Source organism: Thalassophryne amazonica, chromosome 13 (assembly GCF_902500255.1).
Source record: "Thalassophryne amazonica chromosome 13, fThaAma1.1, whole genome shotgun sequence".
Classification (NCBI taxonomy): domain Eukaryota; kingdom Metazoa; phylum Chordata; class Actinopteri; order Batrachoidiformes; family Batrachoididae; genus Thalassophryne; species Thalassophryne amazonica.
The window spans coordinates 4,056,198-4,128,286 of record NC_047115.1 but is presented as its reverse complement, the minus strand read 5'-3'; the positions used below and the strand labels follow the sequence as shown (position 1 = coordinate 4,128,286).

The window sequence follows — 72,089 nt, the reverse complement described above, 5'->3', positions numbered from 1 at the left end:
GTCCAGTGTTGTCAATGTCTGTATGGAAGCAGAGAAATGTTTTCAAAGGCTGTTGAAATCAACCAATGAAGGACTGCCTCAGGGGTATGGTATATCTTCAGCGGTAACCACTGCCGTCCTGTCGAACACCAGCCACCTGGAGTTGTTTTCAGAGCTCCATGACCATCAGTTTGATACAACTGTTGAAGACAACCACATCCACAACTTAGTGAAGATGATAGCATCAGATTACACAAGGATTAAGCTCTACCACCTCGGGAAGGAAACAACAGACTCTATCACAGGACCTAAAGTGAGACGGCAACTCACTAAATCGATCTTGTTCCGACATCAATGAAAAGAATACAGTTCACTAAATTCACCACAGCTTTCAGCATTTTTTTAAGTGATTCAGTGTTGATTTTAATTGTCTTTGACTGGGAAGTTACGTAAAATTGATTATCAACAGGTTTTCCACATTAAGTTTAATACAGGCCACTCCCGTTAAAATGAACACGGTTGTAACGAATTTCCTGTTAACAAAGTAAAAATTCAGGTTTCAAAATTACTATCTATATAACTTTATAGACATTAACTGTTTGGTTATTATGAAATTTTGATACAACGGAAGAAAACCACCGGTCCTGAGGACTTTGTTATAACGGGAGTCGCCTGTATAATTTTTCACATAAATGTCTCAGGAACTGGATTGGTGGTGTTGTGGTAGAGCTTGATCCTTGAGTAGATAAATGTAGACACCATCATTTTTTGAATCTTTCAACATTCACATCAACAAACCCGAACCTTGATTTTCAGTTTTGCTTTATTAGGAGTTTTCCATGAAGTTGACAGGCCAGATTCAGTAATATACATTATTCAGTAATATACATATAATACATTCATTCATTCATTCACCTTCTACCACTTAGTCCAATCAAGGGTTGCGGGGGACTGGAGCCTATCCCAGCAATCATAGAGCACGAGGCGGGGTACACCCAGGACAGGACGCCAGTCTGTCACAGGGCCACAAACAGACAAACAAACACAGACACACCTACGGACAATTTCAAAGATTCCAATCCACCTATCCTGCATGACTTTGGATATGGGAGAAAACCGGGGAACCCGGAGGAAACCCACACACACATGGGGAGAACATGCAAACTCCACACAGAAAGGCCACGGGAATTGAACCCACGACCTTCTCGCTGTGAGGCAACAGTGCTAACCACTTATCCACCATGCTGCCCACATATAATACATATACAGTAAAACATATAATATATATATAATTATAATATATAATATGTCATATATAATAATAATAATACATATATAATACATGTAATATATATTTTGAAATTTTCAGCCTCTAACTTGGTCTGGCTTCTTTGAAAATGTCAACTTCTATAGAGCCTTATCAAATAATATTACTATACTATTTTTTATTTTGGATCCAAATAAGATGCTGCTCCATCTGATGATGAAAGTGAGTACACACTCTGTACATACATAAAAAGGTATTTTTCAAAATGTGTTAATCAGATGCTGGAAAGTTTTGAAATGATACGATACGATACACTTTATTGTCCCCTCAGGGAAATTTGTCTTGGACTCATGCTAAGTGCCTTTACAAAAGGAAAACAAACAGATACAAGTAAAAACACAACCACATCCATAACAAATTAACATGCAGGAAGTCAGGAGAAACACCATAAGTATTGCACAATTCCAGTTTTAGACATTATTGTTTAGCAATTTGATGGACATGGGGACGAATGAATTACTGAGTCTATTCAGTCTGCTCCGAGGGACTCTATACCTTCTCCCAGAGGGAAGGAGAGTGTACTCTGTGTGAAGGACATGAGCTGAATCCATCAATATCCTCTGAGCTGCTTTCAAGACAGACTCTTCATAGAGTGAGCTGAGGGACTGATATTGTTTCTTTCCAATTATCTTCATTGCATTATCAATTTGTCTGTTAAGTTTTACGTTGTACAGAGAGGTTGCCGTAGTATTAAAGGCTGAACTGAAATCAACCAATAAAATCCGTGCATATGCAGTAGGATCTTCCAAGTGCTTAAGTGAAAGGTGAGTTAAGCTGTTGATGGCATCATCAGTGCCTCTACCCTGCCTATAAGCAAATTGGAGTGGGTCAAGTACAGGATTAGGAAAGATAGCATAATATTTTCGAAGCACTTGCTTACAACAGATGTTAAAGCTATTGGCCTATAGTCATTGTTTCCAGATGAGCATGATTTTTTGGCAATTGGAACAATAATGGATCTTTTCCAGAGGGTTGGTACAGTATGAAGGTCTACAGACTGCTGGAAGACAGGACACCAAGCAGGGGCCAATTCTTCTGCACATGCTTTTATAAGCATTGCAGAGATGCCGTCTGGACCGGTGGATTTTTTTTGTAGACACCATCTTAAAGATTGATTGAACTCTCCATGGGTCGATTGCAATCCTGGTAGTTTGGTCAACAGGAAGGTTTTCCAAAATATTCTTACAATCATCGGAAAAATCTTGTATTTCAAACCTCAAAAAGAAGTCATTTAGCTCGTTTGCTTTTCCTTGATCATCATTTGTTGCAAGTGTCTTTTTAGCTGGGATCATGTTTGTTATTGTCTTGATGTTATCCCACAGCCTTTTAATGTCTGATTCTCTAAAGTTCTTCTCAATAGTTTCCCTGTGTAGTATTCTGGCCTTTTTCAGCAATGTATTAAGTTCTCCTTGTACCGCTTTCACACTCATTCTGTCTTTGTTCTTAAATGCTATTTTTTTCCTGTTAATACACTCTTTCACCTGTTTAGTTATATACGGCTTATTGTTTGGATACACTGTAACTTCTTTCTTACTCATAACACTGTCTACACAAAATTTAATGTAATCTGTTATTGCTTCGGTGGCTTCATTTATTTCCATTTCATGGAATATTTCCCAGTTAGTGCAGAGAAAAGATCCTTTAAGCGTCTCCATATTGTCTCTGTCCCATAAAGTCACTGCAGAGGAATGGTCTATTTGAAGAGTTTCAGTGAGGTTTTAGAATTCATCATAGTACAGAAACAGCATTAGTGAAGGTTACAAATGATCTTCTTATGGCCTCGGACAGTGGACTCATCTCTGTGCTTGTTCTGTTAGACCTCAGTGCTGCTTTTGATACTGTTGACCATAAAATTTTATTACAGAGATTAGAGCATGCCATAGGTATTAAAGGCACTGCGCTGCGGTGGTTTGAATCATATTTGTCTAATAGATTACAATTTGTTCATGTAAATGGGGAATCTTCTTCACAGACTAAAGTTAATTATGGAGTTCCACAAGGTTCTGTGCTAGGACCAATTTTATTCACTTTATACATGCTTCCCTTAGGCAGTATTATTAGACGGTATTGCTTAAATTTTCATTGTTACGCAGATGATACCCAGCTTTATCTATCCATGAAGCCAGAGGACACACACCAATTAGCTAAACTGCAGGATTGTCTTACAGACATAAAGACATGGATGACCTCTAATTTCCTGCTTTTAAACTCAGATAAAACTGAAGTTATTGTACTTGGCCCCACAAATCTTAGAAACATGGTGTCTAACCAGATCCTTACTCTGGATGGCATTACCCTGACCTCTAGTAATACTGTGAGAAATCTTGGAGTCATTTTTGATCAGGATATGTCATTCAAAGCGCATATTAAACAAATATGTAGGACTGCTTTTTTGCATTTACGCAATATCTCTAAAATCAGAAAGGTCTTGTCTCAGAGTGATGCTGAAAAACTAATTCATGCATTTATTTCCTCTAGGCTGGACTATTGTAATTCATTATTATCAGGTTGTCCTAAAAGTTCCCTAAAAAGCCTTCAGTTAATTCAAAATGCTGCAGCTAGAGTACTGACGGGGACTAGAAGGAGAGAGCATATCTCACCCATATTGGCCTCTCTTCATTGGCTTCCTGTTAATTCTAGAATAGAATTTAAAATTCTTCTTCTTACTTATAAGGTTTTGAATAATCAGGTCCCATCTTATCTTAGGGACCTCGTAGTACCATATCACCCCAATAGAGCGCTTCGCTCTCAGACTGCAGGCTTACTTGTAGTTCCTAGGGTTTGTAAGAGTAGAATGGGAGGCAGAGCCTTCAGCTTTCAGGCTCCTCTCCTGTGGAACCAGCTCCCAATTCAGATCAGGGAGACAGACACCCTCTCTACTTTTAAGATTAGGCTTAAAACGTTCCTTTTTGCTAAAGCTTATAGTTAGGGCTGGATCAGGTGACCCTGAACCATCCCTTAGTTATGCTGCTATAGACGTAGACTGCTGGGGGGTTCCCATGATGCACTGTTTCTTTCTCTTTTTGCTCTGTATGCACCACTCTGCATTTAATCATTAGTGATCGATCTCTGCTCCCCTCCACAGCATATCTTTTTCCTGGTTCTCTCCCTCAGCCCCAACCAGTCCCAGCAGAAGACTGCCCCTCCCTGAGCCTGGTTCTGCTGGAGGTTTCTTCCTGTTAAAAGGGAGTTTTTCCTTCCCACTGTAGCCAAGTGCTTGCTCACAGGGGGTCGTTTTGACCGTTGGGGTTTTACATAATTATTGTATGGCCTTGCCTTACAATATAAAGCACCTTGGGGCAACTGTTTGTTGTGATTTGGCGCTATATAAAAAAAATTGATTGATTGATTGATTGTTTGGGGCTTACTCCTTTTGAGAGCGGTCTTATAGAGCGGGATCAGCTGGACAATATTATGGTCCGAATTTGAGAGTGGGGGCTTTGATTTGGCAGTGTAAGCATTTTTCACATTGCCATAGCATTTATCTAACACTTTGTTTCCACGTGTGTCACATTTTACATATTGTTGAATGTAAACAACATTCAACAAATGTAAACAACTCATTTAAAATTGGGTCATTGCTCTAGTTGTATTTAGTTGTTTCAGACACTAAAGCTGTCACATAGTTAATTTTCAGTTTGATAGAGTGCACATTCAACTCAACTCAACTTTTTTTCTTATATAGCGCCAAATCACAACAAACAGTTGCCCCAAGGCACACATTGACATGTGTGAATGGACTGACTGTGATTTGTTGCAATGTTCCTACTTCTGCAAAACTAAAATACATTCTAATATTTACTTTAACTGATTGACCAGTTACTTGTGTGCCTTTCTGTGTGTGCACGACATTAAAAAGGATTTGTGCATTTGATTGTGGTTGATGTGCACCATTTGGGGGGTGTTTTGAGTGTGTGTGTGTGTGTGTGTGTGTGTGTGTGTGTGTGTGTGTGTGTGTGTGTGTGTGTGTGTGTGTGTGTGTGTGTGTGTGTGTGTGTTGTATGGCTGGGGGGGCCTGGCTGCCTTTTTGTTTCTGTCTTTTGTTTTTCCTTCCAGGTGGCTTTCATTTGGGACTGAGTGGCTATGTTGCTGAGGTTATCAGGACCTCACCCTGATCACCTGCGGCTCGTCAGGACTCACAGCTGTGGTGCATCTATATGGATTGGAACATGGTGGCATTTAAGACTGGAGTATACAGTGTGTATTTGCCAGAGACTCGACCTTGTGACCAGACAGGTGAGATCATCGTCTCGGGAGCCATCTCATCATCAGTGGATGCAGAGAACGTCCAGGGTTTGATGCACGGTCTGTGAAAGAGGAGGGGGTGAGGTCTCACGCTCGTCAGCACACTTCCTGAGGTACGTTAGATTTTGTGACTAACGTTTATACAGTCAGTAAATGTGGTGTCCCTCACACCTTATTATATTGAGCTGTACGTTAGTCATGTATCGGCTTCCACTGCAGTGGAGTTTTGTGAACTGGATGTTCCATGCCTGCAGGTTGGGAAGCTGATTAGTAATTAAGCCAGGAAGTGTTTGCTGTTTATGTACACCTTTGAGTGGTCTCTCTGTGTGTAGAGTGTGGACTCACATAATGGTTCCTTCTTTCACAGACTCGGTTTGTTGCGGCCACCTGGGGGGTGTCGGCGGGGTCCTTGGGTCCGAACGGCTTCTGGCTCTGGACCGTTAGCGCTGCTGGGAGCGCACCACGCCAGACCGCACACTCTTTTGTTGTTTTGTATCACATCACTGTTATGTATTAAATTCAGTTAGCCTTTGTACCGTGCTCTGCTTATTTCATACTGGGTCCTTCAAACGCTGGTCGGTTCTCCGAGCTGCGTCCGACACATAACAGTGTGTGTGTGTTGTGTTGTGTCAAATGAACATTATGTGTGACTGTGTGTGTGTTGTGTTAAATGAACATTATGTGTGACTGTGTGTGTGTTGTGTTAAATGAACATTATGTGTGACTGTGTGTGTGTTGTGTCAAATGAACATTATGTGTGACTGTGTGTGTGTGTTGTGTCCAATGAACGTTATGTGTGACTGTGTGTGTGTGTGTTGTGTCAAATGAACATTATGTGTGACTGTGTGTGTTGTCAAATGAACATTATGTGTGACTGTGTGTGTGTGTTGTGTCAAATGAACATTATGTGTGACTGTGTGTGTGTGTTGTCAAATGAACATTATGTGTGACTGTGTGTTTGTGTTGTCAAATGAACATTATGTGTGTGTGTGTGTTGTGTCCAATGAACATTATGTGTGTGTGTGTTGTGTCCAATGAACATTATGTGTGACAAGTGTGTGTGTTGTGTCAAATGAACATTATGTGTGACAGTGTGTGTGTGTTGTGTCAAATGAACATTATGTGTGACAAGTGTGTGTGTTGTGTCAAATGAACATTATGTGTGACTGTGTGTGTGTGTGTTGTGTCAAATGAACATTATGTGTGACTGTGTGTGTGTTGTGTCAAATGAACATTATGTGTGACAGTGTGTGTGTTATGTCAAATGAACATTATGTGTGACTGTGTGTGTGTGTTGTGTCAAATGAACATTATGTGTGACAGTGTGTGTGTTATGTCAAATGAACATTATGTGTGACTGTGTGTGTGTGTTGTGTCAAATGAACATTATGTGTGACTGTGTGTGTTGTGTCCAATGAACATTATGTGTGACTGTGTGTGTTGTGTCCAATGAACATTATGTGTGACTGTGTGTGTCCAATGAACATTATGTGTGACTGTGTATGTGTGTGTGTTGTGTCCAATGAACATTATGTGTGACTGTGTATGTGTGTTGTGTCAAATGAACATTATGTGTGACTGTGTGTTGTGTCAAATGAACATTATGTGTGACTGTGTGTGTGTAGTGTCAAATGAACATTATGTGTGTGTGTGTGTGTGTGTGGGTAGTGTCAAATGAACATTATCTGTGACTGTGTGTGTGTGTTGTGTCAAATGAACATTATCTGTGACTGTGTGTGTGTGTGTTGTGTCAAATGAACATTATGTGTGACTGTGTGTGTGTGTTGTGTCAAATGAACATTATGTGTGACTGTGTGTGTTGTGTCCAATGAACATTATGTGTGACTGTGTGTGTGTGTTGTGTCCAATGAACATTATGTGTGACTGTGTGTGTGTGTGTGTTGTGTCCAATGAACATTATGTGTGACTGTGTATGTGTGTTGTGTCAAATGAACATTATGTGTGACTGTGTGTGTGTGTTGTCAAATGAACATTATGTGTGACTGTGTGTTTGTGTTGTCAAATGAACATTATGTGTGTGTGTGTTGTGTCCAATGAACATTATGTGTGTGTGTGTGTGTTGTGTCTAATGAACATTGTGTGACAAGTGTGTGTGTTGTGTCAAATGAACATTATGTGTGACAGTGTGTGTGTGTTGTGTCAAATGAACATTATGTGTGACTGTGTGTGTGTGTGTTGTGTCAAATGAACATTATGTGTGACTGTGTGTGTGTGTTGTGTCAAATGAACATTATGTGTGACAGTGTGTGTGTTATGTCAAATTAACATTATGTGTGACTGTGTGTGTGTGTGTGTTATGTCAAATGAACATTATGTGTGACTGTGTGTTTGTGTTGTCAAATGAACATTATGTGTGTGTGTGTGTTGTGTCAAATGAACATTATGTGTGACTGTGTGTGTGTGTGTGTGTGTGTGTTGTGTCAAATGAACATTATGTGTGACTGTGTGTGTGTGTGTGTGTGTGTGTTGTGTCCAATGAACATTATGTGTGACTGTGTATGTGTGTTGTGTCAAATGAACATTATGTGTGACTGTGTGTGTGTGTTGTGTCAAATGAACATTATGTGTGACTGTGTGTGTGTTGTGTCCAATGAACATTATGTGTGACTCTGTGTGTGTTGTGTCAAATGAACATTATGTGTGACCGTGTGTGTGTTGTGTCCAATGAACATTGTGTGACTGTGTGTGTGTTGTGTCCAATGAACATTATGTGTGACTGTGTGTGTGTTGTGTCCAGTGAACATTATGTATGACTGCGTGTGTGTTGTGTCAAATGAACATTATGTGTGACTCTGTGTGTGTGTGTGTTTGTGTGTTGTGTCAAATGAACATTATGTGTGACTCTGTGTGTGTGTTGTGTCAAATGAACATTATGTGTGACTGTGTGTTGTGTCAAATGAACATTATGTGTGACTGTGTGTGTGTTGTGTCCAATGAACATTATGTGTGACTCTGTGTGTGTTGTGTCAAATGAACATTATGTGTGACTCTGTGTGTGTTGTGTCAAATGAACATTATGTGTGACTGTGTGTGTGTTGTGTCCAATGAACATTATGTGTGACTGTGTGTGTGTTGTGTCCAATGAACATTATGTGTGACTGTGTGTGTGTTGTGTCCAATGAAGATTATGTATGACTGCGTGTGTGTTGTGTCAAATGAACATTATGTGTGACTGTGTGTGTGTGTGTGTTGTGTCAAATGAACATTATGTGTGACTGTGTGTGTGTGTGTTGTGTCAAATGAACACTATGTGTGACTGTGTGTGTGTTGTGTCCAATGAACATTATGTGTGACTCTGTGTGTGTGTGTGTGTTTGTGTGTTGTGTCAAATGAACATTATGTGTGACTGTGTGTTTGTGTTGTCAAATGAACATTATGTGTGTGTGTGTGTGTGTTGTGTCAAATGAACATTGTGTGACTGTGTGTGTGTGTTGTGTCAAATGAACATTATGTGTGATTGTGTGTGTTGTGTCAAATGAACATTATGTGTGTGTGTGTTGTGTCAAATGAACATTATGTGTGACTGTGTGTGTTGTGTCAAATGAACATTATGTGTGTGTGTGTGTGTGTGTGTGTTGTGTCAAATGAACATTATGTGTGACTGTGTGTGTGTGTGTGTTGTGTCAAATGAACATTATGTGTGACTGTGTGTGTGTAGTGTCAAATGAACATTATGTGTGACTGTGTGTGTGTGTGTGTGTGTAGTGTCAAATGAACATTATCTGTGACTGTGTGTGTGTGTGTTGTGTCAAATGAACATTATCTGTGACTGTGTGTGTGTGTGTTGTGTCAAATGAACATTATCTGTGACTGTGTGTGTGTGTGTGTTGTGTCAAATGAACATTATGTGTGACTGTGTGTGTGTTGTGTCAAATGAACATTATATGTGACTGTGTGTGTGTGTGTGTGTTTGTTGTGTCAAATGAACATTATATGTGACTGTGTGTGTTGTGTCAAATGAACATTATGTGTGACTGTGTGTGTGTTGTGTCAAATGAACATTATGTGTGACTGTGTGTGTGTTCTGTCAAATTAACATTATGTGTGACTGTGTGTGTGTTGTGTCAAATGAACATTATGTGTGACTGTGTGTGTGTGTGTGTGTGTTGTGTCAAATGAACATTATGTGTGACTGTGTGTGTGTGTTGTGTCAAATGAACATTATGTGTGACTGTGTGTGTGTGTGTGTGTGTTGTGTCAAATGTACATTATGTGTGACTGTGTGTGTGTGTGTTGTGTCAAATGAACATTATGTGTGACTGTGTGTTTGTGTTGTCAAATGAACATTATGTGTGACTGTGTGTGTGTGTGTTTTGTCCAATGAACATTATGTGTGACTGTGTGTATGTGTGTTTTGTCCAATGAACATTATGTGTGACTGTGTGTGTGTGTTTTGTCCAATGAACATTATGTGTGACTGTGTGTGTGTTGTGTCCAATGAACATTATGTGTGACTGTGTGTTTGTGTTGTCAAATGAACATTATGTGTGACTGTGTGTGTGTGTGTGTGTTTTGTCCAATGAACATTGTGTGACTGTGTGTATGTGTGTTTTGTCCAATGAACATTATGTGTGACTGTGTTTGTGTTGTCAAATGAACATTATGTGTGACTGTGTGTGTGTGTGTTGTGTCAAATGAACATTATGTGTGACTGTGTGTGTGTGTGTGTGTTGTGTCAAATGAACATTATGTGTGACTGTGTGTGTGTGTTGTGTCAAATGAACATTATGTGTGACTGTGTGTGTGTGTGTGTTGTGTCAAATGTACATTATGTGTGACTGTGTGTGTGTTGTGTCAAATGAACATTATGTGTGATTGTGTGTGTGTGTTGTGTCAAATGAACATTATGTGTCCCTGTGTGTGTATGTTGTTTCAAATGAACATTATGTGTCCCTGTGTGTGTATGTTGTTTCAAATGAACATTATGTGTGACTGTGTGTGTGTGTTGTGTCAAATGAATATTATGTGTGACTGTGTGTGTGTGTGTTGTGTCAAATGTACATTATGTGTGTGTGGGGGGGAGCTTTGTGTGTGTTCACAAGCGTATAATATGATAGAAAGTATTCAAATAGTGTTGCATTGCAAGATCTTATAATGTCCATAGATTTAATTAGTTTTTGTTTCTATTTACTTTAGTAATCTATCAAAAACTACACTGCGTGTACAAGTCTTATAAATGGCCTTAACAGAGCTTAATAATATTACATAACAACTCGACGAAGGGCTTCATTCTGCTGAAATTGGTGAGTTTGACCCGATACTATCAACTTGATTCCACTGTGCGGTGTTTACGCCTTTTGGGGGAAGCAAGATGGCCGACAATGCAGCGGCTTGGCTTCACTTGCTCAGCCGTGACGCCCATTCCACATAGTGTATAGTTCAGTGGGATAACCCTTAGCAAAGGATCCCGGACCCTGTACTCCCGGATCACCCCCCACAGGGTGCCCCGAGGGACACAGTTGAACGCCCTGCCCAAACAAAAATAGCAAATTTAAAAAATCTTCTGATGGAGAATAATATTTTCAACACTTTTAACAGCCCTTTTGACTCCAAACGCCAAATTACAAAAATTGTACACCTGTTTGATGAGTGTATTGTTGCACACTCTGTGAAAACTAGGGATACTTGGAGAGATGAACTGGGAATAGAACTGTCTGAGTCCATGTGGAGTGTGTTTCTGTCCAACATCCATTCTTGTTCTGTGAACAGTAGACGTCAATCAGTTCAGTTCAGAATTGTTCATCACTTACACTATTCAACAGTCAGACTGCACAGAATCTATCCCTCAGTTTCTCCAGAGTGTGACAGATGTAAGGAGTCAGAGGGAACATTGTTACATGCGTTCTGCTCCTGCTCTTCACTCTCAGTCTTTTGGTCAAAAATATCTGATTGGTTCTCCAAAGCATAAAAAAAACCCTACAACCTGAACCTGGACTGGTCATCTTTGGCTACACACAGACTCTGAGACCTCTACCTGCTATTATGTGGCAACCATTGGAACTTGGACTGATTGTTGCCAAAAGACTGATATTGAAGGAATGGAAGTCCCCTGCTCCTCCTCAATTTCAGTTATGGGTCACTGAAATGATGTCCATAATACAAATGGAAAAACTCTGTACCTGGCCAATGGACATGTTTTCCAGAACCTGGGCTCCATTTCTAACTTATTTTGAGGGCGTAACATTGGACTGACTGTTTGCTCCTGGACTAGTGACTTTTTCTGCTGCTCTTCTGCACCGTTTTATTTTGTAAAAATCTGGCAATTTATGCATCTGAGCCTTGTTTGTTGGTCTTGTTAAAAATTTGAAAATACTAAAATAAAATATTGAAAAAAAGTTGTGGTGATGAAATGTTTTCTGACTTGCAATGAAAAACATGATTTATTTCTTTAAAAAGTTCAATTTCAGTTTGAGCTGAGAAACAAGTTTATTGATGTGCAATTTAAATGACAGGTTCTCATCAGGCAGAATGCCAAATTACTTAGAAAATGTCACCATTTCAGTTTCAACCCCACGAACAGGTGACGACCTCAGAAGGTCATTTGTCTTTGATTTGTCTGTATTCATCAGCACCAACGGGACTGACTACAGGAACTGATTTTAAAATACAAGATGAGCAATAAATGGCTGTATCATCAGCATAAAAATGGGACACAGCCAGCGGTGGGCACAGTTCCGATAATCCGATAACAGATAATTATCGAAGATAATGTTTTCATTGTTGGATTATCTTTTTAGATAACTTTAAAAACCATTATCGGACTAATTATCTTCCGATAAATTTTTGTCCGATAACTTTTAGACCAAGTAAACAAGGCTGAACAGTGCAAATGTAGCTGAGCAGATATTTCTTTTGAGATTATTTTGCTATTTTATTTTATTAACATTCCCATGGCTGAAGAGGACAAAAAGCTGACAGCCTTCACCACACCAATGGGACTCTATGAGTTCAGCAGGCTTCCCCAAGGTTTGTGTAACAGCCCTGCAAGTTTCATGTGTCTCAAGATGGGCATATTTGGTGACCAGAACTTCCTGACTCTACTCTGTTATCAGGATGATGTCCTGGTTTATGCTCCCAATGAAGCTGAAGCACTCAGGAGGCTTGAAACTGTCTTCAGCAAGCTGTGTGATCATGGGTTGAAGCTAGCTCCTAGAAAGTGCCAGTTTTTCAGAAGACGTGTAAGATTTCTCAGTCGCATAGTGGATGAAAGGGGCGTTGCAACTCATCCCGACAAAGTCAAGTCTATCGCTTCCATAACAGAGCGTGACCTCATGATGGAGGATGGTGTCACACCTTCCCAGAAGAAAATCAAGTCATTTCTGGGCATGGTCATGTATGTATTATCAACAATTCATACCTGATTGTTCCTGCTTGGCCAAGCCGCTGTTTGCATTGACTGCTGCACCTAAGGGAAAAAAAGGAAATGCCAAAGGTCCTGCTGCATTCAAAAAGTTACATTCAAGTGATTCAAGTACATTCATTCAAGTGAGGAACATTGCAATTCAGTTGAGTGACTGAAAGTTGTGCTTTTGGAATCAGTTGTATTAGCGCACCCTGACGTCAACCGACCTTTCATCCTGTCAACCGATGCCTCCCAAGATGGCCTAGGTGCAGTGTTATCCCAGCTTCAGGATGGTGAGAGTAAAGCACGTCCCATTGCTTTTGCCAGAAAGGCACTCACCCGTGCTCAAAGCAATTATCCTGCCCACTGGCTAGAGTTCCCTGCACTGAAGTGGTCCATCTGTGACAAATTTAGCCACTGGCTGAAAGGACACACCTTCACAGTTTGGACAGACAACAATCCCCTTACCTACATCTCCCCAACTTACCTACATCTCTACAACTCACCAAGCCTAAACTCGATGCATGTGAGCAGAGGTGGGTTGCCAAGTTGTCACCATAGGACTTCAGCATCAAGTACATCCCTGGCAGTAAGAACATCATTGCTGATGCGTTGAGCAGACGGCCTTTCATTCAAAACTATGTCTGCCAAAGGCTAGTGAGAGAGCCATATGTAGAATTGTTGGGTGAGTCAGAGCAAGTCCAGGGAGATGCTGTGCAGGATGTGTTCAGAGCCAGTGCAAACCATCAAGCTGTTGAGCAACACCTCGTAGTGGATGACTTAGAGCACCGCTCTCTCACCACTCAGGAGGTGTCTGCAGTCCTGGATAGCCATGTTGAGTGGGATCAGGGTTCCAAGCAAAGGGTGGTCTCTTTGCTTGCTCAAAACCTGCAGAACCTAATTCCACCCAGTTTGGATGCTCTACCTTCCTTCTCACTCCAAGAGCTTGAAGATGAGCAGAGAAAAGATGTTACACTGTCACAGGTCATCCCATTTGTTGATCGTGGTAGACAGCCGTCAAGGAGGGAGAGGGCAGGACTGTCTTCAAGTGTGCTAAAGACTCTAAAACAGTGGTACAAACTAAAAATGCTGGATGGAATCCTGTACAGAGTTTGTAAAGATCCGCTGACTGGACGGAAGCGTCACCAGTACATTGCTCTCAGCTCTTTTGTCAGTCATATTCTGCAAGGTGTCCATGACCAAGTAGGTCATCAAGGTCAGAGCCGAACATTGTATCTGGCTAGGCAAAGATTTTTCTGGGCAAATATGGAGCATGACATCAGGGAATATGTCAAGTGCTGCAAACGTTGCATTGTCAGTAAGACTTTGGAGCCAGACGGCAGAGCCTAGCTTGAGAGTATCAAGACCTCAAGCCCTTTGGAACTAGTGTGTCTGGATTTCTGGTCGGCTGAAGATTCCAAGGGCAAGAGTTTGATGTATTGGTGGTGACGGACCATTTTACCAAAATGGCCCATGCCTTCAAGTGCCCTGATCAGTCAGCGAAGCAGGTAGGACGTCAGTTATGGGATCGTTACTTCTGTGTATACGGATTTCCGAAGAGGATCCACACAGACCAGGGTGCGAATTTTGAAAGCCAGCTCATTCAAGAGCTACTGCAAATGACTGGTGTAGGAAAGTCCAGAATGACCCCATATCACCCAATGGGCAATGGGAGCTGTGAGAGGTTCAATAGAACTCTAGGCAACATGATCAGGTCCTTACCACCCAGAGACAAGCAGAGATGGCCGCAGATGCTGAAAACTCTGACGTTCGCTTATAATTGCACAGTTCATGAGTCAACTGATTATGCGCCATTTTATTTGATGTACGGTCGTATCCCACGACTGCCAGTAGATGTCATGTTTCATAACATCGAAAGAGACAATGATATCACTGATTATGACAGCTATGTCAAGAGAGTGAAAGAAGACCTTAAAGAGGCTCTAGCCACAGCCCAAGTGAATGCAAATCTCAGTCAGCAGTGTCAAGCAGACCTGTACAACAGGAGAACCAAAGGCCCAGATATCGAAGAGGGAGATCAATCAATCAATCAATCAATCAATTTGATTTATATAGCGCCAAATCACAACAAACAGTTGCCCCAAGGCGCTTTATATTGTATGGCAAGGCCATACAATAATTACGTAAAAACCCCAACGGTCAAAACGACCCCCTGTGAGCAAGCACTTGGCGACAGTGGGAAGGAAAAACTCCCTTTTAACAGGAAGAAACCTCCAGCAGAACCAGGCTCAGGGAGGGGCAGTCTTCTGCTAGGACTGGTTGGGGCTGAGGGAGAGAACCAGGAAAAAGACATGCTGTGGAGGGGAGCAGAGATCAATCACTAATGATTAAATGCAGAGTGGTGCATACAGAGCAAAAAGAGAAAGAAACACTCAGTGCATCATGGGAACCCCCCAGCAGTCTAAGTCTATAGCAGCATAACTAAGGGATGGTTCAGGGTCACCTGATCCAGCCCTAACTATAAGCTTTAGCAAAAAGGAAAGTTTTAAGCCTAATCTTAAAAGTAGAGAGGGTGTCTGTCTCCCTGATCTGAATTGGGAGCTGGTTCCATAGGAGAGGAGCCTGAAAGCTGAAGGCTCTGCCTCCCATTCTACTCTTACAAACCCTAGGAACTACAAGTAAGCCTGCAGTCTGAGAGCGAAGCGCTCTATTGGGGTGATATGGTACTATGAGGTCCCTAAGATAAGATGGGACAAGATTATTCAAAACCTTATAAGTAAGAAGAAGAATTTTAAATTCTATTCTAGAATTAACAGGAAGCCAATGAAGAGAGGCCAATATGGGTGAGATATGCTCCATGCTGCACTCCATGCAGGGCGCCCTCTGGTGGTGGGCCAGCAGTACCTCCTCTTCTGGCGGCCCACACAACAGGACCCCCCCCCTCAACGGGCACCTCCTGGCGCCCGACCAGGCTTGTCCGGGTGGCGGCGGTAGAAATCGGCCAGGAGGGCCGGGTCCAGGATGAAGCTCTTCTTCACCCAGGAGCGTTCTTCGGGGCCGTACCCCTCCCAGTCCACCAAATACTGGAAGCCCCGGCCCATCCTACGGACATCCAAAAGCCGACGTACAGTCCAAGCTGGCTCGCCATCGATGATCCGGGCAGGAGGCGGCGCCGGACCCGGAGTACAGAGGGGTGAGGAGTGATGAGGTTTAATCCGGGACACATGAAACACAGGATGGATCCGCAGTGAGGCCGGCAGCTGAAGCCTCACTGCGGCTGGACTGATGACCTTCAGGATCTTGAATGGGCCGATGAAACGGTCCTGTAACTTGGGGGAGACCACTTTGAGGGATAACCACACCTCCTGCCCTGGCCGATACGCAGGGGCCGGGGTCCGCCGACGGTCTGCATGGGCTTTTGCCCTCGTCCGGGCCTTTAGCAAAGCAGAACGGGCGGCACGCCACACCCGACGGCACTTCCGTAGGTGGGCCTGGACCGAGGGCACACCGACCTCTCCCTCAACCACCGGAAACAACGGGGGCTGATACCCCAGACATACCTCAAAAGGGGAGAGGCCGGTGGCTGAAGACACCTGGCTGTTATGGGCATACTCGATCCAGGCCAAATGGGTACTCCAGGCCGCCGGGTGTGCGGCAGTCACGCAGCGCAAGGCCTGCTCCACCTCCTGGTTTACCCGTTCTGCTTGCCCGTTGGTCTGAGGGTGGTACCCGGACGAGAGACTCACCGTGGCCCCCAGTTCCCGGCAGAAGCTCCTCCAGACTTGCGAGGAGAACTGGGGACCGCGATCGGAGACGATGTCTGTTGGAATCCCATGCAGCCGGACGACGTGGTGGACCAGGAGGTCCGCTGTCTCCTGGGCTGTTGGGAGCTTCGGGAGGGCCACGAAGTGGGCCGCCTTGGAGAATCGGTCCACTATCGTGAGGATGGTGGTGTTACCCTGGGACGGCGGGAGGCCCGTGACAAAATCCAGGCCGATGTGGGACCAGGGGCGATGAGGCACAGGCAGCGGCTGGAGTAGACCTGATGCCCTGCGATGGTCAGCCTTGCCCCTGGCGCAGGTGGTGCAGGCCTGGATATAATCCCGGACGTCGGCCTCTAGGGACGCCCACCAGAAGTGCTGCCGGACAACTGCCACGGTTCTTCGCACCCCTGGATGACAGGAGAGCTTGGAGCCATGACAGAAGTCCAGGACTGCAGCCCTAGCTTCTGGTGGGACGTATAGTTTGTTCTTCGGCCCAGTTCCGGGGTCCGGGCTTCGTGCCAGGGCCTCCCGGACGGTTCTCTCTACGTCCCAGGTGAGGGTGGCCACGATAGTGGACTCCGGGATGATGGGTTCCGGTGGATCCGACAACTCCGCTTTGACTTCATCTTCATGTACCCGGGACAAGGCATCCGATCTCTGGTTCTTGGTCCCGGGACGGTAGGTGATCCGGAAGTCAAAACGGCCGAAGAACAGTGACCAGCGGGCTTGCCTGGGGTTCAGCCGCCTGGCGGTCCTGATATACTCCAGGTTCCGGTGGTCAGTGAAAACCGTGAATGGCACGGACGTTCCCTCCAACAGATGTCTCCACTCTTCAAGAGCCTCTTTCACCACAAGGAGTTCTCGATTGCCGACGTCATACTTCCGTTCGGCCGGGGTCAACCTGCGGGAAAAATAGGCACACGGGTGAAGGACCTTATCGGTCTTCCCGCTCTGGGAAAGCACGGCTCCTATCCCTGAGTCCGAGGCGTCCACTTCAACCACTAACTGGCGACTAGGATCGGGCTGCACCAGAACGGGTGCAGACGAGAAGCGCCGTTTCAACTCCTTGAACGCGGCATCGCAACGATCCGACCAGGTGAAGGGGACTTTTGGTGAGGTCAGGGCTGTCAGGGGGCTAACTACCTGACTGTAGCCCTTAATGAACCTCCTGTAGAAATTTGCAAAGCCGAGGAACTGTTGCAGCTTCCTACGGCTAGTGGGTTGGGGCCAGTCTCTCACCGCCGCAACCTTGGCCGGATCAGGAGCGACGGATTTGGGGGAGATGATAAACCCCAGGAAGGACAAAGATGTGCGGTGAAACTCACACTTCTCGCCCTTCACAAACAGCCGGTTCTCCAACAACCGCTGCAGGACCTGACGTACATGCCGGACATGAGTCTCAGGATCCGGAGAAAAGATGAGTATATCGTCTAGATATACGAAGACGAATCGGTGCAGGAAATCCCGCAAGACATCATTAACTAATGCTTGGAACGTCGCGGGGGTGTTTGTGAGGCCGAACGGCATGACCAGGTACTCAAAGTGACCTAATGGGGTGTTGAATGCCGTCTTCCATTCGTCTCCCTTCCAGATCCGAACCAGGTGATACGCATTTCTAAGATCCAGCTTAGTAAAGATTTTGGCTCCATGCAGGGGGGTGAACACGGAATCTAATAATGGCAACGAGTATCGGTTGCGAACCGTAATCTCATTCAGCCCCCTGTAATCAATACATGGACGAAGTCCGCCATCTTTCTTGCCCACAAAAAAGAAACCTGCCCCCATCGGGGAGGTGGAGTTCCGGATCAGCCCGGCAGCTAATGAGTCCCGGATGTAGGTCTCCATTGATTCGCGCTCAGGTCGTGAGAGGTTGTACAGCCTGCTGGACGGGAACGCAGCGCCTGGAACCAAATCAATGGCACAATCGTACGGACGGTGCGGGGGAAGGGTGAGTGCCAGATCCTTGCTGAAGACGTCAGCAAGATCGTGGTACTCAACCGGCACTGCCGTCAGATTGGGAGGGACTTTGACCTCCTCCTTAGCCTGGGAACAGGGAGGAACCGAGGATCCTAAACACACCCGATGGCAGGTTTCGCTCCACTGAACCACCACCCCAGACAGCCAATCGATCCGGGTATTGTGCTTTAAAATCCATGGGATGCCCAAAATCACGCAGGAGGTAGAAGGAGTTACAAAAAACTCAATCTCCTCCCGGTGGTTTCCAGACACCACCAGAGTTACTGGTTGTGTCTTGTGTGTGAGTAAAGGGAGGAGGGTGCCATCTAGTGCCCGCACCTGCAATGGCGAAGGAAGCGCCACCAGAGGGAGCCCTACCTCCTTTGCCCATCTGCTGTCTAGCAGATTCCCTTCTGACCCCGTGTCCACCAGTGCTCGGGCTTGAAGGGTTAAATCCCCGCTCAGGATTGTGACTGGGAGTCGTGTGGCAATTTGTGTGTGTCTCACTTGAATGTCTTGACCCCCCCTTAGCCCAATCTCTAAGGGTGAGTGTTGACGTTTTGGCCGTTTGGGGCAGTCTCTCTGTGTGTGCTCTGTTGAGCTGCAGAGAAAACACTCTCCACGGATCAGCCTCCCCATTTTGGCCCTGTGCGTTTCCCTAACAATGTCACCAGGGGGAGCTGTTGCCCCACAAAGCGCTGCGGCTGTGGAGCGTGGGGAGGGCGGCCCCTTTTCGAACCCGGAAGGGAGAGGGGGGGCGCGTATCCGGTCACGTCCTTCGCCTCGCTCCCGACGGCATTCCTCTAACCGATTGTCTAATCGTATAACGAGATCAATAAGCCCGTCTAAATCCCGCGGTTCGTCCTTGGCCACCAGGAGCTCCTTCAGGACCAACGACAGTCCATTTACGAAGGCGGCACGGAGGGCAGTGTTATTCCAGCCGGACCTCGCAGCCGCGATGCGGAAGTCGACTGCATAAACAGCTGCGCTCCGGCGCCCCTGTCTCATTGACAGCAGCACGGCTGAAGCGGTCTCTCCTCTATTTGGGTGATCGAACACTGTTCTGAACTCCCTCACAAACCCATCATATATCAGAAGGAGCCGTGAATTTTGCTCCCAAAGCGCTGTAGCCCAAGCACGTGCCTTGCCGCGAAGCAGATTAATTACATAAGCTATCTTACTAGCATCAGTCGCGTACGTGACGGGACGTTGTGCGAAGACGAGCGAACACTGCATAAGAAAGTCCGTGCATGTCTCCACACAACCCCTGTACGGCTCCGGAGGGCTTATGTATGCTTCAGGGGAAGGTGGGAGGGGTCGTTGAACGACCTGTGGAACGTCACTGTTGCGCACAGGATCGACAGGAGGGGGAGCCGCAGCAGCGCCCTGAGGGCGCGCTTCCACCTGCGCGGCGAGAGCCTCCACCCTGCGGTTAAGGAGGACGTTCTGCTCGGTCATCAGATCCAGCCGAGCCGTAAAAGCGGTGAGGATTCGCTGCAACTCATCGATCATTCCTCCTGCAGACGCCTGTGCGCCCTGCTCTTCCATTGGCCATTCAACAGCCGGTTGACGCCCCACGGGGTCCATGACGTTGGCCGAGATATCCTGTTGGGAAAGTGTAGGTACACGGACCCACAACAGGGGGCGCAAATGAACGGACAATGGAGGAAGTCAAATAACAACACTTTACTGTTGTGAATGGGCACAACAAATACAACAGATTACAACAATGGACAAAAAGCCAAATCACAAAAGGTGTTGTGTGGGCAGGCTCGAAGATAGGAGACGTCCGTCCAAAGCAGAACCGGAACCACACGATTTCCTCCGCCACCAGACCCCGGGAATACTGGAGCCGCCAAGTCCCGAATTCCCAGGTGGCCACTGCCTCCGCGTGTCGGACCTGGTACTGCTGGCGAGGAACAAAGAAACAATTAAATGTGGGCGCGTTTGCACCCAGCAATCCGCACGGCAGGAAAACTACCTCCACCTCTCGTTGGAAAAGGAGTCTGTTATACAATGCACAAAAGTCACAAAAGGTTACTGTCACACAGTTAGCTGAGAATGTTACCTTCCAGGTAGAACGATATCTCGGCAAAGAGGTGGAGACGTCGTCCTGCTGATGTACCCCTGCTGATTGGTAACAGCTGTTGCAGGTGATGCGTGACAGCTGTCACCCTGGCTGCTCCTGTGAGGCGGCTGCGCCCTCTGGTGCCTGGAGCCCGCACTCCAGGCAGGGCGCCCTCTGGTGGTGGGCCAGCAGTACCTCCTCTTCTGGCGGCCCACACAACAACCTTTCTAATTTTAGAGATATTGCGTAAATGCAAAAAAGCAGTCCTACATATTTGTTTAATATGCGCATTGAATGACATATCCTGATCAAAAATGACTGCAAGATTTCTCACAGTATTACTAGAGGTCAGGGTAATGCCATCCAGAGTAAGGATCTGGTTAGACACCATGTTTCTAAGATTTGTGGGGCCAAGTACAATAACTTCAGTTTTATCTGAGTTTAAAAGCAGGAAATTAGAGGTCATCCATGTCTTTATGTCTGTAAGACAATCCTGCAGCTTAGCTAATTGGTGTGTGTCCTCTGGCTTCATGGATAGATAAAGCTGGGTATCATCTGCGTAACAATGAAAATTTAAGCAATGCCGTCTAATAATACTGCCTAAGGGAAGCATGTATAAAGTGAATAAAATTGGTCCTAGCACAGAACCTTGTGGAACTCCATAATTAACCTTAGTCTGTGAAGAAGATTCCCCATTTACATGAACAAATTGTAATCTATTAGATAAACATGATTCAAACCACCGCAGCACAGTGCCTTTAATACCTATGGCATGCTCTAATCTCTGTAACAAAGTTTTATGGTCAACAGTATCAAAAGCAGCACTGAGGTCTAACAGAACAAGCACAGAGATGAGTCCACTGTCTGAGGCCATAAGAAGATCATTTGTAACCTTCACTAATGCTGTTTCTATACTATGATGAATTCTAAAACCTGACTGAAACTCTTCAAATAGACCATTCCTCTGCAGATGATCAGTTAGCTGTTTTACAACTACCCTTTCAAGAATTTTTGAGAGAAAAGGAAGGTTGGAGATTGGCCTATAATTAGCTAAGATAGCTGGGTCAAGTGATGGCTTTTTAAGTAATGGTTTAATTACTGCCACCTTAAAAGCCTGTGGTACATATCCAACTAATAAAGACAGACTGATCATATTTAAGATCGAAGCATTAAATAATGGTAGGGCTTCCTTGAGCAGCCTGGTAGGAATGAGGTCTAATAGACATGTTGATGGTTTGGATGAAGTAACTAATGAAAATAACTCAGACAGAACAATCGGAGAGAAAGAGTCTAACCAAATACCGGCATCACTGAAAGCAGCCAAAGATAACGATACGTCTTTGGGATGGTTATGAGTAATTTTTTCTCTAATAGTTAAAATTTTATTAGCAAAGAAAGTCATGAAGTCATTACTAGTTAAAGTTAAAGGACTACTCGGCTCAATAGAGCTCTGACTCTTTGTCAGCCTGGCTACAGTGCTGAAAAGAAACCTGGGGTTGTTCTTATTTTCTTCAATTAGTGATGAGTAGTAAGATGTCCTAGCTTTACGGAGGGCTTTTTATAGAGCAACAGACTCTTTTTTCAAGGCTAAGTGAAGATCTTCTAAATTAGTGAGATGCCATTTCCTCTCCAACTTACGGGTTATCTGCTTTAAGCTGCGAGTTTGTGAGTTATACCACGGAGTCAGACACTTCTGATTTAAAGCTCTCTATTTCAGAGGAGCTACAGCATCCAAAGTTGTCTTCAATGAGGATGTAAAACTATTGACGAGATACTCTATCTCACAGAGTTTAGGTAGCTACTCTGCACTGTGTTGGTATATGGCATTAGAGAACATAAAGAAGGAATCATATCCTTAAACCTAGTTACAGTGCTTTCTGAAAGACTTCTAGTGTAATGAAACTTATTCCCCACTGCTGGGTAGTCCATCAGAGTAAATGTAAATGTTATTAAGAAATGATCAGACAGAAGGGAGTTTTCAGGGAATACTGTTAAGTCTTCAATTTCCATACCATAAGTCAGAACAAGATCTAAGATATGATTAAAGTGGTGGGTGGACTCATTTACATTTTGAGCAAAGCCAACTGACTCTAATAATAGATTAAATGCAGTGTTGAGGCTGTCATTCCCAGCATCTTGTTGTGAAAGTGTAGTGACACGGACCCACAACAGGGGGCGCAAATGAACGGTCAATAGATGAGCCAAAAAAGTAACAATTTAATGTTGTGAAGGTGCACAACGAATACACAGACAATCTCAGAATCTGATAACAGTCAATCCACAAAGGTGACGTGTGGGCAGGCTCGAGGATAGAAGACATCTGTCCTGAGAAGAGCCGGAACCACACGATTTCCGCCGCCACCGAACCTGGTGAATACTGGAGCCGCCAAGTTCCGAATTCCCAGGTGATCACCGTCCCCGACTGTCGGATCTGGTACTGCTGGCGAAGAGCAAAGACAGTCAAGTGTGGGTGTGTGTACACCCCGTAACAACAACGGTGGGAATGCCACCTCCACCTCTAACACACTCATGCAGCTCCTGTCTCAAACACTTATCTGACGGGACGTAGGACGAAACAGTTGCGACCCACGCCGGTCCTCTGGTTGACAGCTGCAACACAACAGCTCTTGGAATCAATTAATACAGGCAGAGAAAGTTACCTCCATAGAAGTACGATATCTCGGCGATGAGGTGGAGATGACATCTGGGTTTTATGGAGTGAGATGATGAAGAATGAGTGACAACTGTCAGGAAATAATGAGATAGCTGTCACTCCCGGCTGTGTCCTGTGGCGGCAGCGCCCTCTCGTGCCTGAAGCCCGCACTTCAGGCAGGGCGCCCTCTGGTGGTGGGCCAGTAGTACCTCCTCTTCTGGCGGCCCACACAACACATCTGTGTGGATGTTAAAATCGCCCACTATAATTATCTTATCTGAGCTAAGCACTAAGTCAGACAAAAGGTCTGAAAATTCACAGACAAACTCACAGTAACGACCAGGTGGACGATAGATAATAACAAATAAAACTGTTTTTTGGAACTTCCAATTTGGATGGACAAGACTAAGAGTCAAGCTTTCACATGAATTAAAGCTCTGTCTGGGTTTTTGATTAATTAATAAGCTGGAATGGAAGATTGCTGCTAATCCTCCGCCTCGGCCCGTGCTACGAGCATTCTGGCAGTTAGTGTGACTCGGGGGTGTTGACTCATTTAAACTAACATATTCATCCTGCTGTAACCAGGTTTCTGTAAGGCAGAATAAATCAATATGTTGATCAATTATTATATCATTTACTAACAGGGACTTAGAAGAGAGAGACCTAATGTTTAATAGACCACATTTAACTGTTTTAGTCTGTAGATCAAGTACTATTGGCTAACAGGTGTGCAAGGGGTCACAGAAAACTAGCAGACAAGTGGGAGTCTGCACTCTACACAGTTGTCTCCAGAGATTCAAGGTGTCACACCTACCGCATCAGGCACCAAGATACTGGCCAAGAGAGAGTTGTCCACAGAAATCTGCTTTTGCAAGCCAACTTTTTGCCAATTGAGGTGGACCAGGTGGAGGAATCATCTTCTTTTGATGGGGAATCTGAGTCAGGCCGACAGAGCAGTGACGGGGAAGCAGGCCTCAGGGTGGGGGAGCCGGATGTTGACCGTTCTGCATGAACTACCAGCTGGGTAGCCAGAAACACCTCCAGTGAAGGCCCTTGTGTGACTGATCATACAACTGATAGGCATCCTCCAGATCCCCTTGAAGCCCTACAGCCTCTCCTGATGATGGGAGTGTTGAGTCTGAGATGGGTGAAGCTGGATCAGATGAGGACAGAACTGTGACAAATGTGGAGCACACCATAGACAAGTCTAATCTAAGTAGCAGTCAGTCAGAGGGTGTAGCAGACACAGGTGCGACTAACAGGGTTATCACAGACCATGACTGGGTACCACCAAGTCAATTTGTTGCCCCGAATAGGACCAGAGTGGAAGGGTAGTGAAACCAGTTAACAGGTTGATTCAAATCATGACTTAGGAAAACAACCAAGCAGACATTGTGGCATGTGAGGCTGCCAGAACTTTATTCATGTAGGTTGTTGGATCGCGGAAATGGTTTCAGTATGGAGAATGTGTTGATGAAATGTTTTGAGTGTGTGTATGAGACAAATCATCGGTATGGGATTGTGTATAAGGCACCTTCTTTGGCACGCGAAATTTAGGAGTCTGGCCAGCTTCTTCTGTTTTGCTTTTACTTTTGGTTGGGAGACACTTGTGTCGCATGTAAAGATGCACTAATAGTGGAGGAAGTGGTTCATGTTACCCATTGTTAAACTACTGATCAATTCTGGTACTGTTTTGAGAAGTTCAGGGGGCAGTATGTAGCTGAGCAGATATTTTATTTGAAATTATTTTGCTATTTTATTCTTATGAACATTCTCAAAACTAACTTTTTATATTCTCTGCCTAAAATAGTCATGAGGGTTATTTCTGTGTTCCATTAAGCTGCTTTGAGGGCGAATTTGTAAATGAGTTTATTAGTTCTGCGTTACCTGTTGTAGCGGGGGGGATATTGTTAAATTCCACGCATCTTAAATGTAGCAGACACAGATTATCTGGAATTTTGTTTTGGCAAGTTTTCAAGGCCTCTACTGCCATCTACTGGCCAGTAGTGTTAATGGCAGTTCATGGCAGTATTCGTCCTGAAGCTGAGCAGACACTGTATGATATTTTTAATTACAAGTTAAGTTTTTTCAAACTTAATTTACAAAACCTCTCGATGGGAGACATCAAAGTTTAAAAACAAAACAAAACAAAAAACATTAAAAGACAGGTCTGCGGTGTTTGCACATGCACAGTGCGAGCGGTTGGATGCTTGTAGCTCTTCAGCAGCAGGATACAGAATAATATCAAACAGGTTTGATTTTCATTCAACCATACGATCGGCGATCAGGTGGTGGTCGTGAGATGTTAAACGCAGCTTGTTACTCCATGTACACTACACGATGCAGGACGCGTGATTAACCTGAAACTCGGTCCAAAAAATTCTCGCACGAATGAAAAATCATCTGAAAAAGGGCCAAAACTCGCACAGTGTAAAGCCAACATTTATGTGTGAAGACAATATTGAGTGCACGTTTTACATCATCAAATGTGCGCACATTCTCTCCACATGCAAAACATTTTGCAATGACACTTCCAGGGCTCCGTAAAAATGCCTGTTTTTACAAATAAAAAATGGAATATTTTACAAAAGCACATTTATCTGTAAACACCAACACACGACACACGTCACATTAATGTGTTGGTTTACATAATGAATGACTCAACCAATCAGTGTTTAGCAGAGGCACTTTTACCCAGAATCCTTTGCGATCTGTCTGTGTTTGTTACAAAACCTCAGAATTAGTGCATTATTCAACATTAAAGTGGATATGACACCTAAAAAATGAGGTAAAACTGATATAAATATCAAAATATACATACAGTATGTTAAGTTGAAAGTGGTTTTAATTATTATCACTGAGAAATAAAGTTTGAACAGCTTCTCAAAGTGTGTTTCTTGGAAAGCGTGTTCCATCAGCGGTCATGTGATGCCATGACGTCACAGCGTGTAGAGTCCCGTCTTTGTCTGTTTGATTAACAACAGGAACAGATGGACCTCAGCATGGACAGTGACAAGATCAAGAACTTTTCTGACTCCTCTTCAAGTGTGGATTGTTTCCGACTCCAATCCTGAGGATGACGCAGCAGTGATTAGACCCTACAGATTGGAGCCGTATCTTTCAGACGAACATTCAAACCAGGAGCACTCTGGCAGCGAAAATAATGCAGACGGTGTTTATGGCGGAGCCGAAGCAGAGGCAAGAGACGTGCCAATTCCGATGGATTTTGAAAGGCTGCAGAATATGGAATGGTAAGGGTGGCTTTGATTTTTGTTGCTGCTGTTTATAACACTATAATTACTGTATAGCATTTTTGATTCGAGCATTTGTTTACTGCCTTTGTTATTGTTCCGGAGCCGTGATAGTGTAGCTACTACTTGCGGACCACCGTCATTACCTTCGGGTTTTTGCCATTTTCGAGTGTCTGGCATTGCATTCATCCATGTTTAGTTACGTTATTTTCACGAAAGAATAGGAAATAAATTGTTGTGAAAGTGTAGTGACACGGACCCACAACAGGGGGCGCAAATGAACGGACAATAGAAGAAGTTAAATATGAACACTTTACTGTTGTGAATGCCAGAACTACACACAGCAGATTATAGAATGAGTACAAAGTCAATCAATCAAGGTGTCGTGTGGAAAGGCTCGATGATAGGAGACGTCCGTCTGGAGAAGAACCGGAACCACACGATTTCCTCCGCCACCGAACCAGGAGAATACTGGAGCCGCCAAGTTCCGAGTTCCCCAGGTGGCCACCGTCTCTGCGTGTCGGATCTGGTACTGCTGGCGAAGAGCAAAAATAGTCAGCAAGTTCTTTTAATAGTCAGGTGGGAAAAACACCTCCACCTTAACACCAGAACAGAGTGCAGAATCAATCTCCTATTTTTACGTGGTTCGGAGTGAGGAGTGAAAACTATTCACTGCTCGTCAATCCACGAGTTGAATCTCCTGCAAAAGATCACAAAAACCAGAACAGCTAGTACGTGCGTAGGCACAATCAAGGCTGAGAATTTACCTCCTTGGTAGAACGATATCTCGGCGACATGGTGGAGGTGTCGTCCTGCTTTTATTAGGGGTGAGGAGCAGATGATTGGTGACAGCTGTCATAGCCGATGAGTGACAGCTGCAAGCTGATACGGTCCACACGCAGTGACATATTTCAGGCTTGGTGCTCAGCGGAAAGCTGGTCACGGGGCGTGCATATTTCTCAGTAACGGGACATTCAAATGTTGTATATAACGGGAGAACCGCGTCCATTTTCCCAAAACGTTTAGGTTGACCGAATTATATAACCTTTGTTACATGTAATAAGACTATGTTGTCTTTAAGTGTCATATCCACTTTAAAAGATACGAGGTCTGTTAGAAAAGTATCGGACCTTTTAATTTTTTTCAAAAACCTGATGGATTTGAATCACGTGTGCTTGCATGAGCCAACCTTGAACCTTCGTGCGCATGCGTGAATTTTTTCACGCCTGTTGGTTGCGTCATTTGCTTGTAAGCAGCCTTTGTGTGAGGATGAGTGGAGTCTCTTGTCGTTTTTTCTTTGCAAGGAAATGGCGGAACGACTGGAGCAGCGCGACTGCATCAAATTTTGCCAGAAACTGGGCGACAGCCAGGTGGAAACCATTCGGATTATTCAGACAGCTTTCGTGACAATGCTATGGGCATCACACAGAAACATGGCTGATGGCTTGGGCACGAACCTGACGGAGCAAAAGCGCCTCTGTGTTGAAGTCTCACAGGACATGTTGACATGCCCAGCTCGTCCACAATTTCTCGGATAGTCACACGACTGAAAAGCCACCGAAAGCCGTCTGAATCTTCCGAATGGTGGAAGAGCTGGGCATGTTACAACATGTCCTGTGAGATTTCAACACAGAGGTGCTTTTGCTCCGCATCAGCTTCGTGCCAAAGCCATCGGCATGAATTTCACCGCCACTCTTTTCATGGCCAAATCTTCTGTCACAGTGGAATGTGCTGAAAAAGTGCTGATGTCCACCTCTTCCACAATTTCTCGGATAGTCACACAACGGTCCCACATCACCACAGCGTTCACTTAGGAAATGATCTGGTCATTTCAGCATGTTGATGCCGACCGGAGCGTGGCTTGCTCTCCACCGTTGTGTGGCCGTCTTTAAACCGGTTGTACAGCTCTTTAATCTGTGTGATGCCCAAAGCATCGTCACCGAAAGCCGTCTGAATAATCCGAATGGTTTCCACCTGGCTGTCGCCCAGTTTCTGGCAAAATTTGATGCATTCGCGCTGCTCCAGTTGTTCCGCCATTTCCTTGCAAAGAAAAAACAATGAGAGACTCCACCCATCCTCACACAAAGGCTGCTTACAAGCAAATTACATAATTGACAGGCGTGAAAAAACTCACGCATGCGCACGAAGGTTCAAGGTTGGCTCATGCAATCACACGTGATTCAAATCCATCAGTTTTTGAAAAAAATAAAAAGGTCGGATACTTTTCTAACAGACCTCGTATATGTTATATTTTAACTTTGTACAAATGACAGAATTGACATTAATGGAGTTATTCTATCAGTATTCACACCAAAACATAAGTCAGTATGACTTTATTTTCCAAGACCTCCGTGTCAGAGTTGTTCAGAGTTGGACTTGAAAAGAACAACTCAGTTAACACAGAAAATAATCACGCAGGAGACACTGAATTTCTTTTTCCTGATCAGGAGAGAGCAAATGAGCGTGACCCTCTGCCAAGAACCGTCCTCATCCGCTCTGAAGGGCCCCGCCCATCTGCCTCTCCTATTTATTGAATAAAGTTACATACAAGCATATAGGACAAAACAAGAAAAAGACACAGAGTCTGGTCTCACGTTGATATGAAAACTGTTATGGCTTTAAGCCTCCAGTCTCCTAGTCCTCCGATAACAATGTTCAGCCCTGAACCAGTGTGCCGGTCACACCGTTCTTCCCTCAAGGCTGACCCGTTAATTAAAGACGCACATCTGCGCTCAGCAAAAACAAAATCTCAGCAAAACAGTCTGCCCTCTCACTGAGTCAAAGATAATCTTGTGAGCAGTTTAATGATTACTTAAACAGTTCAGTGAATATAGTGAATAGCTATGTATCAATCAATGTAGTGAATATAACTACTTTAGCAATTCAGTGATTTGAACACATTGAAAATATATAAAAGTGTATATGGAGAATGAGATCAAAGACAAAATCAAAGACAGCAAATCAAAGTAAAGACATTAATATTTGATAATTATATTGCTGATATATAGAAAACCCTGTCACTCCGCCTGACTTATGTGGTTATGTGGTTTATGTTGGTTTAACAGTGTGGCTGATTTGTTGTGTTTTGTAGTTCAGTTGGTTTAGTCAGTTTGGTTGAATGTCATGTTGTTGTTACCATGAGTGTAAAGTGTTGTGTATTTGATGACTTCAGCCATTATCTCTGTGCTGTTGTGTGTAAAACTAATAGTGCCTCCTGGTGGCAGAGTGCAGAAAAGACTAAAGCTCTGGCTCAGTCTTTGTTCTTCCACACAGCTACCCACAATAATATGATGAATTTTTTTTCCATTGCATTGCATCAGGTAGCTAGCAGTGGTAGCATGCCTTCATCCATGGTGTGCTAACTCAAATTGCCGGGGTGAGGTTCCCCTAAGTGACCCACCCAAAATAAACTGTTTGGTTAGGTTGGGAATAGTTGGTAGAAGCTTTGAGTGGAGTTTCTCCATTATTTTGACACGTATTGATCGTCAAGAGGAATGTTTGTCTTTTGGGGGGGGTTTGCCAAATTGGTTCAAACCGTCACTGGTTTGAATGTAAATAAAAAATAAGTGGCTGCTCAGGAATCATGAATAGGGTGGGGATATGAGGATTAAGGCATTATTGTTTATTCCTGCTTGTCTTGTTTTGTGCTTTCAGGCTTTTCTTAGGTTCTATATTATTTGTTAAGACATGATATGAAGTATTTCAGTGAATATTTAGTTAGATTGAGAAATACATAGCCACGTTTTGGTTAAGACGACCCTTCCTTGATGATGTTCCGTGTTGGAATAGAAGGTTCCTGTATTTTTGGTGATGCTACTGATTTGTATATTATAAAATAAAAAATGCAAGTCATAAAAAAATTTGATGGAAACATTTGAAACTGTTGCCGGTAAAAATAAATCCTTACCATGATTTATGAGCAGTGTTTACTAAACTGTGCACGTCAACGTGCATGTGCCTGGCGGTGTTGAAGGTTCTGGAACGACCGGTGAGCCCACGAGCAAGAACACTGGCAGCGGTGATCTGGAAAACCCTCAAAGCATTTTCTGACTTCACAGGAAGACGTGTCTAAGTGGTGGCGCACCGTGTGAGGAGGCGGCGTGATGGAAACTCGGCCTCCTGTGAGGGCTGACTGACAGTTGAGGAAGCTGGTACTTAAACCTATTAGCAGATAAATCTTGGGATTAGGACCACCAGCTCTTAATGGAATCGGGAGCGATTACTGGATTTAGGATGAGTTGTTGCAGCTCGTCTCCTGCACGCGTTCACGCCTCGGCGCGTCCGTGCTCAGAAGGTCAACAGCGTGTCTTGTGGCATGATGGACCGTCCTGACCTGCTGCTCTGTCCCACAGCCGTGAATTATGGATGTGTGAGGCCTGTTCAGCAGTTAACCTCTGGAATGGATTAAAAACCTTCTGGAAGTCAAAGTGGTCAGAAAACATTTCAGACTTTAAATTGGGTTTGGTTGCAGTCGGGTGTCAACATGCCGTTCATGCCAGTGAAGTTTGACCTGCTGAAGCGGGTGAAGCTGGCTCAGGCTCTGTGGATGCTCTACTGGCTCTCCGTCATCATGGGGATCCTGATCTTCAGCCTCGGCATTTTTTTCAAGATCGAGCTTCGGAAAAGAAGTGAGATGATGGACAACAACGAGAGCCATTTAGTGCCCAACCTGTACATCCTCGTGGGCCTGTTGGCCTGTGGGTTCAACGCCTTCGGCAGCAAGGTGTGCCATGACTCTCTGGACCCCATGAAGTTTTCCAAGTGGAAGCCGATGCTGCGGTCATACATGCTGATGTGCTGCGGCTTCAACGTGCTGCTGCTGCTGGTGGCAGCGCTTTGCTTCCTCATGCAGTTTGTGGTGTACCTGGCACTCACAGATGGCCTCAAAAACGGCATCAAGTTCTACAAAGACACCGACACTCCGGGACGCTGCTTCATGAAGAGGACACTGGACATGACCCAGATCGAGTTCCGCTGCTGTGGAAACAATAACTTCAGGGACTGGTTTGAGGTGCAGTGGATCAGCAACCGCTACCTGGACATGAGCAACGACGAGGTCAAAGAGTGAGTCCCTGTCACCGAAAAGTACACACACACACCGAGACTTTACTTTGAAATTGCAGCAGATATAAGAAGGTGACGAGATGAACTTGTGGTACAGTTTGTATTTTGACCACTGTTCCAACTCTGTTCTTCAGGGACCAGAGATAATCTCAGCTGGTCTGTCAAACATAAATTGCCCCTTTGAAATGTTTTACTTTGATCCTGTTTAAAACAAAAAACATTACAAGACATGTCTGTGGTGTTTGCACAGGCACAGTGCGAGAGGTTGGACGCTTGTAGCTCTTCAGCAGTGGGATCCCCTCACGACGGCCGACCAGAATATCAAACAAGTTTGATTTTCATCCGACCATACGATTGCCGATCAGGAGGTGATTGTTAGATGTTAAACGCAGCTCATTACTCCATGTATACTAAATGATGCAGGACGCGCAATTAACCTGAAACTCGGTGCGATCCAAAAAATTCTCGCATAAATGAAAAATCAGCTGAAAAAGGGCCAAAACTCGCACTGGCACCAGTAGATCATGGCACTGTTCTATTTATTTTGACACCGGTTATATCAGGCAGTTATGTAATTACAACTTGTTTTTTTTTTTTTTTTTTTTTTTTTTACAAATAAAAAATGGCATATTTTACAAAAGCACATTCATCTGTTAACACCAACACACGACACACCTCACATTAATGTGTTGGTTTATATAGAATGAATCAACCAATCAGTGTTAGCAGAAGCACATTTTACCCAGAATGCCATCTGTCTGTTTGTTACAAAACTTCAGAATTAGTGCATTATTCAACATTAAAAGATAGTTATATCTTTACTTTGCACAAATGACAGAATTGACATTAATGGAGTTATTATTTTATTTATACACCAAACCATAACTCAGCACTGCTTTATTTTCCAAGACCTCAGCCTGACAGCAACGTTGTGATTGAGTAGAGAGTTGAGCTTTGTGGCTCCTCTCAGTTGCTTCTGCACTGGAAGCCATGTAGTACACTGGAGCTTCCAGCAGGGGGCAGGATGTTCAAAGACAGAAGTGCTGACTCATTGTTTGGGTCTGTTGTCGCTTTTGATGCTACCAGAAGCGATTGTGGTGTTAATACTCTAAATCTGCTTGTTAGTAGTTGCAAGTGTCCCGGAGACAATACTGGAAGTTATCGGTTATCTGTAGCTTCCGATAAATCTTTGGGTGGTTTATCGGTTTAGCTTTATCAAAGATAACTTTTCAGTTATCTGATTATCTGTTATCGAAGTTAATTTTTTGGTTTTCTGTGCCCACCACTTGTGATCTGTAGTGAGAGTAGAGAGCAGGTTGAGTCCAGCCTGGAGAGAGGGGGTCTGCTCTGGAGAGCAGAGGAATGAAAGTCAGACTGAGTTCATGTGTGTGAATGGGAGGGAGCCCAGTGGAATAGTGCAGTTACAAGGAGTAGAAGTGGTGAAAGTAGATGAGTTTAAATATTTGGGGTCAACTGTTCAAAGTAATGGAGAGTGTGGTAGAGAGGTGAAGAAGAGAGTGCAGGCAGAGTGGAGTGGGTGGAGAAAGGTGGCAGGAGTGATTTGTGACCGAAGAATATCAGCAAGAGTGAAGAGGAAGGTTTACAAGACAGTAGTGAGTCCAGCTATGTTGGACGACTAGCTATTCCACCTTGCGTGGTGTGATGCTATCTTAGACTATAATCATGCATTACTTGTTGTGTGGGCCGCTGAAGAGGAGGTACTGCTGGCCCACCACCACCAGATGGCGCCCTGCTTGGAGTGCGGGCTTCAAGCACGAGAGGGCGCTGGAGCCACTGGGAGTGACAGCTGTCACTCATCATCAGCACCAGCTGTCACTCATTCAACTCATCACCATCACCATAAAGGCTGGACTGCAACTCCACCTCCTCGCCGAGAAATCAGCTACCTTGGAGGTAATATTCTCTGCTGTATTTAACACTGACTAATAGTCTGAACTTCTTTGCAGCCGTTTTCCTGTGGTGTTGCCTTATCTGCTGGATTGGCGTTTGGTGTGATCAGCGACGGCTTCGCTTCACACCCCAACCAGATAAGTGGTTAGACAGGAGCTGCACGAGTGTGTGACTGGAGGTGGAGGTGCTCCCTCCCAAAAGAACACAGACTGTGGGATTACTGAGTGTGTGCACTCACACTCACCTGTACTGTTTCTGTTCTCTGCCAGCAGTACCAGGTCTGACAGCTGGAGACGGTGACCACCTGGGGACCCAGGACTTGGCGGCTCCGGTGTTCTTCAGATCCGTTGGCGGTGAGGGCCGTGTGGGATCCGGCTCGGTTCTGGACGGGCGTCTCCTATCCTCAAGCCTGCCCACACGTCACCCAACGTAATTGACTGTAGTTCCAAACTGGTTGTCTGTATTCCGTTACAGACCATTGCCCGTTCTTTTACGCCCCCTGTTGTGGGTCCGTGTTCCTACACTTTCACAACAGGATTTCCCGGCCAGCGTCATGGATCCTGAGGGGCGTCAACCATCGCTTGAACAGCCAATGGAAGAGCGAGGTGCACAGGCGCCAGCAGGAGGCGTGTTAGGTGAACTGCAGCACATCTTAACCGCTTTTACTGCTCGGTTGGACTTAGTTACCGAGCAGAGCGTTGTTCCCAATCGAAGGATGGAGGCTCTCACCGCCCAGGTGGAAGCGCATGCTCAGGGCGCTGCTGCAGCACCTCCTCCTGCTGACCGAATGCCAGAAACAGACATTCCACTGGTCGTTCAACGAACCCCCCCACCTTCCCCTGAAGCATACATAAGCCCTCCGGAGCCGTATGGAGGCTGTGTGGAGACGTGCGCGGACTTCTTGATGCAGTGCTCGCTCGTCTTTTCACAGCGTCCTGTCATGTACGCGTCAGACGCTAGCCGGGTGGCTTACATTATAAATGTGCTTCGAGGAGAGGCACGCGCCTGGGCTACGGCGCTCTGGGAGCAGAATTCACGGCTCCTAATGATTTACACTGAGTTTGTGAGGGAGTTCCGACAGGTGTTCGACCACCCTCATAGAGGCGAGACTGCTTCAAGCGTGCTGCTGTCGATAAGACAGGGGTGTCGGAGCGCAGCGAAGTATGCAGTCGACTTCCGCATCACGGCAGTGCGAGCCGGCTGGAATGCTGTTGCGCTCCGTGCCGCCTTTGTAAACGGACTGTCTCTGGTCCTTAAGGAGCACCTGGTGGCGAAGGACGAGCCGCGGGATTTAGACGGGCTTATCGACCTGGTTATACGGTTAGACAACCGATTAACAGAACCCCGACGGGAGCGAGACGAAGGGCGTGGTCAGGCACAAGCTGTCCCTCTTCCTCCCGGGTCCGAAAGGGAGCCATCTTCCCCACGCTCCACAGCCAGGGCACTCCACGTGACGACAGCTCCCCCTGCTGACGTTGCTATGGAAACGAGCAGGGCCAAAAGGCGATCAGATCAGAGACAAAGGAGGCCGATCCGTGGGGAGTGTTTTCTCTGCAGCTCAACCGAGCACACACAGAGAGAATGCCCCAAACGGTCAAAACAGCAGCACTCGTCCTTAGAGACTGGGCTAAGGGTGGGTCACAATACCCACGCGGGGAGACCCCGAAAATCTGCACATATCCCAGTCACGATCCTGAGTGGGGACCTAACCCTTCACGCCCCAGCACTGGTGGACACGGGGTCGGAGGGGAATCTGCTGGATAGCAGATGGGCAAAGGAGGTTGGGCTCCCTCTAGTGGCCTTACCGTCACATTGTCGGTGCGGGCACTAGATGGCACCCTTCTTCCACTAATCACACACCAGACACAGCCAGTGACATTGGTTGCATCTGGAAATCACAGGGAGGAGATTGTGTTTTATGTAACACCTTCTACCTCCCGAGTGATTTTGGGTTTCCCATGGGTGTTAAAACACAATCCCCAGATTGATTGGCCTTCTGGGGTTGTGGTTCAGTGGAGCGAAACCTGCCACCGGGAGTGTTTAGAATCCTCGGTTCCACCCGGTGTGACAGCTAAGGAGGAGGTTATAGTTCCCCCCAATCTGGCGGCGGTGCCAGCCGAGTACCATGACCTTGCTGACGTCTTCAGCAAAGATCTGGCACTCATGCTGCCCCGCACCGTCCGTACGATTGTGCCATTGATTTGATACCGGGCGCTGAGTACCCGTCCAGCAGGCTGTACAACCTCTCACACCCGGAACGTGAATCAATGGAGACCTACATCTGGGACTCGTTAGCTGCCGGGTTGATCCGGAACTCCACCTCCCCGATGGGTGCTGGTTTCTTTTTTGTGGGCAAGAAGGACGGCGGACTCCGTCCATGCATTGATTACAGAGGGCTGAACGAGATCATGGTTCGCAACCGATACCCATTACCTTTGTTGGATTCAGTGTTCATGCCCTTGCATGGAGCCCAAATTTTCACAAAATTGGATCTTAGGAATGCTTATCACCTGGTTCGGATCCGGGAGGGAGACGAGTGGAAGACGCCATTCAACACCCCGTTAGGTCACTTTGAGTACCTGGTCATGCCGTTCGGCCTCACCAATGCGCCTGCGACGTTCCAAGCGTTGATTAATGACGTCTTGTGGGACTTCCTGCATCGGATTGTCTTCGTATATCTAGATGATATACTCATCTTTTCTCCGGATCCTGAGACCCATGTCAAGCATGTACGTCAGGTCCTACAGCGGTTGTTGGAGAACCGGCTGTTTGTGAAGGGCGAGAAGTGCGAGTTCCACCGCACTTCTTTGTCCTTCCTGGGGTTCATAATCTCCTCCAACTCCGTCGCCCCTGATCCGGCCAAGGTTGCGGCGGTGAGAGATTGGCAACAACCAACAAACCGTAGGAAACTGCAACAGTTCCTCGGTTTTGGAAATTTCTACCGGAGGTTCATCAAGGGCTACAGTCAGGTAGTTAGCCCCCTGACAGCCCTGACCTCCACTAAAGTCCCCTTCACCTGGTCGGATCGGTGCGAAGCCGCGTTTAGGGAGTTGAAACGCCGGTTCTCGACTGCACCGGTTCTGGTGCAGCCCGATCCCAATCGCCAGTTTTTAGTTGAAGTGGGCGCCTCTGACTTGGGGATAGGAGCCGTGCTATCCCAGAGCGGGGAGTCTGACAAGGTTCTCCATCCATGTGCCTACTTTTCCCACAGGTTGACCCCGGCTGAAAGGAACTATGACGTTGGCAATCGGGAACTTCTTGCGGTGAAGGAGGCTCTTGAGGAGTGGAGACACCTGTTGGAGGGAGCATCGGTACCATTTACGGTTTTCAAGGACCATCGGAACCTGGAGTACATTCGGACCGCCAGGCGTCTGAACCCCAGGAAAGCCCGCTGGTCACTGTTCTTCGGGCGTTTTGACCTTCGGATCACCTACCGCCCCGGGATGAAGAACCAACGATCTGACGCCCTGTCCCGGGTGCATGAAGAGGAAGTCAAGACCGAGCTGTCAGATCCGACGGAAGCCATCATCCCCGAGTCCATTGTCGTGGCCACCCTCACCTGGGACGTGGAGAAGACCGTCCGGGAGTCCCTGACACGGAGCCCGGACCCGGGGACAGGTCAGAAGGACAAACTGTACGTCCCACCAGAGGCCAGGGCTGCGGTCCTAGACTTCTGTCACGGTTCCAAGCTCTCCTGTCATCCAGGGGTGCGAAGGACCGTGGCAGTGGTCCGGCAGTGCTTCTGGTGGGCGTCTATGGAAGCCGACGTCCGGGAGTATGTCCAGGCCTGCACCACCTGTGCCAGGGGCAAGGCCGACCACCACAAGGCCCAAGGCCTCCTCCAGCCTCCGCCCGTGCCTCATCGCCCCTGGTTTCACATCGGCCTGGACTTTGTCATGGGCCTCCCGCTGTCCCAGGGCATGACTACCATCCTCACAATAGTGGACCAGTTCTCCAAGGCGGCCCACTTCGTGGCCCTCCCGAAGCTCCCGACGGCCCAGGAGACTGCAGACCTCCTGGTCCACCATGTCGTGCGTCTGCATGGGATTCCATCCGATATTGTCTCAGACCGTGGTCCTCAGTTCTCCTCTCAGGTCTGGAGGAGTTTCTGCAGGGAACTGGGGGCCACCGTGAGTCTCTCTTCCGGATACCATCCTCAGACGAATGGACAGGCAGAGCGGGCGAACCAGGAATTGGAGCAGGCCCTCCGCTGCGTGACCTCCACGCACCCGACAGCCTGGAGCAACCATCTGGCCTGGTTCGAGTACGCTCATAATAGCCAAGTATCATCTGCTACCGGCCTCTCCCCGTTTGAGGTGTGTTTGGGGTACCAGCCCCCATTGTTCCCGCTAGTGGAGGGAGAGGTCGGGGTGCCCTCGGTCCAGGCCCATCTGAGAAGGTGCCGTCGGGTGTGGCGTACCGCCCGTTCTGCCCTGCTCAAAGCCCGACGAGGTCCAAGAACCATGCAGACCGCTGGCGTGCCCTGGCCCCTACGTATCAGCCTGGGCAGGAGGTTTGGCTTTCCACAAAAGACATTCCTCTGCAAGTGGAATCCCAGAAATTAAAGGACAGATACATTGGACCATTCACCATACTCAAGATCCTCAGTCCAGCCGCAGTGAAGCTGAAGCTGCCAGCTTCGCTGCGGATCCACCCGGTTTTCCATGTGTCACGCATCAAACCTCACCACATTTCACCCCTCTGTACCCCCGGACCGGCGCCGCCTCCTGCCCGGATCATCGACGGGGAGCCGGCTTGGACCGTGCGCCAGCTCCTGGACGTCCATCGGAAGGGCCGGGGGTTCCAGTATTTGGTGGACTGGGAGGGGTATGAACCCGAAGAACGCTCCTGGGTGAAGAAGAGCTTCATCCTGGACCTGGTCCTCCTAGCCGACTTCTACCGGCGGCACCCGGACAAGCCTGGTCGGGCGCCAGGAGGCGCTCGTTGAGGGGGGGGGGTCCTGTTGTGTGGGCCGCTGAAGAGGAGGTACTGCTGGCCCACCACCACCAGATGGCGCCCTGCTTGGAGTGCGGGCTTCAAGCACGAGCGGGCGCTGGAGCCACTGGGAGTGACAGCTGTCACTCATCATCAGCACCAGCTGTCACTCATTCAACTCATCACCATCACCATAAAGGCCGGACTGCAACTCCACCTCCTCGCCGAGAAATCAGCTACCTTGGAGGTAATATTCTCTGCTGTATTTAACACTGACTAATAGTCTGAACTTCTTTGCAGCCGTTTTCCTGTGGTGTTGCCTTATCTGCTGGATTGGCGTTTGGTGTGATCAGCAATGGCTTCGCTTCACACCCCAACCAGATAAGTGGTTAGACAGGAGCTGCACGAGTGTGTGACTGGAGGTGGAGGTGCTCCCTCCCAAAAGAACACAGACTGTGGGATTACTGAGTGTGCATACTCACACTCACCTGTACTGTTTCTGTTCTCTGCCAGTAGTACCAGGTCTGACAGCTGGAGACGGTGACCACCTGGGGACCCAGGACTTGGCGGCTCCGGTGTTCTTCAGATCCGTTGGCGGTGAGGGCCGTGTGGGATCCGGCTCGGTTCTGGACGGGCGTCTCCTATCCTCAAGCCTGCCCACACGTCACCCAACGTAATTGACTGTAGTTCCAAACTGGTTGTCTGTATTCCGTTGTGCACAATTTACAACATTAAATTGTTACTGTTTGGCTTATCCATTTCCCGTTCTTTTACGCCCCCTGTTGTGGGTCTGTGTTCCTACACTTTCACAACATTACTGGCTACAAAGTGGACCTATTACGCTGAATTGATCAACAAAAACAAGCATAACTCAAAGGTCTTGTTCCACATGGTGGCAACACTTATTCATGGACAACCACCTGTAGTTCGCTCTCCTTTTACAACACAAGATTTCTTGGATTACTTCAAGAAGAAAATAGAAGACATTTGGTTAAACATATCCCAGCATGCCTTAATCCAGCCACTACACCCTGCTATTGAGGTGGGCGCCACTACTGAGGTATTACCTAGATTTACAGAATTTGATAGTATCTCACTAGGCATGCTGACAAATCTCGTAACGTCTACAAAAAGCACAACCTGTTTATTTGATCCTATACCAACAAAACTGTTTAAGGACCTGTGGTCCACTCTTGGGCCGACTGTGGTGGAAATTATTAATCTTTCTTTAACTTCTGGATATGTTCCTAAATGTTTCAAATCTGCAGTGATTAAACCATTACTTTAGAAACCTAATCTTGACCCGAGTGTACTGAAAAACTATCGGCCGATATCAAATCTATCATTTTGCTCTAAAATTCTGGAAAAAGTGGTGTCACGGCAGCTCGTAGACTATCTTACTGAGAATAATCTCTTTGAGCCACTGCAGTCTTCTTTTAGAAAATATCATTCCACAGAGACGGCTCTCACTAAAGTGGTGAATGATCTTCTGCTTACAATGGAGTCGGACACCACTACGGTTCTGCTGCTGTTAGATCTCAGTGCTGCATTTGATACTGTGGATCATCATATTCTACTTGATAGGCTGAAGAATAATTTTTGGATTACTGGGAGTGCCCTTGCATGGTTGACATCATACTTGACCAGTCGTTCTCACTGTGTTTTGTACAATAACACTACCTGTAACCTTAGTGACATGAAATTTGGGGTTCCACAGGGGTCTGTATTAGGCCCCGTGCTTTTCTCCCTTTATATAGCACCCATTTCATTGCTATGCTGATGATACTCAGTTATACAACCCCTGGCAAAAATTATGGAATCACCGGCCTCGGAGGATGTTCATTCAGTTGTTTAATTTTGTAGAAAAAAAGCAGATCACAAACATGACACAAAACTAAAGTCATTTCAAATGGCAACTTTCTGGCTTTAAGAAACACTATAAGAAATCAGGAAAAAAAAATTGTGGCAGTCAGTAACGGTTACTTTTTATAGACCAAGTAGAGGGAAAAAATATGGAATCACTCAATTCTGAAGAAAAAATTATGGAATCATGAAAAACAAAAGAACGCTCCAAACACATCACTAGTATTTTGTTGCACCACCTCTGGCTTTTGTAACAGCTTGCAGTCTCTGAGGCATGGACTTAATGAGTGACAAACAGTACTCTTCATCAATCTGGCTCCAACTTTCTCTGATTGCTGTTGCCAGATCAGCTTTGCAGGTTGGAGCCTTGTCATGGACCATTTTCTTCAACTTCCACCAAAGATTTTCAATTGGATTAAGATCCGGACTATTTGCAGGCCATGACATTGACCCTATGTGTCTTTTTGCAAGGAATGTTTTCACAGTTTCTGCTCTATGGCAAGATGCATTATCATCTTGAAAAATGATTTCATCATCCCCAAACATCCTTTCAATTGATGGGATAAGAAAAGTGTCCAAAATATCAACGTAAACTTGTGCATTTATTGATGATGTAATGACAGCCATCTCCCCAGTGCCTTTACCTGACATGCAGCCGCATATCATCAATGACTGTGGAAATTTACATGTTCTCTTCAGGCAGTCATCTTTATAAATCTCATTGGAACGGCACCAAACAAAAGTTCCAGCATCATCACCTTGCCCAATGCAGATTCAAGATTCATCACTGAATATGACTTTCATCCAGTCATCCACAGTCCACGATTGCTTTTCCTTAGCCCATTGTAAGCTTGTTTTTTTTTCCTGTTTAGGTGTTAATGATGGCTTTCGTTTAGCTTTTCTGTATGTAAATCCCATTTCCTTTAGGCGGTTTCTTACAGTTCGGTCACAGACGTTGACTCCAGTTTCCTCCCATTCATTCCTCATTTCTTTTGTTGTGCATTTTTGATTTTTGAGACATATTGCTTTAAGTTTTCTGTCTTGACGCTTTGATGTCTTCCTTCAATCAATCAATCAACATTTATTTATAAAGCGCTTTACAGCACCGACTGGTGTCCAAAGTGCTTAACATTAAAAACACAAATTCACAAAAATAAAACACATATAGAATAAAATTTTAAAACAACACATAAAAAAGAACATAAAAATAACAGAACATGTCACCTCGCCACTAAGTGTTAAAAGCCAGTTTAAATACATAAGTCTTTAACTTAGATTTAAAAAGTGCTAGGTCAGGAATAGTACGTAACTCAAGAGGTAGCTCATTCCACAGTCTGGGTTCAGCTACCGTGAAAGCATGATCACCCCAGCGTTTATATCTTGACCTCGGAACATCTAAGTAAAGCTGGCCAGACGCCCTTAATGTTCTACTGTAGGTGCGCAAAGTTAAAATTTCAGACAAGTAGGGAGGTGCAAGGCCATAAATAGCTTTAAAAACAAACATTAAAATTTTAAAATCAATTCTACACTCACAGCCATTGAAGAGGAGTGGACCAACATTCCACAGGCCACAATTGACAACCTGATCAATGCTATGCGAAGGAGATGTGTTGCACTGCATGAGGCAAATGGTGGTCACAACAGATACTGACTGGTATCCACCCCAATAAAACAAAACTGCACCTTTCAGAGTGGCCTTTTATTGTGGGCAGTCTAAGGCACACCTGTGCACTAATCATGGTGTCTAATCAGCATCTTGATATGGCACACCTGTGAGGTGGGATGGATTATCTCAGCAAAGGAGAAGTGCTCACTATCACAGATTTAGACTGGTTTGTGAACAATATTTGAGGGAAATGGTGATATTGTGTATGTGGAAAAAGTTTTAGATCTTTGAGTTCATCTCATACAAAATGGGAGCAAAACCAAAAGTGTTGCGTTTATATTTTTGTTGAGTGTAAAACGAACTGGAAGCCAGTGGAGTGAGTACAGGACGGGTGTAATGTGCTCACTTCTAAAAATGTTTGTCAAAAGACGAGCAGCAGCATTCTGTACCAACTGGAGACGTGTAATGCCCGAATAAAGTGCATTACAATAATCAAGTCTGGAGCTGATGAAAGCATGAATGGCGTCTCAAGATCACATCTACTGAGAAAGTGCTTTATTTTAGCCAAAAGGCGAAGTTGGAAAAAACTAGCTTTGACAACAGAATTTATCTGTTGATCGAACCTCAAACAGCTGTCAAATATCACTCCCAAATTCTTGACAGCTGGTTTTACAGTTAGCCAAAGCACCAAAATTTGGTGTTACCACATTTAGTATGCCAGAGCGCTCAAACACCATGATCTCAGTTTTACCATCATTCAGGTAAAGGAAGTTTTGGGACAGCCACTGCTTTACATCACGAATACAATTAAATAATGATGACAAAGCATCACTCCCATTAGTCCTCACAGGGAGATAGATTTGCAGATCATCTGCATAACAATGAAAGGACAGATTGTGCTGGGTTATAACTGACCCCAATGGCAGAATGTACAAAGAAAATAGGATCAGCCCAAGGACAGAACCCTGCGGCACTCCACAGCACAGAGGAGCAGTTGATGAAGAGAGGTCCCCAATCATGACAGAAAAGCTCCTTTCAGCCAAATATGATCTAAACCACTTAAGTGCAGTACCATGAATGCCAATAAAATGTTCGAACCGGGAGACAAGTACTGTGTGATCCACAGTATCAAAGGCTGCTGTGAGGTCCAACAGAACCAGCACAGCAGGATTCCCTGCATCCACCGACAGAGTAATATCATTATGAACTTTTAAAAGTGCTGACTCAGTGCTGTGCCGTGATCTAAACCCAGACTGGAATTTTTCAAAGATGAGATTGTCTTCTAAAAATGACTGTAACTGTAAAAAGACAACCTTTTCTAAAACCTTAGACAGAAATGGCAGATGAGACACAGGTCTAAAATTAGATAAAACTGATGAGTCCAGGTGAGGTTTTTTAAGAAGAGGTCGAACCACAGCATGTTTAAAAGCAGCTGGAACAGACCCTGATCTAAGACAAGCATTGATAAAAGTTAGGAGACCCACCCCAACAGTATTAAAAACCTCCTTCAGCACCTTAGCTGGAACAACATCTGAAGGACAACTTGTAGATTTTATGTGTTTTACAACATCAGTGAGAGATGCAAAAGAAATGGGCTCAAACTGTTCGAGCACAGCAGAATGTGCACGAGGAGCAGACAACTCAACATTACAGCTCTGATCAGCGTTCTGTCTGACTGATGAAACCTTATCAATAAAAAACTGAAGAAACTCCTCACAGGTTGTGGTTGTAGCGTCCAACAAAACAGAGGTGTGTGGATTTACAACTGAGTTTATAGTCTGAAATAACACACTGGGACGATGACAACTGCTTGAAATAATATGAGACAGATATTGTGCTTTTGCCTCCTTCACAGCCTTCTGATCGTCAGTCAGACTGTCCCTCAGAAAACCCAGAGACACCTGTAATTTGTCCTTTTTCCATTTTCTCTCCGCCCGTCTGCAGCGTTGCCTGAGGGCACGGGTCGTGGCATTTAACCAGGGGTCGGATTTTGATTTCCTGGATTTGCAGCGCATCGGTGCAACAGAGTCCAAAATTACTGTGCATGTGGAGTGGAAAGAAGAGAGGATGTTATCTGGGAGTAATGGAGAAACCAGTCCATTGATGGCATAAAACTGAGAGTCCATGAAGGCAGCAGCAAAGTCCCCCGCTGTCGAGGAGGTGACCAAACGGCGGTGAGACAGGAACAAGTGGCTTACTAGCAGATGGAGGAGCAATAAATTCAAAAATAACAGGAAAGTGATCTGAAATAGCAGCATCTGATACAAGGGAATAACTTTGATTTTGATATTGGTGGGGACAATCACAGGGTTGCAGGCTCAAATCCCAACCTTACCTCTCCTTACACCTCCATCCATGACTGGAGTGACCTTGAGCAAAGCAACTAACCCAACATTGCTCCAGCTATACATTTAAATTGAATTCATCGAGGATGGATATTTAACACGAAGTATTGCAATGACCCTATCTGCTAGTGTTGTGACGTTCGTGAATAGGGATGGGTATTGATAAGATTTTATCGATATCGATGCCATTATTGATCCAATTCCTTATCGATACCTCTTGCGAATTTTGTACTAAAAGTAGGCTTTACAGGTTTTCTATGTATTTCATTGAGTCTTAAAGTAAATAAATATGAAATTGGTCACTGTATCCTTGATCTCTGGACATAAATAAAAATAAACAAAATGGTGTTTTGCTTTGAAGTTATTAATTCCGACTGGACTCTATCGTTCTAACGTGACTCGTCAGAGAGCCGCGCAGCATTTGGAGCTGTGTGAACAGAACGGAGGACGATTCTTGTTTCTTTCTCGCAACAAGACAGGAGTCCCAGTTAGTAACTTTAATCTGCACAAAACTGACGAAAAACAAAAAAAGCTGAAACCCAAAATTACCCCCCAACACCACCTGCATGAAAATGAGTTCTAGAAGCTCTGAAATGTAATCTGGGACTATTCCAGACAATAAACTGCAGTGAGTGCAGCATCCATTTAGTGAGAAAAAAAACCCAACTTTCCTTATTCAAATTCATTCCAGTAGTATTCTGCTCTTACTAGGATGCAGCAGTTTTCTAGTTTGGCAGATAGTTCTGGAGGAAATCACTGAAGAAATTAACAAACTGAAAATATGGTTTGACCAAAACAAACTGTCATTAAACTTACAGGGATGAAATGGAGGTGGAAGAGTCACTAGATGTTCACAGGAAACAATTATTTATTTCTGTATGTATGTATTAATGTATGTTCATTGTTAGTTGGTTTTATATTTTCTGTTGTGTTTCTATTCAGGTTTGTCTCTTTCTCTAAAACTGTATATAATAAGTATATATTGTATATAATAATCATTACATTATAATATATAAACAAAAATAAATTAAAAAAATATTACAATTTGAAAACAAATGCACCCGAACGTGATGACAGCTGCAACTACTTAATGCTAATTTTTAACATTGAAAATGCCATAGACATGCTAACGCGTTAGCATCGCTCCCGTTTTTAAGTTATAAAATACATCAACTGTTTCAGAAGACCATAACAGGTCGGTTTAACATAAAAAAAAAGGTAAATAATACTCACAGACGTATGTTCTTTAGGGTTTTAGCGGGGGAAAATTAAGCAAAAGAAAGAAAGAATAAACGAAGCAATCGAAGCACTGTTTCAATCTGCGAACCACTGCTTTGATTGGTTCAAGGTTCAAAGCAAAGCCGCGCTGCAGAAAAGCTGATTATGGACCCACTGCAGGGTCCGTAATCAATGTAGAGAAATTATCATTTTCCTGACAAACACCCCCCAAAATAACGGCGACTCTGAAGGACTGATAACAGAATCGTTAAGCAAAAAGCTTATTGATGTCGGTGGATTGAATAATTTCTTAACGATACCCGAAAGGAACCGGTTCTCGATACCCATCCCTATTCATGAATTGTTATGTGGGCCACTGAAGAGGAGGTACTGCTGGCCCACCACCACCAGAGGGCATCCTGCTTGGAGTGCGGGCTCCAAGCACGAGAGGGCGCCAGACCCAGAGGAAGTGACAGCTGTCACTCATCGCACCAGCTGTCACTCATCTACACCAGTACATAAGCCGGACTGCAACTCCACCTCTCTGCCGAGAAATCGACTACCATTGGAAAGGTCATTTCTCTGCTGACTAACACTTTGTGTGTAATAACCTGAACTTCTATTGCAGCCGTTTTCCTGGAGTGTTTCCTTATCTGGAGGATTGGCGTTTGGTGTGACAGCGACGGCTTCGCCTCACACCCCAACCCAGATAAGTGGTTGACCAGGAGCTGCACGAGTGTGTGTGATTGGAGGTGGAGGTGCTCCCTCCTAACTGTGTTTGGACTGTGGATTAGTGAGTGTGCGGACTCACACTCATACATCTTATCTCTGCTTTCTGCCAGCAGTACCAGGGTCGACAGCCGAAGACAGAGGCCACCTGGGGACTCGGGACTTGGCGGCTCTGGTGTTCTTCAGACCGTTGGTGGTGGAAGCCGTGTGGGACGCGGCTTCTCTCTCGTCGGGGGTCTTCTATCTTCGAGCCTGCCCACACGTCACCTGGTGTTAATTGACTGTGCAAGTTCTGTGAATTTAGTTGTGTATTATCACAACATTAAATTGTTACTTTTTGGCTTACTCATTGTCCGTTCATTTGCGCCCCCTGTTGTGGGTCCGTGCTACGACACCTTCACAACATGAATGAATCGATTCCCGTTTGTCTGTCTGTTATCCGCCCGCGCAGTCTTTTAATAAGTTCCCTGCAACTGTGCAGTAGCCTAGCTCTAACGATGCATCCTGCCACGTTGCTAAAACCTGCCTAGTGCCTAAAGAGCAGAAGAAGCCTAATGCTTTTAAGAAGGGTTTCCATTCATGAAAGGGATTTTGCTTAGTTTTTAAAGCTTGACAGAGACCCTGCACTTACATTCCTGACTGTAAAGAATGAACGAATATCTCGTTTCTTGGGAGGGGGGCCGTCATCCATTACCAAATATCACCGAAGTCTAGCTCAAGAGAGAGAGATAGGGGTGGAGGGGGACGGGGGTCAATGGGCTGTTGCGGCCACTGTGGGAAGTGTGCTGCTTGGAGTGACAAGTGGGATAGCCAACCAAGTTAGCGAGAAACGGGTAGCTAATCAGCAGTGTTGCCACAGTTACTTTGAAAAAGTAATCCAATGACTGATTACTGATTCCTCCTTGAAAAAGTAACTTAGTTACTTTACTGATTACTCAATTGGAAAAGTAACTAAGTTAGATTACTAGTTACTTTTTTGGTTACTTTTCCAAGCTGCCGACAACAACCCTCTGCCACCTCAACATGACAATGATACTTGTTTTGCCAAAACTCACTTTATAGTCACCCTTTCTTGGCTTCAATGAAAATAAATACTTGTTTTATAAAAAGTAAAATAAAGACCTCTTTCTTGACCTCATATTTAACTGTTGACAGCACTGTAACAGTAAAACTTGCAATTTCTAACCTGCATTGTTTATAAATGTAACTATTAAATTCATTCTTACATTTTTCTAACATTTAAATTCTCTCTAAACATTTTACTTGTTGAAATTATTATTATTTTAAGTAGTATTAGTAGTTGTAGTAAAAAAAAGGCTTCAAAACTGGACCTTTAATCTAGGGGTGTTGTGGGGGGGGGACATCCCTGCCCCATGCCCCCATTCCATCTGGATTCGCCCCTGCTTTGGCGTTTGAGCACAAAGAATGGATAACATTTATTTATGCAGAAAACCTGACCAGATTTACAGGTAAGAAAGTTTTATTGTGTTTTCACATCATGTGGTCCTCAGAAAGAGAGTTTAGGTGCATTTGAGTGGAAAATAGTGTTAGTTGTTGACACGTCGCAGAGGATCAGCTGTTTTTAGCAGCAGATATGGAGCGGCTCGGAGAAAAAAAAGCATAAAAATGTCTTTGTAAAGCTCAGTGCAGGTGTGCTGTTGTCACTGTGCTTTAAGAGGTGAGGACGAGTCGTAGCTGTTGCAGAAAAACGCGGATGAAAAGCTCACAGCTTGCTTAAAGTGGGCAGTTCAGTCGAACCCGACCTCCTGCCCACAGACCAAGTTTAATGCTGCTATCGACCCACAATGCAAAAATAATAGTAATGCACAGTGACATGGAGAAGTAACTTTAATCTGATTACTGATTTAGAAAGATTAACGCATTAGATTACTCCTTACTAAAAAAAAGTGGTCAGATTAGACCTGCATCACTGCTAATCAGACAAGGATATCTACGTTAAAAAGGGAGGCATCGAGCAGTGGCATACATTTAACCCTTTATGTGCCATAATAATGGAGGACAGCGGTTTTATTGGTCGTGATTACACAGTAGGGGGCTGAATATTGGTAGGGACGTGACCCTAGCGTCCCTACCCAAAATTACACCCTAGGTCTGATATGTCCTGAAGGGAAACTGAAAGCCCACAAGAAATGACCAGGTCCAAGGTGTGTCCAAGATTATGTGTTGGTCCATCCACAACTTGTGTTAGACCAAAAGAGTTCAGGAGACTTTTAAAATCATCAGCCAGCTGATTAGAAGGACAACAGATATGAATATTAAAATCACCACAGACCAAATATTTGTCATATTTTGGGATAAAATCTGCCAGAAACTCAGAAAACTCCTGAATAAAATCCTTATTAAATTTTGGTGGACGGTAAACAACAGCACAGAGCACAGGACAGTTGAACTCCATCACAAACAACTAAAGTTCAAAAGTGGAGTAGACACTAGAAGATAAAAATCTGCATTTAAAGCTGTCTTTAAAAACTGTGGCCACACCCCCGCGTCCACCTGATGCTTGTGGGGAGCTGAAAAACGAGCAGCCGGGGGAGAGGAGCTCAGAGAAGGCGTTATTTTCACCTGGTTTCAGCCAGGTCTCCATTAACAGGAGAAAGTCTTCCTTGGTCTACCAGTATGTTTGCCTTTAACAACCTTCCCATGTTGTTTGTATTTGGTCCAGAGTTTAGACACAGCTGACTGTGAACAACCAACATCTTTTGCAACATTGCGTGATGATTTACCCTCTTTTAAGAGTTTGATAATCCTCTCCTTTGTTTCAATTGACATCTCTCGTGTTGGAGCCATGATTCATGTCAGTCCACTTGGTGCAACAGCTCTCCAAGGTGTGATCACTCCTTTTTAGATGCAGACTAACGAGCAGATCTGATTTGATGCAGGTGTTCGTTTTGGGGATGAAAATTTACAGGGTGATTCCATAATTTATTCCTCAGAATTGAGTGAGTCCATATTTTTTTCCTCTGCTTGGTCTAAAAAAGTAACTGTTACTGACTGCCACAATTATTTTTCCTGATTTCTTATAGTGTTTCTTAAAGCCAGAAAGTTGCCATTTGAAATGACTTTAGTTTTGTGTCATGTCTGTGATCTGCTTTTTTTCTACAAAATTAAACAACTGAATGAAGATCCTCCGAGGCCGGTGATTCCATAATTATTGCCAGGGGTTGTACATGCCGATAACTGCTGGTAATCTCATCCACATAGAATCCTTAGAAGATTGCCTTGCATCAGTGAGAAGCTGGATGTCTTGAAACTTCCTACTTTTAAACTCTGATAAGACTGAAATGATGGTTCTTGGCAGACTGGACACAGTAGGGGCAGAGTGGGCACAGTAGGGGCAGAGTGGACACCGCAGGGGCACACTTGGACACCGCAGGGGCAGAGTGGAAACCGCAGGGGCAGAGTGGACACAGTAGGGGCAGACTGGACACCGCAGGGGCAGAGTGGGCACAGTAGGGGCAGAGTGGACACCGCAGGGGCAGAGTGGGCACAGTAGCGGCAGAGTGGACACAGTAGGGGCAGAGTGGACGCCACAGGGGCAAAGTGGACACCGCAGGGGCAGAGTGTACACAGTAGGGGCATACGGGACACCGCAGGGGCAGAGTGGACACCACAGGGGCAGAGTGGGCACAGTAGGGGCAGAGTGGGCACAATAGGGGCAGAGTGGACACAGTAGGGGCAGAGTGGACACCACAGGGGCAGAGTGGACACAGTAGGGGCAGAGTGGACACCGCAGGGGCAGAGTGGGCACAGTAGGGGCAGAGTGGACACAGTAGGGGCAGAGTGGACACCGCAGGGGCAGAGTGCACACAGTAGGGGCAGAGTGGACACCACAGGGGCAGAGTGGGCACAGTAGGGGCATAGTGGACACCGCAGGGGTAGAGTGGACACAGTAGGGGCAGAGTGGAAACCGCAGGGGCAGAGCGGAAACCGCAGGGGCAGAGTGGACACAGTAGGGGCAGAGTGGCCACCGCAGGGGCAGAGTGGACACAGTAGGGGCAGAGTGGACACAGTAGGGGCAGAGTGGACACCACAGGAGCAGAATGGGCACAGTAGGGGCAGAGTGGACACCACAGGGGCAGAGTGGACACCACAGGAGCAGAGTGGGCACAGTAGGGGCAGAGTGGGCACAGTAGGGGTAGAGTGGACACAGTAGGGGCAGAGTGGACACCGCAGGGGCAGAGTGGAAACCGCAGGGGCAGAGTGGACACAGTAGGGGCAGAGTGGACACAGTAGGGGCAGAGTGGATGCCGCAGGAGCAGAATCAATCAATCAATCAATCAACTTTTTTTTTATATAGCGCCAAATCACAACAAACAGTTGCCCCAAGGCGCTCTATATTGTAAGGCAAGGCCATACAATAATTATGAAAAACCCCAACGGTCAAAACGACCCCCTATGAGCAAGCACTTGGCTACAGTGGGAAGGAAAAACTCCCTTTTAACAGGAAGAAACCTCCAGCAGAACCAGGCTCAGGGAGGGGCAGTCTTCTGTTGAGACTGGTTGGGGCTGAGGGAAAGAACCAGGAAAAAGACATGCTGTGGAGGGGAGCAGAGATCAATCACTAATGATTAAATGCAGAGTGATGCATACGGAGCAAAAAGAGAAAGAAACAGTGCATCATGGGAACCCCCCCACAGTCTACGTCTAAAGCAGCATAACCAAGGGATGGTCCAGGGTCACCTGATCCAGCCCTAACTATAAGCCTTAGCGAAAAGGAAAGTTTTAAGCCTAATCTTAAAAGTAGAGAGGGTATCTGTCTCCCTGATCTGAATTGGGAGCTGGTTCCACAGGAGAGGAGCCTGAAAGCTGAAGGCTCTGCCTCCCATTCTACTCTTACAAACCCTAGGAACTACAAGTAAGCCTGCAGTCTGAGAGCGAAGCGCTCTATTGGGGTAATATGGTACTACGAGGTCCCTAAGATAAGATGGGACCTGATTATTCAAAACCTTATAAGTAAGAAGAAGAATTTTAAATTCTATTCTAGAATTAACAGGAAGCCAATGAAGAGAGGCCAACACGGGTGAGATATGCTCTCTCCTGCTAGTCCCCGTCAGTACTCTAGCTGCAGCATTCTGAACCAACTGAAGGCTTTTTAGGGAACTTTTAGGACAACCTGATAATAATGAATTACAATAGTCCAGCCTAGAGGAAATAAATGCATGAATTAGTTTTTCAGCATCACTCTGAGACAAGACCTTTCTGATTTTAGAGATATTGCGTAAATGCAAAAAGGCAGTCCTACATATTTGTTTAATATGCGCTTTGAATGACATATCCTGATCAAAAATGACTCCAAGATTTCTCACAGTATTACTAGAGGTCAGGGAAATGCCATCCAGAGTAAAGATCTGGTTAGACACCATGCTTCTAAGATTTGTGGGGCCAAGTACAATAACTTCAGTTTTATCTGAGTTTAAAAGCAGGAAATTAGAGGTCATCCATGTCTTTATGTCTGTAAGACAATCCTGCAGTTTAGCTAATTGGTGTGTATCCTCTGGCTTCATGGATAGATAAAGCTGGGTATCATCTGCGTAACAATGAAAATTTAAGCAATACCGTCTAATAATACTGCCTAAGGGAAGCATGTATAAAGTGAATAAAATTGGTCCTAGCACAGAACCTTGTGGAACTCCATAATTAACTTTAGTCTGTGAAGAAGATTCCCCATTTACATGAACAAACTGTAATCTATTAGACAAATATGATTCAAACCACCGCAGCGCAGTGCCTTTAATACCTATGACATGCTCTAATCTCTGTAATAAAATTTTATGGTCAACAGTATCAAAAGCAGCACTGAGGTCTAACAGAACAAGCACAGAGATAAGTCCACTGTCCGAAGCCATAAGAAGATCATTTGTAACCTTCACTAATGCTGTTTCTGTACTATGATGAATTCTAAAACCTGACTGAAACTCTTCAAATAGACCATTCCTCTGCAGATGATCAGTTAGCTGTTTTACAACTACCCTCTCAAGAATCTTTGAGAGAAAAGGGAGGTTGGAGATTGGCCTATAATTAGCTAAGATAGCTGGGTCAAGTGATGGCTTTTTAAGTAATGGTTTAATTACTGCCACCTTAAAAGCCTGTGGTACATAGCCAACTAACAAAGATAGATTGATCATATTTAAGATTGAAGCATTAAATAATGGTAGGACTTCCTTGAGCAGCCTGGCAGGAATGGGGTCTAATAAACATGTTGATGGTTTGGATGAAGTAACTAATGAAAATAACTCAGACAGAACAATCGGAGAGAAAGAGTCTAACCAAATACCGGCATCACTGAAAGCAGCCAAAGATAACGATACATCTTTGGGATGGTTATGAGTAATTTTTTCTCTAATAGTCAAAATTTTGTTAGCAAAGAAAGTCATGAAGTCATTACTAGTTAAAGTTAATGGAATACTCAGCTCAATAGAGCTCTGACTCTTTGTCAGCCTGGCTACAGTGCTGAAAAGAAACCTGGGGTTGTTCTTATTTTCTTCAATTAGTGATGAGTAGAAAGATGTCCTAGCTTTACGGAGGGCTTTTTTTATAGAGCAACAAACTCTTTTTCCAGGCTAAGTGAAGATCTTCTAAATTAGTGAGACGCCATTTCCTCTCCAACTTACGGGTTATCTGCTTTAAGCTACGAGTTTGTGAGTTATACCACGGAGTCAGACACTTCTGATTTAAAGCTCTCTTTTTCAGAGGAGCTACAGCATCCAAAGTTGTCTTCAGTGAGGATGTAAAACTATTGACGAGATACTCTAACTCCCTTACAGAGTTTAGGTAGCTACTCTGCTCTGTTTTGGTATATGACATTAGAGAACATAAAGAAGGAATCATATCCTTAAACCTAGTTACAGCGCTTTCTGAAAGACTTCTAGTGTAATGAAACTTATTCCCCACTGCTGGGTAGTCCATCAGAGTAAATGTAAATGTTATTAAGAAATGATCAGACAGAAGGGGGTTTTCAGGGAATACTGTTAAGTCTTCTATTTCCATACCATAAGTCAGAACAAGATCTAAGATATGATTAAAGTGGTGGGTGGACCCATTTACTTTTTGAGCAAAGCCAATAGAGTCTAATAATAGATTAAATGCAGTGTTGAGGCTGTCATTCTCAGCATCTGTGTGGATGTTAAAATCACCCACTATAATTATCTTATCTGAGCTAAGCACTAAGTCAGACAAAAGGTCTGAAAATTCACAGAGAAACTCACAGTAACGACCAGGTGGACGATAGATAATAACAAATAAAACTGGGCACAGTAGGGGCAGAGTGGACACAGTAAGGGCAGAGTGGACACAGTAGGGGCAGAGTGGACACAGTAGGTGCTATGTCTTTACCCCTTCACCCCCTAATTTGCATAAAACAAAACGGCCACCCGCTTCATCCGATTTGTCAGAAGTGGGGTAATGTTTGATCTGGATGAGAAAATGCAATGTATATTTGTATGTCATTTGACCTGCTGAATTTAAATGTTGTTGAAAAGTCATGTTTGATTTGACTAAGGCAAGTAAATGAGTAAATGATAGTAAATGATAGTTTGAAATGACACACGTTTCTTGGATAAATATGTCTGTCTCTAAAGGTCAAATGTGGGTAAAACTGTTCTCATACTCTCTATCTAGTAAGAGTGTGGTTACATAAATAATACAAATGTTCTTTAAGTCTCAGACACAGGATACAAACAGTCTAACATGAACACTGCAAACAACACTCCTGTAGTGTAACACCTAACCCCAACCCTACACTAACACAAAGACTTTACAATCTCATACATAACAATATCAATTTCTACATTGATAGAAACATACTAATAAACACAAGGGTTTATCCCGACTCAATCTATGATGCATCCACATTGCAGTGTTTAGAGATACATTTGCATGACCCACAGCAAAGCAGAAGAACAGCCAGATGTGCAACCGCGGCTCACCAGTTGCAGGCGGGACTCTGGTATGGGGGTAGTGTGAGCAGAGTTGGCACAAAGTGTTCATTTCTCTGTTCCCAGCCCGCGCAAACTGCTGGGGGAACTTGAGGAAATGCTTTGTGTCTTGCTGCCAAGCTTCTGCCTGATGATGGCTCCTTTTGATGTGAAGTTGTGCAGCATCAGTTGTTGGTGGTAAAAGCTCCCTTCTTCCCTTCCCTTCAGCACATCAGGAGTGCTACACCCAAGACATATGAACTTCTCAGCATTTGCCTCAGAGTCCCTGGTCAGAGGTTCCTGTTCAAGGTTTGTTAGGAGCATCTTGTGCTTGTCTTCTTACTGTGTCCAGTTAAGTAGGAAGTTGAGTCAGTTACAGTGAGTACACAGAAGGGCAGCAACAGCTTCACATCCTCATTATTCAGGGCATTGGCTTGGATGACGTCTTTGATTGGGATGGATTTTGGCTTCTTGTAAGTGCCAGCCTGCCTTCATGAAGACAGTCTTGTTTCCCACTTTTGGCTAGTGTGCCACCAGCAGCAGTAGGACGTCTGTGTCCATGGCAGACACAACAAAGAACTTGGTGCTGGAGTTCACAGAATGGAGCGCCAGCCTTGTGTCGGCCTCTTGATGCCGAGCTCTCAGTGGTTCAAGGTTCACACTATTGTTGTTTGACAACACGGCTGTTTCATCCTGGCATCCACCTGCAGCAACTGTACCTTGTCTTTTGGGGCTTGTTCAACCAGAGTTGTTGCCAATAACCTACACACGTCTGCCTTGTTCTCAGGCACTGACAGAAATCCCTCTCCGTCAGCAGGATGTGGAACTGTGGCCTGAACAACTCGCCTGGCTGCTGTACCCTGTTTTCTGTGAATTTGAGTGCCAGCTTTGACAGATTCTTGGTAGTACCTATCAAATACCACATCAATCCAATGATACTCCGATCCCGTTTGCAAAACTGACTTGCAGAAGTGAATGGAATATTCACCAAAGTTCTGGACACCTTTGGGTGGACCCAGGGAGTTGACCATTGCCATACCATCGATGACAAGTGTAGCACCTCTGGGTTCACCTGTTACCTGTACAGTTGCTGGACAATGGACTGTCTTTGTCAGTTCCTCTATCATAAGATATTTCTGATCGGTCTGTAGACTTCCATTGAGTTCTGCCAGAGACAAAGGCACAGGTGTCAACTCATGTTTAAAATGTCTGCTAGGTCGACCCTTCTCCCAGCTTCAAGGCAATCACAAGCCTTTGCAGGACAGATCTATGTGTTTTTGCAACATTACTTTTTGCATCAGTAACTTTGGGTACATGATACATTGCTGGCCAATGTCAGTGGTGTGTTCTTTGTGAGAATGTAATGGCAGATGTTGCTCAGTCCTTTGTAGCAACATCCAGCACCTGACCTGGACTGTCACTTCTAAGGAAGCTGTACTGTGTGAGGTAGTGAACTAGGCGGTCCTCTGCCTTTGGCGTTCACATACCATCAAGGAATGAATATAATGATGGTGTGATTTTTACATCCACAGGAGACATTTTTCAACAGGCCAGTGTAAGTAAGATTAATAATACATGCATTTGTAGGCCTGATTGTGCAGCAGAGACACGGGGGGAAACTGCTTTTGTTATCAATTTCTTTTCTACAACAAACTTCCACAAAACAGCAGACGGCCATGTTGTTTCATGAATATTAGGGATGAAAGAGAGAAGATACAGCTTGCAAATAAGAAACTATGAACTCAGCAGTTCAAATAACACAAAGATAAGAGTTTTCATTGCCTTTCTTGAGCAAAAACAAGCAAACTTTGAGAAAATGTGAAAAACTGGGGGGGGGGGGGGGGGGTGTAATTTGTTTTATGCAAATTAGGCAGTGAAGGAGTAGAGATACAGCAACAACAATATTTGAATTTTGCAGGTCAAAATACATAAGAATAGAACTTTTATTTCTGTTTTTAATGCAAATACAAGTAAACCTGTGGGAAATTTGCTGAAATGGGCGGCCATTTTGTTTTATGCAAATTAGTAGAGTATACAGCACGCCAACAGCTAAATAAATAAATAAATCACTCAGCCTGCTATCTGCTTTTAACAGAAAATGCCTGGGGTAGTCTACTTATCTGAAAACAGAACCTAACTTGTCAGGACTGAGCACCAGTTTTATTTGCAGAAGTGTGTGCTGGACCACATTAAAAGCTTTAGCAGGGGGGAATCCAAAACTGTAAATAACTGTGTCATCATCAGCGTAAAAATGCATATTAGCTACTGACACATTTTGTCCTAATTTGTTAATGTACATAATGAACAAGAGGGGGGCTTAATATTAAACCCTGCAGCACCACAAGGGGGTGCTACAGACTATCACTCTTAATACACTGAGTCATGTCACTCAATAAGCGTTTCGGAACTGAGGACACTAATTGTTGAAGCTTTGTAGGTGGAATTCTTTCCCATTCTTGCTTGATGTACGACTTCAGTTGTTCAACAGTCCGGGGTCTCTGTTGTCGTATTTTGCGCTTCATAATGCGCCACACATTTTCAATGGGTGCCACGTCTGGACTGCAGGCAGGCCAGTCTAGTACCCGTACTCTTTTACTACGAAGCCACGCTGTTGTAACACGTGCAGAATGTGGCTTGGCATTGTCTTGCTGAAATAAGCAGGGACGTCCCTGAAAAAGACGTTGCTTGGATGGCAGCATGTGTTGCTCCAAAACCTGGATGTCCCTTTCAGCATTGATGGTACATCACAGATGTGTAAGTTGTCCATGCCATGGGCACTAACACACCCCCATACCATCACAGATGCTGGCTTTTGAACTTGGTAACAATCTGGATGCTCTTTTTCCTCTTTTGTCTGGAGGACACAACGTCCTTGATTTCCAAAAACAATTTGAAATGTGGACTCATCAGACCACAGCACACTTTTCCACTTTGTGCCTGTCCATTTCAAATGAGCTTGGGCCCAGAGAAGGCGGCGGTTTCTGGATGTTGTTGATGTATGACTTTCACTTTGCATGGTAGAGTTTTAACTTGCACTTGTAGATGTAGTGACGAACTGTGTTAACTGACAATGGTTTTCTGAAGTGTTCTTGAGCCCACGCAGTGTCAGGATGTGAGTGTTATGTGTCGGACGCAGCTCGGAGAACCGACCAGCGTTTGAAGGACCCAGTATGAAATAAGCAGAGCACGGTACAAAGGCTAACTGAATTTAATACATAACAGTGATAATACAGAAAGGTGCGGTCTGGCGTGGTGCGCTCCCAGCAGCGCTAACGGTCCGGAGCCAGAAGCTGTTTCGGACCCAAGGACCCCGCCGACACCCCCCAGGTGGCCGCAACAACCGAGTCTGTGAAAGAAGGAACCATTATGTGAGTCCACACTCTACACACAGAACACTTAAAGGTGTACAAACAGCAAACACTTCCTGGCTTGATTGCTGATCAGCTTCCAACCTGCAGGCATGGAACATCCAGTTCACAAAACTCCACCGCAGTGGAAGCTGATACATGACTAACAAACAGCTCAATACAATAAGGTGTGAGGGACACCACATTTACTGACTGTATAACTGTTAGTCACAAAATCTAACGTACCTCAGGAAGTGTGCTGACGAGCGTGAGACCTCACCCCCTCCTCTTTCACAGACTGTGCATCAAACCTGGACGTTTCTCAGCATCCGGTGCTGATGAGATGGCTCCCGAGACGACGATCTCACCCGTCTGGTCACAAGGTCGAGTCTCTGGCAAATACACACTGTGCACTCCAGTCTTAAATGCCAACATGCTCCAATCCATCCAGATGCACCTCAGCTGTGAGTCCTGACGAGTCGCAGGTGATCAGGGTGAGGTCCTGACAGCCTCAGCAACACAGCCACTCAGTCCCAAATGCACGCCACCTGGGAGGAAAACAAAAAGACAAACAAACCGGCAGCCAGGCCCCCCCAGCCATATAACAGTACCCCACCCTCACGGGAAGCCTCCCGGCGACCACACACACCTGGCCCAGGAGAAACACCCCCCCTCCAGGGACCATGGCTGGAAACCGCGTCTGTGTTCGTCCTCCAACAGACTGGTTGAACTGGCTGCATCTTTGCCCTTGTTTGACAGTCTCAGCACAGGTGTGGCCAGGAGTTCCTACACCTGTGCGGTCAGCCTTTAACCAAACATGTGTGATTAGTCAGAAAACAAAACAACCAAAACATCCCCCCCGCCCCAGGGGACCGTCCCATCAAACCCCAGGGAAGGGGAGAAAGGAAAAACAACCCAACCCAAGCCCACAAACAAAAACACTAAAACACCCCCCCCCCCAGAGGACCGTTCCATCAAACCCCAGGGAAGGGGAGAAAAGAAAAACAATCCAAATTTAAGCTCACAAACAAATGCCAAAATACCCCCCCCCTCCTCCCCCCCAAACGACACGTAGGGACCAACACCCCCCAGAGGGCCACCCGCCAGCTCCAGGAGTAATAACCACGGCCGAGGTCCCTCTGGGATCCAACGTCACCCACGGGGACCACCAGCGCCCCCCAGAGGACCACTCGTCAACCCCAGGAGACGCCTCCCCGCATGACTAATGGACCCAGCCCCGGCCGTCCACGGCTAGATGGACCCAACGCCCGTTCCCCCCCAGAGGACACCACAGTCAAACCCTGAGGGCGGAAACTGGGGGAGGGAAAACAAAAAAAACCCCAAACCCCCCCCCCCCTCCCCTCCCGGGTGCAGAGGCTACCTGGGAAATGCCCAGCACAACCTAACTGCACCCCTCCAGCAATGCCGACACTACGGCACACCCGGCTGGAGTCAGAGGAGAAGAGAGGGCATAACAAAAAACAAAGAGAAAAAACAACCCAAAGACCACCCCATCACCCCCCAGGGGACCGTACCATCCAACCCTGGGGATGTGAAACAAAAAGAAACAAAGGAAAAAAAAAAACAGACCAACACACAGTTGTTTGGGTCCCTGTTCTCTTTGTGTTTTTTTTGTTTTTTGCAAAGGCTACAGGGTCACACCCCCAGACAAATAGTGGACAACAAAAAAGAAAAGCCCACACAAAAACCAACTCAAAAAACACCCACACAAAATGAACTAACAAAACAAATCAGTGAGTTATACCGTCAAGCTCAACCAAATGGAACACACCTGTTCCTACTCAAGAGCTTGACGGTAACGTGATTCAGTCACCACAAGGGGGAACCAGAGTGCTAAAAATGAAAAAACCCCTTGGGCGACAGAAAAAAACAAACGAGCTGCTTTTGTGTGCGCAGCTGAGTGCAACACACAACCAAAATGTGCTCAACTAAATAACGCCGGAGCTGATACAACAGACGCAGTAGTTACCTTTCTCCGGGGAAACGGGGCTATGACTGTAACACAGGAAGCCCAGCGACCCGTGCTAACAGAGCTCCGCCGTGCGCGTGAACCCATTACAAACGCACTCTTGCAGCTCCCGTTTACACCTCTTATCCGGTCGGAGTGTGACGCGAAGCCGTCGCCAGTCACACTCCACCACGACCCACGGATAAGGCACAACACAGGAACACGGCTGCAAGAGAGCACAAATTAGTATCCAGTAATGGGTTTCAAACACGCACCTTCCGGGCGGAGAGCCCCGCAACTGATCCGGATAACCACTGAACGTCTGCTGCCGCCTTCCCGGCGCGTTACCGTCTCTGCTACCGCTGGGTCCGTGATGTTTGGCCAGAGACTACTGTTATGTGTCGGACGCAGCTCGGAGAACCGACCAGCGTTTGAAGGACCCAGTATGAAATAAGCAGAGCACGGTACAAAGGCTAACTGAATTTAATACATAACAGTGATAATACAGAAAGGTGCGGTCTGGCGTGGTGCGCTCCCAGCAGCGCTAACGGTCCGGAGCCAGAAGCTGTTTCGGACCCAAGGACCCCGCCGACACCCCCCAGGTGGCCGCAACAACCGAGTCTGTGAAAGAAGGAACCATTATGTGAGTCCACACTCTACACACAGAACACTTAAAGGTGTACAAACAGCAAACACTTCCTGGCTTGATTGCTGATCAGCTTCCAACCTGCAGGCATGGAACATCCAGTTCACAAAACTCCACCGCAGTGGAAGCTGATACATGACTAACAAACAGCTCAATACAATAAGGTGTGAGGGACACCACATTTACTGACTGTATAACTGTTAGTCACAAAATCTAACGTACCTCAGGAAGTGTGCTGACGAGCGTGAGACCTCACCCCCTCCTCTTTCACAGACTGTGCATCAAACCTGGACGTTTCTCAGCATCCGCTGCTGATGAGATGGCTCCCGAGACGACGATCTCACCCGTCTGGTCACAAGGTCGAGTCTCTGGCAAATACACACTGTGCACTCCAGTCTTAAATGCCAACATGCTCCAATCCATCCAGATGCACCTCAGCTGTGAGTCCTGACGAGTCGCAGGTGATCAGGGTGAGGTCCTGACAGCCTCAGCAACACAGCCACTCAGTCCCAAATGCACGCCACCTGGGAGGAAAACAAAAAGACAAACAAACCGGCAGCCAGGCCCCCCCAGCCATATAGGTGAGGTCTGGTTGTGTTGGGGTTGTTTTTGTATTGTTTGCCTGCTTCTCTTGCTGGGGTTTTCCCGTTTGGGTCTGTCTGTCTGTCTGTCTTTTTCTCTTGTCTGTCTCTGCTGGCTCTTGGTGGTGGGTGTTTCCCTTTCTCTGGCCACACCCCCTTTCTGGTGCATTCCACGCACACCTGCTTTCAATCAGCACTTCATCACCTGGGTGTATTTAAGTTCCTCTGTCTGCCTTATTCCTTTGCCAGATTGATGCGCCTTGTGCCTTCTCTCGAGCTCTGTTTTTGTGTATTCCTGACCTGCTTGCCTCTCGTGTGTTATGACCACCTGCTTGTGTTATCGACCACGCCTAAGCCTGATGTTTCATGTATTTCTCCTCTTGTTGGACTGCCTTTTTGTGTACGTACCAGACCCTGTTTACTACCTCAGTAAACTGTTTTAACTCACAGAGCTCTGTTATCGAGTCCTGCATTTGTGTTCAGCCTTTCTATGGAACCAGACCTGATACACGGCCTTGTCGCTTATGTGTAGAAAGTTCTCCAGATTCTCTGAATCTTCTGATTATATTATGGACTGTAGATGATGGAATCTCTAAATTCCTTGCAAATGAACATTGAGAACCATTGTTCTTAAACTCTTGGACTATTTTTTTCATGCAGTTGTTCACAAAGTGGTGATCCTCACCCCATCTTTGCTTGTGAATGGCTGAGACTTTTGGGGATGCTCCTTTTATACCCAGTCATGACACTCACAATTAGTGTCCTCAGTTCACAAACGCTTATTGAGTGTTGTTAGAAGGAAAGGTGATGTAACACAGTGGTAAACATACCACTGTCCCAGCTTTTTTGAAACGCGTTGCAGGCATCCATTTCAAAATGAACAAATATTTGCACAAAAACAATAAAATTTATCAGTTTGAACTTTAAATATCTTGTCTTTGTGGTGTATTCAATTGAATATAGGTTGAAGAGGATTTGCAAATCATTGGATTCTGTTTTTATTTACATTTTACACAATGTCCCAACTTTAATGGAATTGGGGTTGTAATCTGTGTTGGGATGAATAATATGACTGGACAGTGAATTGTTGTTGTTTTTTTTTTTTTTTTTTTTGTGGTTGTAAATCTAAAGATGTGATTTATTTCAGTTAATAGTCCAATGAAGAAGGTTTCAGAAAAGTTTGTAGAACTTCTTGAGGTCCTGGTTCTTTGTGGTTTGGATCAGCATTTTGAAACCATTTGAGTCTGGATGATTAAAGTTTGACTCCTGAATCTTCAAAATGGTTCAAAGCAGCCAGTCAGTTTTTCAGATTTAAATCCACATTCGGTATTATTTTTGGTCCGCTGGTGGTCAGAGGTCATCACTTTGCTGACTGATGATGTGGACACTGGATGGTGTGTGTGTGTGTGTGTGTGTGTGTGTGTGTGTGTGTGTGTGTGTGTGTGTGTGTGTGTGTGTGTGTGTGTGTGTGTGTGTGTGTGTGTGTGTGTGTGTGTGTGTGTGTGTGTGATGATTGACGGATCACTGCGTCTCTCTACAGTCGGGTTCTGAGTAACGTGGAGGGAAAATACCTGATGGACAGCGTCCCGTTCAGCTGCTGTAACCCTGGCTCACCTCGACCCTGCATCCAGCATCACCTGACCAATAACTCCGCTCACTACGACTACGACCACCGCACTGAGGAGCTGAACATCTGGACCCGGGGCTGCCGTGAGGCTCTGTTCTCCTACTATAGCAGCATGGTGAACAGCATGGGGGCGGTGATCATCGTGACCATCATCCTGCAGGTAAAATGCTCAGCCAATCAGCATCAAGTACAAAACATGACTGTTCAGATGCAGTTTGCCAGAACTGGAGCCTGCATTTGATCTGGTGTCTGGTCATAAACTCCCTCTCTGTATAACTGCTGATCCACAGTTTCTCCAGTCATAGTTTCACAAGTTGAGAACTCCTTCAGGGCTGTCCGGGTGTCTTGGTGGCTTCCCTCATTAGCCTACCTAATGTTGTCTGGGTGTCTTGGTGGTTTCCCTCATTAGCCTACCTCAGAGTTGTCTGGGTGTCTTGTGGCTTCCCTCTTCAGTCTCCTTCTTGCACATTCTCCATCACATTAACAAAGTAAAAGCATCAGATGTTCTTTCATCTTTAATTTAAAATAGTTCTACAAAAATATCTCATTCAGTGTTGAGGAATAAGATTTTTGTTTAATACATTCCCTCTGGTCTTCAGAAGCCACAGATCATTTAACAAACTGAATCTAATGATTAGTTTTACTTTTCAAGGGATGAAAACATGATCAAATGGTCTGGTACTGTGTGGTAAACCCATCTGCACAAGGCAGTTATTAAAAACTGAGTGACCATGCAAGAAGAAAACCAGTGAGGGAAGCCACCAAGACACCCAGAGGGAAGTTCTAGGTTTCTGTGGGTGTGACTGGAGAGACTTTTTTCTGTTGCATCACCAGCTTTTTCGAGTGGAACAGAGACTAATTTTCTTCAAAACAATGTGAAATTGCAGCTGCAGTTCATCAGGTTAGTGTCAGGAGTCTGAAGGGTTAGGACTCTAATGGGTTAGGGGTCTGTGGGTTTAGGATTCTGACAGGCTGGCTTTATTTCTTCTATGGCTTTAAACACACACAATGTGATCCCACTTTTAATTTTATGTTCATTCATTTATTTCTGCAAAATCGCTCTTTTGTGCGCATGCACTGTTGTTGTACATTCATGGAGAGCCGCCTCTGTGCTCCTTCTCACTGGCTTCCTTTCCATCTGCGGCTCACTGGCTCCATTTCTTCTGTGGCTTTAAACACACACATCGTGATCCCACTTTTAACTTTGTGTTCGTCCGTATATTTCTGCAAAATCGCTCTTTTGCGCACGCTGTTGTTGTACATTCATGGACATCCGCCTCTGTGCTCCTTCTCACTGGCTTCCTTTCCATCCGGTGTTTGTTGGCTTTATTTTTTCCCTGGCTTAAACACAGTCATTTTCACACCGTGATCCCACTTTCAACTTTGTGTTCATCCATTTATTTCAGGCAAAATCACTCTTTTGCGTGCTCGTGCTGCCGTTCTACATACACAATGAGGTGGCTGCTTTAATTATATACACCTGCTGCTACAACTCGTGGATCACTTTAAAAAAAAAAATCTTTATTTCTTCCACAGCTTACAAGTCACCGTGATACAACTTTTAACTTTGTGTTATGTCTTCAAAATCGGTCTTTTACGCGCTCTCCTTCTGTGTTGCTGCACAGCTCTGCTCTGTTTTTCACGTTTCACTGGAGTTATTTCTTCTGCGGCTTTAAACACACGTCCACTTTCATGCAGTTATCCAAATTTTAACTTTGTATTTGTCCATTATTAAATGAAAAATCAATCTTTTGTGAGCTGGCTTCTGCCTAAATCATCACGCTCCAAAAACAGCCTCTCAGGTCCTGCATAGCTGCCAGGCGCACAGATAATGGGCTTTTAGCAGCCTCGTAAGTACCACGCACCTCTAAAACCCTGGTCCGGGGTACAGAGGGGCACATAGAAGCGCCTTAGTAGTGGATAGGTGATATAAACGTGGGTCATTCTTCGAATAATCACTGACACACCCATGTGCGGGTTATTATTCATGTCTTATTATTCGTGGGACCCAGGCTTAAGTCGTCATAGTAACTTGTACACAAACTGCCCCACGCTGTTGTTGCTAACTTTTGAACATCTTGAAATTAGTGCCACACTCAGAGAGGAGCCTCATTAACTGAAAATAATGCCTCTAAGAGCCACTCAGAGCCACTATTCTGTCACGACAGTTGAATAAATCCTCTCGTAGCAAAAAAAGAAAAAAAAAGAAAAAGTGTTGCATGGCTCATTATTCATCCTTCATTATTTGGTGAGACCAGGGCTTTTGTTTTTGTAACAGTTCAGTTTGACTTTGTTCGACCAGCTGAATGTTTTCACACAGTGCAGAAGCTGGTGCTGCTGCTGCTGCATTCATGTACTGTCGGAAATTACCAGGCAAGCTCAGCCTGTTTGCTTGGATTTTTTTTTTTTTTTTTTTTTTTTTTTTTTTTTTTTATCTGGGTGGGGAGGTCAACTTCAATGGGCTCAGGTACCTTATACAGGCAGGAATTAATCTTTTGTGTGGATACAATAAATTGTTTTGCCACAAGCAACTGTTGAATTTGAAACAACAAAAAAGTTGTGTAATTTCTGACGGTACTTGAAGGCAGCATTAACAGCAGCAGCAGCGGGCACTTATTGTTTTTTATTAAATATAACAATATGAGTGTAGGAATAACAATCCAGTCCTTCTGTACATGTGGCAACGGGTAGATGATTCAGATGATTATATAAAGAGCTGTTCTGGAAGGAAGAATTCACACTGTGGATCAGCTGCTCAGTGATCAGCTGGTGGAAATAACTGCACACACGGACTGATCAATTTACTGCTCTGAGATATATTCAATCATCTTTACACTTATTTTTATCCCCCCCCCCCCAACAGTTTTCTGTTATAAATCAATATATACGGCTCAGTAACGTAATACAGTGAAATAGCAGCCACCACGACACACCATCTTTTTCTTTTTTTTTTTAATTGGAGCAAGACGGCGCATGCAGTGTGTCGTCAGACAGTGAGGATTCTGACAATGAAGGAGATGATCCGTCTTTTGTTCTGGACGAGGAACCAGAGCAGGTGGATCCACCGACAGATCTCCACAGTGAGTCGGATCACGCGCTTCTGTTTGCAGCTGAGTTCCATCCCAGCGCCAAGTCCTGGAGCGCAGACATGCAGACACACACTGCTCCAGCAGTGGCTCCAGGCACGTTTCGATTAAAGTGTGGGGATCAACGTTAGCCGTTTTGTTCCTCTTTCGTCCCTTTTGTGCTCTTCATTCGCAGGCTGTTCGCTGATGGGAAAAGTCAAAAGCTCACCTTTTCTCGACGAATTGTGACTTTGTGTTTTTTCCCCTTCGTTCAGAAATCGTCGTTGCCGTGTGACCGGGCCATTAGCCGCTTACAGCTTGTGCAGAATTCTGCTGCATGCTTGCTGACGGGTACGAGGTGCAGTGAACACATCACGCCTGTTCTGTCATCTGTGCACCGGCTTCCAGTCAGCTATTGCACTGATTTTAAAATCTTGCTCATTGTTTTTAAGTGCCTGAATGGTTCCACCTTATCTATCTGAGCTGTTGTTGTTGTTGTCCATTCGGCTGCTCCCGTTTTTGTGTTCGGGGTCGCCACAGTGGATACAACCAGATCCCCATTGATATTTGGCACAGGTTTTACGCTGGATCCCCTTCCTGATGCAACTCCAGTGTTACCTGGAGAAACACACGCAGCCGCTGGTGTTCCAAAGAGGTCTCCCATCCAAGTACTAACCAGGTCCTGCACTGCTTAGCTTCTGAGATCTGACGGGATCAGACTGACACAGAGCAGACCGGCTGCGTCCTCTTATGCTCCCTCCAGGATGATGAGGTCCACCAATCAGCTGCTTCTCAACGTACCAAGAACATGTTTGAAAACCAGAGGGGACAGGGTCTTCTCTGCAGCTGCTCCTAAACTGTGGAACAGCCTTCCTTTTAACATTAGTCCTGCTTCTTCTTTAAATGTTACGTCATCATTGAAGACCCGTCTCTTTGCACAGGCCTTCAATACCTGAGCAGAGTTGCACTCTTCTATTAAAATTTATTATTAAATTTACTCTTTTATTCTGTACCTGTGAAGCACTTTGGGCAGCTTTAAGTAAGTCCCTTCGGCTACTCCCTTGTTTGCACTTGGGGTCGCCACAGCAAATCCAAGGTGGATCTGCATGTTTGAATTGGCACAAGTTTTACGCCGGATGCCCTTCCTGATGCAACTCCACATTACATGGAGAAATGTGGCAGGGGTGGGATTTGAACTCGGAACCTTCTGAACTGAAACCAAGCGCATTAACCACTTGGCCACCACCCCTGAAGCACTTTGGGCAGCTTTGCTTGTTGTAAATGTGCTATAGAAATAAACCTGACTTGACTTGACTAATCTGCCAGACTCCAAACCACCAAACTCCTAACCCGCATCAGATTCCTAACTGGCCAGACTCCTAACCCTTCAGACACAAAAAAACAAAAAAACAAACAAATACCAGCACTGCTGACAGGAGACAAGAAAAATCAGACAATAAACCACATCAGAACCATAGACTAGAAAAGTACCAACTGCTCAGGTTTGGGAGCATGGACTGCTCTGACACATCCACCACACAACAAAACCGCCCTGGGTTCTAGATGGCAACCATCCAGACAGACAACTGTCCATCCCCACATTTCCAATATAACCATGTGCAGCCAGGTGAAACGTGGGCGTGTCCTTGGCCAGGTGAAACGTGGGTGAGCCCTTGGCCAAATGAAACATGGGCGTGTCCTTGGCCAGGTGAAATGTGGGCGTGTCTTCTCCAGTCTGCATGCTAGATCATGTCCAGAGGAACTCCCCACTCCTCATCTGAGTCTCACTAAGTAACCGTTCATTGGACACAAAGTAAGTCCAGCAGGACCCAAAGATCCTCCCCAGAGACCTGGGACCAAAGACATCCAGTCCTCACCTTAGGACACTGATTAGAGTCCACATCTGACAACCAAACAGTAAGACATTAAGCACCAGGACCCAGAAGACTTGGACCTTCATTCTCTTGCTAAGATGTCATTGCCACCAGACACCTCTGACCTCATAAGATCTTCACAGGCGTATCTGTATCTCAAAGGCCGAGGTCCCAGAGACACGAGCGTCACTGCTGGGATCAGTGAATGTCTCTGCTAGTTCACCACCTTGACCATATCCAGATACACTTCTGACGGCCGAGTCCAGGACATCACTGAAAGCCTGGATCTTAGTCTGGATCCAGGAGCATCTCAAACCCAGACACTCAATCAAGTGAAGGTTAACAGGAGAAGAAGGAGATTGTCACTGTACATACATACAGTTACACAATCCAACCACTAGGGGCAGTGTGCAGCCACAGTCCGGTGCCCGGGAACCACCTTCAGATGTAGAGACACTGCCTTGCTCAGGGGCAGAGAAAGGAGCAGACCCTAAAAAAACATATTTTTGATTGTCAGAGGAAACCCACACAGACACAGGGAGAACATACAAACTCCACACAGAAAGGGACCTGAGCACAGGTGGAACTGAACCCCAGACCTTCCTACTGAGAGGCATCAGTACTAACCACTGAGCCATCATGCCAGCCTCTAAACATTTCCTCAATAACAAAGGCACTTAAGATGGTAGTTCCCAAGACCCAGTCCAAGCAATCATCAAACAGTCTTGGGGCCAGAACACATCCCTGAGGAATGCCAAAATTCACTGATGGAAAAAAAAAATCAGAGACCCCATCCTTGTTCCATGTAGCACTCATGTTCATGGTGTGTTAGGTTGGGTGTAATGTCCAGGAATTTGTTGGGAATCCTGTGAATTCTCCAGATGTTCCAGAGAGCAGCTGATAAACCAAATCCAACACTGCTGATATTCTGGCTTGTGTCCTGAATCCTCAGAGCTCTGATGTTGTTGACAGTTGACAGCGCCTTGGGGCAACTGTTTGTTGTGATTTGGCGCTATATAAATAAAATTGATTTGATTTGACAGTTGATTTTTGTTCCGGTTGCTGAGCAGAAAGTACCTGGAACTAAATTCTGTTAAAGCTGATCCTTGGAAGCACCTTCCTTGGTACAGAGAGCAGTGTGATGATGATGATGAAGAACGTGTGAAGCATGTTGTCATACGACTGCCAACTCGTGGTTTTGTGAGAATGAAGAGACATGCAAATGAGTTTTGTGATGTTTACTGTTGTTGAGGATGCATCTGTGATGTGTGTGTGTGTGTGTGTGTGTGTCAGTTGGCAGACATGGGCGGGTTGAAGTACCTGTGCACGGCGCTGGAGACGATGGCAGACCCTGAGAACCCGGAGTGCGAGAGTGAAGGCTGGCTGCTGGAGAAAGGAGTGAAGGAGACGCTGGCAGACGTGCTCGCCAAGCTAAAGACACTAGGCAGGACCAATCAGGTGGAGGAGGGCGCCCAGGCGCCACAGGCCAATGCTTGACAGACCAGCCCACATCAAAGGACTGACTCCTCCCACACCTCTCCATACCGCTTCTAATGGAGTAAAAAAAAAAACAATTCTTCTGCTCCTGACACAAGCGGGTTCACAATCCACGCACACAGTCTATCTGCCCGCACACACACAGTCTATCTGCCCGCACACACACACAGTGTGTCTGTCCACACACACGCAGTCTGTCTGTCCGCACACACGCAGTCTGTCTGTCCGCACACACGCAGTCTGTCTGCCCGCACACACGCAGTCTGTCTGCCCGCACACACATAGTTTATCTGCAACACACACGCAGTCTGCCCACACACACAGTGTGTCTGTCCGCACACACACAGTCTGTCTGTCCGCACACACAGTCTGTCTGTCCGCACACACGCAGTCTGTCTGCCCGCACACACACAGTCTGTCTGTCCGCACACACACAGTCTGTCCACACGCACACACACAGTCTGTCCACACACAGTGTGCCCGCACACACAGTCTGCCCGCACACATGTAGTCTGCCCACACACACAGTGTGTCTGCCCACACACATGCAGTTTGTCCGCACACACATAGTCTGCCCGCACACACAGTCTGCCCGCACACACGTAGTCTGCCTGGACACACGAGGTCTGCCCACACACACGTAGTCTGCCCGCACACGCAGTCTGCCTGGACACACAGTCTGCCCGCACACATGCAGTCTGCCCGCACACACGCAGTCTGCCCACACACACGCAGTCTGCCTGGACACACAGTCTGCCCGGACACACAGTCTGCCCGCACACACGCAGTCTGCCCTCACACGCAGTCTGCCCGGACACGCAGTCTGCCCGCACACGCAGTTTGCCTGTACACACAGTCTGCCCTCACACGCAGTCTGCCTGGACACACGCAGTCTGTCTGCACACACAGTCTGCCCGCACACACGCAGTCTGCCTGGACACACAGTCTGCCCGCACACACGCACTCTGCCTGGACACACGCAGTCTGCCTGGACACGCAGTCTGCCCGGACACACGCAGTCTGCCTGTACACACAGTCTGCCCGCACACAGACTACAGTCTTTAATTTGAATGTTTTATCACCACCATTTGGTCGTGTGTCCCCGTTCATTTTCCATTATGATGACATCACGCCAAACATGGTGGAACTCTACTTAGCAGTTTTGAGATGTAGCTCCAGATAGACTGTTGGAAACATTTTGTTCTGATGTCTGAAATGTCGGCCTCTTGTGATTCATGGAAGGGGGCACATCCAGTTATGGGAGGGGCTTGTAAACAACTACACAGAGCCAATGTTAGTCAAAGGAGTGTCCCTTTAACTCACTCGATGCCATTGACTCTAAAACACGTCTTTTCCGATAGTAACGCCCCGCGCCAAAGAAGTGTCATCGAACCAATTTCTTTTCTTCTGGTATGTTTGTTGTTGACATGGACATAGAACTCAATTTTCTATGGGTCTTGAAAAAACACTGAAATGCTGAAGAAATCCTGGCACTGGGATGTTCTGAACTTTGAAAATGGCTGGCACTCAATGAGTTAAGAAATACTAGAAAGTGTTGTAGTTGGATATTTTCCAGCAGAGGGCACTGTGGAGTCAAAACCCCACAATGATGCTTTGTGACTTTTTAAAATACATTTCATTATCACATTTTTTTCATGCCCAGTTTTTTTTATGTTTGTATGGGCCTAAATATCCAGTGATTTGACCTTTGACCTTTCAGAGGGCTCTCAAAGGGTTTCCAGGGTGGAAAACTGGAAATTTTTCAGTCAGCCACTTTTTAAAAACTTCAATACAGTTCATTTATTTTAGTAAATTGCTGCGATAAAGCAACAGAATAAGAACTAATGCAGCTAAGCATGTTTTGAACACAGAAACACGTGACTGGTTGAATTTGTGACTCCAAACCTCCACGCTCGCCGTGTCACGTCTGTCATCAAATATCTGTGTTTAGTTAAATCTGTTGAGACTTCAAAGGGTTTGCTTGGTGTTTAGAGACTGGAAATGTAAACCGGATGTTGTTCTTTGTACATAATGTTGTAGATAAAAATCTATAAAGATGTTATGAGTAAAAAAGTTGTGATAAATTTGTGAAGGTTTTTCATTAAATTAAACTTCCAATTTCAGGGAAACATTTGTGAGCGTCTGTGTAGAAGGTTGCTGGATCAAGTCCTGGCACCAATCTAGCATCTTTATGTCTTCATGTTGGTTCCTGAGAAACTCGTCTCTGGTTTTGTATTGAGCTCTACTTTTGTCGTCTTTATCACAGATGGGCTGTGATGACATGGATCCTCCTTAAAACATCGACCAATAAGAACTGTGTGAATATTAAAAATATATAAACTGTAAAAGTACATCCCCACATCAAGTTGGAACATAACCTGCTGCACATCCTTTCCAGCTCTGTCCCTTTGTCTGGCCAATCGGTAGTCCTTTTCTCCTTCCTTACTATTCAACTTCTTGTACAGCTCACAATATGCCTTTTCCTTCACTTTTGTCTCTTTTCACTTTACACCTCATCTCCTTGTACTCCTGTCTACTTTCTTCATCTCTCTGACTATCCCAAAACTTTTTCACCAACCTCTTTCTTCTTATGCTTTCCTGGACCTCTTCATTCCACCACCAAGTCTTCTTGTCTTCCTTCCACTGTCCAGATGTCATACCCAGTACTGTCCTAGCTGTCTCCCTCACCACATCTGCAGTACTTTTCCAGTTGTCCAAAATTGCTTCCCCTCCAACCAGTGCTTCTCTCACCTGCTCGCTAAATTTCACACGTCTTCCTCCTTCAGCTTCCACCATCTGATCCTTTGTTGAACTCTCACTCTCTTCTTCTTTCCTTCCTCCACTCTTGTCACCCTGTGTTCCTCCCTTTTCTTAAAGTAGGTATTCACCACAGCCATTTACATCCTTTTTGCAAAATCAGCTACCATCTGTCCGTCCACATTCTTGTCCTTGATACCATATCTACCCATTACTTTCTCATCACCTCTGTTCCCTTCACCAACATGCCCATTGAAGTCCGCTCCTATCACCACTCTTTCATGCTTGGGTTCACGCTCCACCACCTCATCTAACACACTCCAGAAATCTTCTTTCTCCTTCATCTCACAACCTACCTGTGGGGCATATGCACTGATGATATTCATCATCACCCCTTCAATTTCCAACTTCACACTCATCACCTTGTCAGACACTCGCTGAACCTCCAACACACTTTTAACATACAACCCCAATTCCAATGAAGTTGGGACATTGTGTGAAATTTAAATAAAAACAGAATACAATAATTTGCAAATCCTCTTCAACCTATATTC

At 45.4% G+C, this 72,089-nt stretch overlaps 1 protein-coding gene across 1 annotated transcript; it reads left to right on the top strand.

The window, feature by feature from the left end:
• The first annotated feature begins 30,951 nt into the window (after positions 1-30,951).
• Positions 30,952-68,853, top strand: prph2b (peripherin 2b (retinal degeneration, slow)). Its single transcript, XM_034185024.1, has 3 exons — positions 30,952-31,631; positions 62,256-62,502; positions 68,575-68,853. The coding sequence occupies exons 1-3, from the start codon at positions 31,051-31,053 to the stop codon at positions 68,776-68,778; spliced, it is 1,032 nt and encodes a 343-aa protein (XP_034040915.1). The 5' UTR covers positions 30,952-31,050; the 3' UTR covers positions 68,779-68,853.
• Positions 68,854-72,089: the final 3,236 nt, after the last annotated feature.

Coding starts and splice junctions, on each gene's coding strand:
- prph2b (XM_034185024.1), top strand. CDS start 31,051: ATGCCGTTCATGCCAGTGAAGTTTGACCTGCTGAAGCGGGTGAAGCTG. Junction 31,632..62,255: donor AGCAACGACGAGGTCAAAGA/GTGAGTCCCTGT, acceptor GTCTCTCTACAG/TCGGGTTCTGAGTAACGTGG. Junction 62,503..68,574: donor TCGTGACCATCATCCTGCAG/GTAAAATGCTCA, acceptor TGTGTGTGTCAG/TTGGCAGACATGGGCGGGTT.